Source organism: Fukomys damarensis, unplaced genomic scaffold, assembly GCF_012274545.1.
Source record: "Fukomys damarensis isolate Sample0158 unplaced genomic scaffold, DMR_v1.0_HiC HiC_scaffold_37, whole genome shotgun sequence".
NCBI classification, from domain to species: Eukaryota; Metazoa; Chordata; class Mammalia; order Rodentia; family Bathyergidae; genus Fukomys; species Fukomys damarensis.
Window position 1 is genome coordinate 38,064,313 of NW_022900949.1, and position 72,089 is coordinate 38,136,401.

At 39.1% G+C, this 72,089-nt stretch overlaps 2 protein-coding genes across 5 annotated transcripts in view; one reads left to right on the forward strand and one right to left on the reverse strand.

The window, feature by feature from the left end:
• Nudt9 (nudix hydrolase 9) overlaps positions 1–11,162 on the forward strand; it is a 23,614-nt gene extending 12,452 nt beyond the window's left edge. For both annotated transcript variants that reach the window (XM_010606732.3, XM_010606731.3), the window contains 4 exons: positions 3,875–3,986; positions 5,978–6,124; positions 7,772–7,856; positions 10,813–11,162. In XM_010606732.3, coding sequence (XP_010605034.1) covers positions 3,875–3,986; positions 5,978–6,124; positions 7,772–7,856; positions 10,813–10,991 — 523 coding nt within the window. In that variant the 3' untranslated portion in view covers positions 10,992–11,162. The remainder of the gene's footprint in view (positions 1–3,874; positions 3,987–5,977; positions 6,125–7,771; positions 7,857–10,812) is intronic.
• Positions 11,163–24,647: 13,485 nt separating this feature from the next.
• Sparcl1 (SPARC like 1) lies at positions 24,648–58,839 on the reverse strand. 3 transcript variants are annotated; one of them, XM_010606734.3, is made up of 11 exons: positions 58,448–58,838; positions 40,853–40,917; positions 38,008–38,157; positions 36,641–37,636; positions 35,040–35,109; positions 34,223–34,341; positions 33,301–33,421; positions 31,989–32,125; positions 30,406–30,554; positions 29,655–29,803; positions 24,648–24,868 (listed from the first exon to the last, which is right to left on the reverse strand). In XM_010606734.3, exons 2-11 carry the CDS (start codon positions 40,904–40,906, stop codon positions 24,840–24,842), a joined length of 1,974 nt encoding a protein of 657 aa, XP_010605036.1. In that variant the 5' UTR covers positions 40,907–40,917; positions 58,448–58,838; the 3' UTR covers positions 24,648–24,839. The 3 variants fall into 3 exon arrangements, with proteins under 3 accessions (XP_010605036.1, XP_010605038.1, XP_010605037.1); XM_010606735.3 differs by lacking the exon at positions 24,648–24,868 and adding an exon at positions 24,923–25,206 and having other exon boundaries at positions 58,448–58,839; XM_010606736.3 differs by lacking the exon at positions 38,008–38,157 and having other exon boundaries at positions 58,448–58,839.
• Positions 58,840–72,089: the final 13,250 nt, after the last annotated feature.

Genomic DNA, 72,089 nt, shown 5'->3' on the forward strand with positions numbered 1-72,089 from the left:
GGATTAGGCGTTATAACTACTCTAGAGATGATATAAAGCACACAGAGTGTGTAGGGAATATATAAATACTGCACCATTTTAATTAAGAAGCTTGGGCATCCAAAGGTATTAGGATGTGGGGGTGTTCTGGTCCGCTATAGACAGGAAGGGACAAGTGTATTTCAGTATTGAGCAGCAATAAAAAGACTAGCTGGGTTGAAACAAAAGATTCTGGTGGGTGGTAAATGAAACTTCAAATTGATTTTTGTACATTTCTGGTGTGGAAAATGCCAAAGTTAGGAAATAGGTACTGGAGTCACTGATAGCTTCAGAGTAGGGGAAAGGCGGTCTCTTCCTGAGCCTGGCTGTCTGTAAGCCAGCTTATATTCAGGGTTCCCTTTGGTGTAATCATCAGTCAGAATACAGCCACGAGGCGAATAGCTATTCCTGCCACAAGGTCCTCCTAGAAGACCCTGCCTTGCTATGGCCCAAAGTGACGGGCCCAAGTAACTATTGACTGAAGCCTCTGAAACCATGATCAAAGTAAACCTTACCTGCTGAAAGTTGGCTTCTCTCAGGTCTTTTGTCGCAGTGACAGGAATCCAGTGAGCTCCTTTTGATTTCAGTGGATCACACAGTGGCTGAATATACGTGATAACTGTCTGTCAGGTTGTTTTGAAATGATGGACTTCTTTGGCTTCACTCATAGTCATGTAGGTAAGGGACTGAAGGCTTAGAGATAGTCCAAGGGTACAAAAGAACCCACAAGTGACAGAGTCTAGCAGTACTCATAGGTTGGTGTTCTTTGTTATCTCAGTGATGCATATACAAAATTCTAAGTTGCTCCCAACAGATGAGTGGCAGGAAAAATGGAAGGATGAGAAGAAGGAAATACGTTGCAAGAAGAACCAATAAGACTTAATGAATTTTTAAAAATACCATTATATTCCAGGTACTCCATGGTATTTTAATGTTTCCATTTGTTTCTCAAAATAACCCACCCTCAAAGTAGGCATGAATGGAATGTATCTATTTCATAGATTTAAAAATGGAGACTTACTGGGGTTAGGTGACTTTCCTGAATCTTGAAGTTTTGAATCAGGGACACGTGGCTCTAAATACTGCACTTTTTCTTTAGATCAGTATTTTACTAAGGAATATTCCTAATAATCACCTAGGTACTTTTTTATTTTTTTGATACTGGAGATAGAACTCTATGGCACCACTGAGCTACATTCCCAGCTCTCACCTAGGTAATTTTGAAGCAAAGGTTCTATCCCCTTTTAAGTATTTCATGATTCAAAACAACATTGTGTTGTGCAGAATTTTACAAACTTTCTTGTTCACAATCTTCAGGGCAAATGTTAAGTATTTAGATCCCCAGAAAGTTCCTTGAGATTCTTTTTTTTTTTTTTTTTTGAGATAAAGGTCTTGCTATGTAGCCCAGGCTGTCCTCCAACTCATGGTGATCTTCCTGCCTCTGCCTCCCAAGTGCTGTGATTACAAGCATGTGCCACCACAGCCAGCTTAGATTCTTTAAAGTTAAAATGAGATGGGAAATGTTAATTTAGTAGGAAATCCAGCTCAAATAATGGCACTATTATTTTCCTTTCAGTTTTGGTTAAAGACAGGAAGATGTGTGCCTTCAGAAGTGTGGAGGGAATATCAGTAAGAAGCAGGCACGTAGTTGTTACATATGTTAAGGTAAATAAATAGCAATGAGGCTTGTTAATTAAAATGATACTTGGTTTCTGTTGTATCAGATTTTATTTTAACTTTGACAGTCATATATCTAGTACTGATATTGGAGCAAGAAACTACTCTGCCAAAAATCCTTAAATCCCTTCAAAATGCAACCTGAGAAGGCGGACATGGTACCTGGGCTGTTCCTCCCTTTCTGGTGCTTTCTCTCTCCATTGATCCACATCTCTGCACCCTGGCCATGACTGCCTGGATGGGGAGCAGGGGCTCTGCATGGGCTCTTTGTTTCCTTGGTCCTTGTGTATGATGTGTAGTAGGTGCCAGTAAATGTCTGTGTGTAAACAAGGCCATCACCTGCCTTCTTTCCTCTCCTATCACTGCTTTCTGATTTGGGGTGGATAGTGATGAGTAGCCCAGTGCTTTGTTTCATGTTTTGGTTTACACCCTCGTGAACACTGTATTCTGGGCAAGTTATCTGTCTGATCTAGAAGTAAGGATAATTCAACCATTTTGTGGTGCTGTTTGAGGCTTGATTAGATAAACACATTAAAGAACTTAGATCAGCAGTAGGTGTGTAGTACATGCTATAGAAATGGCTTTGTAGAAAATTAAAATTAATCAGCTTTTCCTCTCATTATCACTTTCCCTACCTTCCATCCTAACCTTCATCTTTTCCTTGGATCATAATAACAGTCTTTTGGCTGATCTGGCTTCTGATTGTGCTTCCCTCTGGAGCAGTCTCCATGCTTTTGTTAACATGAGTGAGCTTTCAGAAATACAAATTGGAGGCCAGTCTTGGTGGCCTGTAGTCCCAGCACTTGGGAGGCTGAGGTAGGAGGATCATCAAGAGTTCAAGGCCAGCCTGAACCATGTAGCGACACCCTGTCTCAAAAATAAAACAAACAGAAAAAAGAAAGAAATACAGATTTGTTATGGCTGTACCCTGCTTGAAAATATATTCTGACCCTCCAAGTGTGACTTGGATGAACCTTGTCATAAAAATACTTTGCCTGCTTCCTTAGCCTCAGCCTTTTTCTTTTCCTTTGCTGATACCCTTCGTACCAGACCCCACATAGGAGTTGTTTCTTGAACACATTATTTTATTGCATTATTTTATTTCTTATGCTATTCCCCTGTCTGGCATTTTAAAAATAGGTACTGATGATTCTTTGATTTCTGTTCACTATCCTGATCAAATTGCCACCCTGACTTATAGGTTATTCGCTTACATGTCCAGTTCTATTGCTAGGCTCTGAGCTCTTGCCAGGGAGGAACTGTGGGTTAGATATGACAGTCAGCTTACCATATAAAGAAATTTGGTGACTCATACCCAAATTGATATATTTTTTGGATTTCACCCACAAAGATGATTATAGACTTTCTTTTTGGTTTAGTATTATAACTTGTAAATTTTTATCTTTGTCTAAGAGACCATTAGAAAATTTTAAAAATTAAGGGTGGAGGTTGATGTGGTGGAGATTAGAAAAGAGAAGGGAGATTTACTAACATCCTTGGAAAAGAGGATAATGTTAGAGAAAGTATATTGAGAATATAAAATGGAAGGGGGAAGTGTGAGGGGTTATTTGTCCCTTATGAAAAACAGGCATAAAGAACGAAAAGCACTGCATGAGCATGCAATGTGTTCTTACCATATAGTGTGTTCTTTCTGAGGACACAGGATGGAGCCGGTCTTTTTCACTACCTGTAATTCTTTGGATTTTTTTTTTTTTTTTTTTTTTTTTTTTTTGTATCAGTAATCGAACTCAGGACCTTGTGCTTGCTTGGGAGGAGGTGGCACTACTGAGCTAAATCCCTGGCCCACTACCTGTAATTTTTTAAAAGGGTCCTTGCTTTTTTTTCCTTTTTTTTAAAACAACCATTCTTTAAATTCTGTTCTTTTAAACTTTTTTAATAGCACTTTAGTAAAAGCTATTTGTAACTTGACTTTTCATTACGAAAAATACAGTGTTCTTCAAATAAAATAGGCTATGGTCCTGGTTCATAACAGTATTAAATACAGAGTATTTCTATTTAAAAAAAAACAGGTCTTTTGGGGTGAGACTTGCTAATTTGAGGTAAATTTGTGTATGCTCTGTTATGAAGAACACTCTATCTTTATACTTTTGTTTTAGGCTTGAGATAGAGCCTTGGCCTTTGCTCTCAATCAGTTACAATATTACATTACTCTTCACAGGTGGAAAAGGGACAGCAGTGGAAATAAAATCACCCAACCTGTTTCTGGGAAACACATCTTACAGTTTGTTGCAATAAAACGGAAAGACTGTGGAGAGTGGGCGATCCCAGGGGTGAGCATTACAATGAATGTTTAAGATTGTTTTAGTGGGTTTACCTATTACAAGGTTACTGTGGGGGATCTTTTGTAGTCCATTTATCCTCAGTTTCTTCAGTTATCTTTCATCATTGCAGTGATGTGTCATTCTTCTTAGCATAATAGAAAGCTGTTAGAATCTGAGTATAATCCTGACTCTTAGGCAAAGAACATTGGCTTTGGAGTTAGAGCTGTTTTTGTATTCTGATCTTTCCACTTACAGCTGGGTGATGGGGCATTTAGGCCCTCATCTGTAAAATACAGATCATCATATCTACTGAACAGGATTGCTAGAGATGGCATAAAAATGGCAGATTTGTAGGCACTTATTAATCCTGGCTAACTCCCCCTCCAAGCTCAAGGTAATAATTTTAGTGTTATGTTTGAATTTGGATAACTTTAGACATAATAAAACACTTAGATTCTTGTAGTTCAGAAAACTTCCAAGATATCATCAGAAGAGTTTACTTTTGTTAGCTTGTAGTTTGAATTTATTCCAGTGAGACAGTGACCTTTTAAAATATGTATACATGTGGTAAAAGGTTTTATATTTTATGCCTTATTGCAAAATGGAAATAGTTTATATGGGGATGATTCTATAAATATACTACCATCTGCAAGAGTAATATTTTCTTTGTAGGATAAAAATGGAATGGAATTAAAGATCTCTAATAAAAGCCTAGGCTAACTTCTGTGTACCAAATCATCAAACTTCACTTGTGCTGAATACAGTGACCTAATGATTCCACCACAGGATTTTTTCTTTTCTTTTCTTTTTTTTTTTTGGTACCGGGAATTGAACTTGGGTCCTTGCACTTGTGAGGCAGGCGTTGGAACTACTGAGCTAAATCCCTGGCCCCACCATAGGATTTTATCCCTTCATTGTTCTTTGAAATTCTGATCACCAAGGCAACTCTTGTCTTTGAAACAATTTTGAGAGTTATTTACTCATTGTGATTTGAGTATCTTCCTCTTTTAAGACATTAAGGATGTAACTGAGCAACATAACATTCCTGTCTTCTGGTACTCACATTCCAGTGGGACGGACAGATAATATAAGATAAATATGTTAAGTATGCTAAAAGGAGATAACTATTAAGAAAGAAACTGCCTAGGAGAAGTTTGAGATTTTGCAGTTTTAGTTAGTTACTGTCTGTTTAGAGAAGTCCCCCCACCAAGGTGCCATCAGGGTGGAAGTCTGGGCAGGTGGGATGGACAGAGTTACTAGCAAGTGTGGAGGTCTCACGTGGGGTATTGAGTGAGGGGTCTTGGAAACTCTGGAGTGGACCAAGCGGTGGAGAAGAGGCAACTTCTATGTTGTTCTTTGCTTCCAGGCCTTCTCTCTTTGGAAAGTATTCAAAAATGAATCTGATTATAGTGTAGTTTGCCAGAGCCTAACTTTGTTCTATCACTGTGGCCTAATACACAACTTCTTTCATGGGCTGTTTCTACTAGAAACAGATGGTTTAGAGAACAGCATATCACAGGGTGATGAAAGTGTCTTAGTTACTTACTCATTTCTAGTACTAGTTACCAGATGCCCACAACTTAAAGGAGGAGAAGTTTATTTTGCCTCATAGTTTGTAGAAGTTTCAGTTTGTAGTCAGTTTGCTGCAAGGCAGAGTGGCATGGAAGAGGGGCATTACAGAAGAGAAGTAGTCCAGGGCAGGCAGAAAGCAGTGAAGCAGCAGCAGCAGCAGCAGTGAGCCTCCCTTTCTCTTTTATACCATCCAGGCTACCACATGGGGTGCACCCAGAATTGGGCTAAACCAATCATAAACCAGTCAGTGGCTTAATCCAGTGCTACACGCCCTTAATCCCAGTATCACAAAGCCATGATCCAGCCACCCTGAATAGCCCCACCTGTGAGTGTATCGGGCTGTGGGGGATGTCTGGATGGGAACCCTAGAAGGTGAATATGTTGAATGAATGAAGACTCATTGCTCTTCTTTTAAATGTGATTCTTAGGGGATGGTGGATCCAGGAGAGAAGATTAGTGCCACACTGAAAAGAGAATTTGGTGAGGAAGCTCTGAACTCCTTACAGAAGTCCAGTGCTGAAAAGAGAGAATTGGAGGAGCAGTTACACAAACTCTTCAGCCAAGAGCACCTAGTGGTAAGACTGGGGCTTCTTGGGAGAGACTTGGTCCTAAAAATTAACAAAAAAGAGTTCACTTGGAATCTGATAGAGCCTTCTCTGAATAAAGAAGACTACCTGGATATGTGAAATACAGATTCATAAAATAACTTTAGGTTAATTTTATTATTTATTCTTTTTTCCTCTTAGTTATTCTTTAGGCTAATATAATAGGCCATTTTCTTATATGTTGTGTGTCCATCCATCAGAAAACCTTTTCTAAAAGAAATTTATAATCTAGCTGTCTCTGAAAGAACATTTACATTTTAGATTATATGATATATAGTTTTCCTGGTTGATAACCATTTAAATATCGTGTCTGGTTTGTCTATTTTCTGTAATTAAAAAAGTGCCTTAGAAAGTATATGTGTACAAATAAGGGGAAGAGTTAGATTTTTCTTTTTGTTGACTCATTACAATGCTTTATTTTCTTTGCAGCATTGGGACTTCTTAATATTTTATTGCTGTTATCCACAAAATTTGAATTATATTTGTGTCAGGTGACTAGATCCAGGTCTTTTTTTTTTTTTTTCAACACTATGGCACTGTGGATTGAACCCAGAACCTTTGCACTGAGTTGTAGCCCCAGGCCTTTAATTAATTTATTTATTTTTAATCTCGAGACAGAGTCTTGCAAAGTTGAGTTATTCAAGCTGGGCTTGAATTTGTAATCCTCCTGCCTCAGCCTCCCAAGTAACTAGGATTATAGGACCCAAATCTTTTCATGAATTTTGGCTTAAATATTAATCATTAGTTTTAATTATAGATCTCATATGTTTAACTAAAAGGTTCTGCCTTTCTATTTATGAAATTATAATCATAGGAATTACTATAAGCAGATGGGCTTAAATTATGGAACCTTTTGAAAAATGCTATGGCCCAAATCTGACTGTTATTCTTTCTCTTGCAGTCCTGGGGATGAGTGCAGGGTTCCCCTGCCCCCCATACTAAGCGCTCCACCCCTGAGCTACACCTCCAGCCCCTGTCACATTTTAAAATTAGATTCTGAGTTGTTGAGGGTTTTATGTATTTTAAAATGTCTCAAAAAAGGATATTATTCCCTGAGAAGTTTAAATCAAGTGAATATCAAAGGTACATTAACAATTTTGTATTTACATTTCTTTTTTAAAATTTAGCTGGGCATGGCACGTGCCTGTAATCCTAGCACTTAGGAGGATGAGGCAGGAGGACTACCATAAATTCAAGGCCAGCCTGGACTATCTTGTGAGACTCTGTCTCTAAAATAAAATAAAATAAAATAAAATAAAATTGTTAGTTAAAAAACAATAAAATTTACCATTGTATCCATGTTTATGCATATAGTTCTGTTAAGTACTTTGCAGCAGGATTTCTGAATTTAGTGAAGGTAACATGCTTCTGTTCTCCCCACTTGTGTTTCAGACAAGCCTTTTTTTCCCCCTTCTGGTTCTGGGGATTGGATCTAGGGCTTTTGCAGTGAGCTATATCTCCAGCACCTTTTGATTTTAAGATAGGGTCTTTCTGAGTCACTAAATTGCTCAGGCTGGGCTCAAACTTGTGATCCTCCTGCCTCAGCTACACAGAATGCTTGGATTACAGATGTGCACTACCACATCTGGCTAACCTTCTGCCTCCTTTTAAAAATAGATATATAAGGGATATGTTGATGATCCTCGAAACACTGACAATGCATGGATGGAGACAGAAGCTGTGAATTACCATGATGAGACAGGTAATTTCTATATATTTCACTGATGAGAACTGGAGGATCAGTTTAAGCCTAGCAGCCCACTAGGACATGATCACATCCACACTGTGTTAGCATTTCAAACCGAATAACTATTGACTTTAGGATTGTACAGTATTTATATGAAAGCAAAGTTATTGGTACTAAAGGGATTCATGAAATAAAGCATCGAAAGTGTTACCACCAATGACTAAAATTTCTTTAACCTGATTATTACCATATGAAATTAAGTTTGAATTTATGGACTTAAATGATGTACTTTAAAGTTCTCATACTGTTTGTGTAGCATGATTCCATTTATATAAAACAAGCAACTGGGCATTTGTGTAAGAAAGGATGGCAGTGAGAAAAGAAAGGGGATTTATAATTGCTATACTCTGAATTTTTTTTTTTTTTTTTAAATTTTGAGACAGGGTCTCACTATGTAGTTGAGACTGCTCTGGAACTCACTGTGTAGCCCAGGCTGGTCTCGAACTCGAAATGATCCTCTTGCCTCAGCCTCCTGAGTGGTGGGGTAACAGGTGTGCGCCACCACACCCAGCACTCTGCAATATTTTTGTGATAAGCATGCTTTATTAAAGTGCAGAACAAAGCCGGGGATTTAGCTCAGTGGTTCCACCGCTTGCCTTGCAAACACAAGGACCCGAGTTCGATCCCCAGTAACAACAACAACAAAAAAAAGTGCAATGTCTAAAGTGCAGAACAGTACCACAAAGATTGAAGTTGTAAAAAATTTAAAATGAGTACTTTTTCTGTTCCATGGATTTTAAAATTTATTGTGGGAAGTCAAATCTTACTATGAGGAGGAAATCTGCTATCATAAAAATTAATTATGGCTTTTACACATTGAGTGGTTCTCTTGAAGTGGTTCTCTTAGCAATATTGTATTGCTAAGTGGGAAGATACTTTATTTGGTATTCATCTGTAGCGTAATGAAGTGGGGCCTAACCAGAGAACTGAATATTCTTCACCTGGCTTCTTTGGGAGTAGCGTTAACTTTGTGTAGATCACTTGCCCTTCTGGACTCAGGTCTAGAACTAGAAGAGCTATCACTTTTACACTTGAGCTTTTGCTTGTTGGTCTTAGGGGAAACTCCTAGCACCATTTCCATTCTGCTAAAAGCTTATTCTGGTATCGAGAAGTAGGAGAAGTAACAGATGTAACTTAGAGTCATGTTTATACAACTTAAAACTGACAGTTTTTTTTATTGTGGTGGTTAAAAACAATGACTTCTCTAGATGTTGATTGTATAGTTTATGGGCAGATAGCTTCAAAGCCTTTGGGTTATCTAAATTTGGCTATTAAGCTTGGTTGATCTCTTGAGACTACTGGCCTTTTAGCATGCCTGCTAGTTTATTTTGAAAGCTGAACATGGCTTATCTGGTAACAGGAATTAAGGCAAAGGGTGGGGGGCTTTGGTATGAGGTTCCATACTTATTTGGCTAAGAGATGTTTATTGTTTGCTATAGCTGTGTGAGAAGTTAAATAACTTCTAGTATCCTTGTTTTTATCTCCCTGTTATATTTGGGTTTCTCTAGAGACTTTTTTTTTTTAGTAGTACTGGAGATTGAACCCAGGTCTTTCACATTTGAGCTACATCCCTAAGCTTTTTAAAAATTTTTAAATTTTGAAACAGGCTCACTAAATTGAGCAGTCTGGGCTTGAACTTGGGATCATCCTGCCTCAGCCTCCCAGACAGCTGGGATTTTAAGCATGTACCACCACAGATGGCTCCAGCAGAGGTTACTTAGTAAGGCTCATAGGGTCTGAGCTATGCCTTCTTTCAGTTGTATCCCCCTTGCTATGGTAGTAAGTTAGGAGGTAGGGGAATCACAAGAGAATTCTGTGACTTGGCCTTAGTCTTTCAGTGAGTTTGTATGTTGGCTGTGACCCTCACACCTGCTTTTCAGCTCCTCTTCCTCCTCTTCCCATCGTTAGGGCAGATAGGAAGGTTAGTGGGGCTACACCTGGGTATTTGCTCTCCCCTAAGTTGGTTAGGCTTTGGTAAACTAGTTTTCCATGAAGGGAGTACTGTGTGCGCATATTTTAGAATGGTTGCTTTTCCTGTCTCCCTGCTAGAAGTGAGAGAATGCCTGTGCCCTCAGTTCTCTGATGGAGCTAAGTACAATTATTTATTTTCAGTTTAACTCTTCTTGTTGTATAGATGGGAGTGGGATTCCTGAACTTTACATATCAGACTGTTTCTTTCATTTTGTATAGTTTACTAAGTGACCTGAGGCACAAGTAAAAGAACATTTTAGACATTCATTCTGATAAAAAAACCCAAAACAACAAAATAGCTCAAAAAGTGATGTTAGAGGAAGTTGTTACTGCCTTTTAACTTTTGGATTCAGGTTTACTTTGTTTTTGCAATGCTGGGGATGGAACGCAGGGCTTTGTGCATGCTAGGCAGGTGCCCTATCACTTAGCTGCACCCAAGTCTTTCAGGCTTGCTTTGTAATTCAGTTTCTTCACTGATTGTTAGAGGTAAGTGCAGTGGGGGTAGTCATTGAACTATCACATAGGCATTGAGATCTGGAAACCTGTGTGCTAAAATATAAATTAATTCTTTTTATAAAGATTGTTATTATACAGGTAAAAGTAACTGAAAGTTATTTAGAAAACAGATAATGTATTTTAAAAATTATTTCATTATCCAGGGGTATGCATTTTCTTTCTAAAAACAACTGATAAACATTGCCAAATTGTTCTGTAGAATTATACCACTTGCATTCCTGTGAGAGTACGTATTTTACTTTTTAATAATTATAACTAGAAATATTTTAACAAATATATGTATATGTATGTATACATATGTATGTATATGTATGTATGCAATCAAATACTTTCTCTTTGGTTTCTGGTTTGGTGTTGCTTGAATATATAGAGTTTTGTTGAGAAAGAAAATGTCCTTTTTTGATGGTGGTTTCCTGGTGACCAGGTGAGATCATGGACAATCTGGCCCTGGAAGCTGGGGACGATGCTGGGAAAGTGAAATGGGTGGACATCAGCGACAAGCTGAAGCTCTATGCCAGCCATTCTCAGTTCATCCGCCTTGTGGCAGAGAAGCGAGACGCACACTGGAGCGAGGACTCGGAAGCCGACTGCCGTGGCTCCTAGCCTGCGTCTCCAGGTCCTCAGAGGCCAGCCAGGAGCGTGTCCTGAGGAGGAGGAGAGTCACAGAGCTCATGCTGGGACAGGCCAGGTTACCCAGAAATCATTTTATTCATGTTCAGAATGTTTATATTTAGAAGGTTTGGCATCCGAATAAAATGAGTAAATATGATAAAATTTCCATCTTTCTGGTCAAAAGGATTTGATATAGTAATATTTTGTATATGTCCTATTTAAGCATGCTGTTAGCCAAATTTAAGTAATTGATGCTCTTTGAAGAATTGTAACTAGAATAAAAATAAATTCTTAATTGGCTTTAACTTTCGCTTTCTATCTAGTTCTTGTTCTTTTCATGCTACTAATCTGAAAAAAGTGAAAACCTCATGTATTCTTGACTTTGAGTCATCAGTTTTATAAAATTACAGGTATCATTTTAGTCAGTAAGGTCAAGATCAATGAATACTCATTCATATTCTCATTTTCAGAAGTCCTAAACTGAAAATAATCTGTCCAAGGAATTAGTAATTTGTGGAAATTTTGTTCTAACTACTGCGTGTCACAAATTGATTAAAAATGGATGTAGAAAGGAATTGAAGTCAGGCAGGGTCTGAGGGTGGTCTTTGTGACCGACAGTGTTTTTGTTAGGGAGTTTTAAGATTGAAGTTAGTTTTTGCATTGGGAAAGCAGAAGGTTGGTGTACTAGAGTCTGTCTCTTGGAAGCAAGGAAGAGGAAAGAAAAATAAAACTACATTGTCCCAGAGGATCTGTGTGCCGCATTCTGGCCAGAGAGAGCTATTGGAAGTTCCACGATACCACCTCCGGTCACCCTAGGTAGGACCTGTCACCTTTCTTCACTCCAGGAGGAACAGAGATGGAGCATCTGAGGGCGAGGAGGCCGAGGGAAAAAGAGACACGATAGTTTTCTTCAGATGTGAGAAAACTGTTAGATTTACTCTGTAGCTCAAGAACAGAGCTAGGATTAAGGCAGATCAAGGTTTTATGTTTTGTTTTGGTTTTTATTGATTTGTTATCAGAGCTTTCTTATTGTTCAGCCTGAATGGAACTGACAGGAGGCCTTTCCCCCTCAGTCTACCTTTAAATTTTGATGAGAGACATTTACACGTGATTTCAGGATACCTTGAACCTGTTGGAAGAGATGTAATGATTAATTGTTTAAAATCCGTAAACCCTGGTCTCTAGGCCATGTCATAAGGGACTTAACACTTGATAAGGATGACCTCCCCGTGGGTGGGAGGCTGGAGAACTTGCCTCAGCAGGAAAGGGCTTTGACTTTTCCTGTTTGGCAAGAAGTTTCTCTTCCTGGAATGAAATAGAACTCTTTGAACTTGACACTACTTATAGAAGCTCTCAGGAAAATGTGAGTAATTTTATGAAAAATGGCATTTATTTATGTTTAATAGTTTTGATACATTTAAACAGAAATAAAGATACTGGATTATATTAAAATTTTATTTCAAGTAAAACTAAAGCAAATGACTGGTATGTAGATCATAAACTCTTTGTGGCTTTTGGAGTTTCGCTGGAACTTTTATAGAATGTGCAAAATGATGAAACTCATTTGTAGATAAGCTAGAATCATACAATCTTCTGATATCTAAATATTCAGCACCATCTGAAATGAATGGAAATGAATGAAAATGAAAACATTAGTTTAAGATCTTCCTGCTTCTATATCACCAGGTAATATTGCCATCATGTTTGCTTTTCTTATGTTGTAGTAAGAATATTCTGCTTTTTCTTTAGAGACATGTAGTAAAATAAGTAGTAATAATAGATAACATTTAATGATATCTAAATTATATCATAATTTTCACAAAACTCTTACAAGTTGAGGTATTACTCCCACTGACAGATGAAGAAATAGATATTTTGAAATGCTGTCTAGGATTTTATTCAGTAAGGAACCCAGCTTGTATTTGAATCTCTGACGTCCTCGGTCTGTAATCTGTTTTGTGTCTATTCCTCCATGAGGTTATGAATCTTTTGTGATTTGTTACTTTCAGGGTGCAGTTGGGAAGCTTAAGTTACATGAATAGTACTCATGTCAGCCAAAGTAGTGTGACTTGAGATGTAAGGGCCAAGCCTGATTTGATGGCATTGTTGAAACTGCTTACATGATTTTGTCACAGAGATAGTTCATTTGATCTTATCTTAATCTTAGAGTAAATGGTCACAGTCAGTATTTGTCTTACTAGCAGGTGTTCTTGAGCCTTCTAAAGCATTTCAAACACAAATATGCTGAATGCATGTAAAAGCATAATTGTCTTAAAAGTAATAATGCAGTTGGGCTGGGGATTTAGCCCAGTGGTTCTGCTGCCTGCCTCACAAGCGCAAGGTCCTGAGTTCAATCTACAGTACCAAAAAAGCAGTAGTGTTTGCGAGATATTTGGACATTTTACTAACCGCGTATAGCTTCTGGAATCATAGTGATGGGATTATTTCTGTTGAAATAGACAATACAGATTATAGCTATTATACAAAGATATTTTCACAGTAATTCCTTCTTCACTGCTACCCATCTATCCCATTTTATGGTTATTTTATTGCTGATGTGTTAATATGGATATGATTATGTAGGTTAGGGGTAGAAAATAATGTAGTTCTGTTATATTTAAATGCTGATAAATTATACCCTCAGTTTTTTCTGAAACATTTTTCTCACTGTGGTCTCTGATGGCCAGATGCAAGTGTCTAAAGTGGTAGAAAGTACTAAGTAAGCACTTTAGGGCAGAGAGACTTATTGGAAGGGAAACTGGTGGGTGAAAATACCTTGATTCATCAACTTCTGTCATGATAGATTAAACACATACTATATGTAATTTCAGTTGTTGATTTATTTAAAAAAAGGAATATACATTTTTAGTCTCTATATTTTTGCTATAGTGTGTTTTAAATGAAAACAAACTTGAGTGAGAATCAAAGCACAAGTGTCCAAGTTTGCAGCCTTTCCACCAAGCAAGCTGATGCTCTGTGTTAGGAGATGTATTGCCTTGCCTTGAGGTCAGGACATGGCTAGACTTGGTAATTTTTCAGTACACTTTTCTCATTGTTTACTATGAATTGTCCATCAAATGGAAGTAAGCCTGGTATAGACTTTACTGTTTGAAATTCCTTAAACTAATATTGAATATATTTCTGTAAATATAAATTAATTGGGTAGATCAATTGTGTTGATCTACCGTAACCTTTTATAGTTCAAGGGAATTATTCTTACCTTTCCTGACAGTGAGTGTCACTTTTATTAATGAAATCATAAAAATAAAATCTTACCCCAATGAAGCCCTAAAAATGAAAAATAAAGATATTTACTCCATTTAGTAAATTTGTAATTTATAATAGCATAAAAATAAATAGACTTACCCTTAGTTGGTTCAAAATAGAAGTGATTAACTATGAAAAAAGAAAAATCGATCAATATTATCAGGTTTATTTTTAACATCTTTAATGCATGTGTAAGTTGAAATAGTTTGTATACAAAACTTAAAAAATTACATCCATTTTATTGCATAATATTTTGTTTACATGATATAAGATTTTAAAACAAAGGTGCATTTTTTAGCTATAAGTTCCTTTAATTCACAGAAAGGTGTTCTTGTTTTTTAACTGTGCACAATATTTGGAAGTCAGACAGTGGATTTGAATGGCTAAGAAATACCCAGTGTATAATTCATGCAAGTACTACCTTTCACCAGTGATTCACACTCCCTGTTGAGTGGCACTTGAATCAGAATCTCAGTGCAAGTTTGAATGCATATTTTGTCTCGAGTTTGCTTGCACAAACTGATGTACTGGAAAAACACTGCTTTGTAGTACCTGGTTCTTTTGTTTAGGGCTCAGCAGCCAGCACAAGAAATTGACCACACTGCCTAATGGTGAACCCTTTTCCCTGGAGAGCTATGGGCCTCAGAATATGTGCAAGAATTTTATGCTAAATACTGTACAACCTTAGCAGTTCTCAGGTAAGAATAGTCCTCCAGGGTAGTACTGGTTCTTTAGAGTGTCCTTTCCTGCTCTCTGCCTTAACTAGAAGTGCTGAGAGGAAAAAACCTCATCACTATGTAGATACTCCAGTTCTTTAAGTTGTTTTGTCTTTAAGTTGTTTTCCAAAATAGGTTGTGGCCAACAGTGCTTTTAAAAAGCTCTGGTAATTTGAATGAGGCAAATGTCTTAGAAAACATTTCCACCTGAAATGTTAAATTCTCTCAGTTAAATATGCCAGTATCACACAGCTCATTTTATTATACAGATGAGTTGAAAATCTAGATTAGCATCTAGAATGAAATCTAGGTCTAGGATGAGATTAGGAGCATACACGAAGTGCTCCTTAGCCATGCTTGGGTATAAAGGTGAACTTTCTAACTTGAAATTATTTGTGGTTAATCATTCAGGGTAGTCCCTCAGACACCTTCAGTTAGTAATAGGCTAGAGTTTTATGATTTGCCTTTTGGAAGTGGACTGTAATGTTGCTTATACAGAGTGTGTTGGGAAACAGTACCATGCGTTTGACCTCCAAAAGTTAGGTTTTTATTTAATTAGGCTCAGAGGCTACTTGTTTGACTTTCAGTTGTGTGCTGTGTTTAATTGCTCCTCCAACTGACTTTAATCGGTCTGTATTAAAAAGAATTCTGAAAAATTTTGTCAGGCAACACAAATGATTAAGGTCTAATTTTCTTCCCTTTAATAAATACCTCAAGTCCCCGATTCTAAGATGCTATTAGTAATAAAATATTCTATTTCATTAATCACAGCACTTTAAAGAAAAAGAAGATCCTGGTTGTGTGTTTTGTCCAACATGAGATGCATTCTGATTTCAGAAATGTCTGTGTGGAAAGTGTGTTTTAGACAAAGGAATGGAATTTTTGGTGTTATCTTTTGTAAAGTATTCAAGTATTTGTCTTCTATTTCTTTTTTTTGTTTCATTTTAATTTATTCTGTGCAATGAAAGTAGAAACATACAAACTACAGCATTAGATATAGTATTGACCAATTTAAAAAACACTGAACTGATCATTTGTGCACACTCCTCATCTTTAATTTTACAACTTGTTATACAAAGGTACTGTTAACACACCTGGTTCTAATTCCTTACAAACCTATTTGTTAAGCAGTAAGATGACAATGTATCATAGCACAGCACAGATGCTTCCTTGAAGAAACCATACTCTTATATTTCATAAACTAAGATTTGGAGTAATTTGTTGTACCAGTAAATCACCTCATTAAAAAGTTGAATTATGTGGAGTTCATTAAAAATACCTTCGAATTTAGATTTGATAATGTTTAATGTGTCACATATTTATGCTAATTCTTCATTAGTAAAGAAATAGGCAAATTTATCTTTCCTAAAGCCAATTATTCTATAATCCTGAGTCTTCTGACTCTTCACTCATTCTCAACAACAGAAGAAATTGTTTTGATTTATAGTTTGGAGGAATTGAATAAATGAATATGGAACTCTTCTCATGCATTGAAATTGATTTTTGGCTTTGAATTTAACATCTGTGCTTTATTTTGGGTCCAGATGAGTTGTACTCATAGAGGTAATAATTTTCAGTATGAACTTTAATTATAAAGGATATTTAATGTCTTAAAAAAATATATTGAATTTAATAATGCTGTAGAATTTATACATTAACAGGACAAAAAATATTTACCGTTATAGGATCGTTAGATGTTAGGGCCTAGAATAAAATAGACACAAAGTAATTAGGGAATTATAATTCAACATTTAAACTATTTCCTATGTTACAATTTTAAATTAGCATGGTAAATTAAAACATGATGAATTCTTAGCATTTATAAAATAACATCTTTAAGATTCATATTCAGTATTTTCAGTACCGTTCTTGGCAACTCTTTTAAAATTTATATTGGAAAATAGAGTCCCTATTTTCTTTTGTAGACTCTAAGCAGCAGGGACTTCCTGTGAAGATCGTTAAACCTATGCTTGCTGGGTTGGATGCTTTTAACATTTTTATGAAAAGAAACTAATAATTAATTTTTTTCTCTCATTGAGTTTATTGGTACATTTTAGGTATAATTCATCATTGGGATCTTGTACCTTTACATGACAGGTCTTGGTTCTCATTTTTTCCCCTTGTCCCTGCCCTCCCTTCATCCCCTCCTCTCCTCCCCATTTACAAACACTTTATTTCCATTTTTTCATTTTCTCATATTTTTCCCCTTATTACCTTTCCTTTCCCCTTCCCATTTCCCCTACACCTTTAGCCCTTTTCTTCCTATCTCACATTGTCAATTATATCATTAGGATGTTATGTACTATTATAGTTTTTCACACCAGAGAAACTATTTGGTATTTACACATGTGTGATTTATTTATTTCACTTAGGAGTATATCCTCAATATGTATCCATTTTCCTATGAATGAATCTAATTTCTCATTCCAATTGTATTAAATTTAATTTTAATAAGATTTTCATTCTAAATTTTGGAATTAATATGCTATAATAGACAACTTTGATTTTTGATAAATTTCATCATAGATATCATTAAGTAAAATCTTATGAAAAGCAAAATTTAAACATGCTTGTAGATTATGATCATAGCCTTAAACCAGTTCAAAGACTTCTAGAGCAGATTACATTTCAATCAGAATGTATTTTTCCCCATTAATGGCAAGTGTAAGCATAACATTCTAGAGATGAACTTTAGAATCACCTGATTTTACTATTTTGTATTCCAGGAGACTCAAAGTGGTCTGATTACCTCAGTATACTAAAGCTTCAACCTGAAGTTTACATCTCCAGACTATTTGACTTCAAATTAAATGTTTGCAGTGTTGGCCTCTGAATTTACTCTATATAGTCACGAAATGTTTCAGGTCGGTACTTCAGTTTTCAAGGGGGAGATTTATACACTAGATTGTTCAAATCAGACAAAAAGTATCATTAACCAATGGTTCCCAAATATTGATCGTGCTAACTATTCTTGGTTATCAAATTCTTCCCCATTTAAAATCTAAAGCTTTCCAAGTTTTTTATTTTCTATTTATTTAAATATTTGCTTAAAAGAAGCTTTAAGTAGAATTACCTGATTTGGATCATAAGGAAAAGGAAGAGGAATTGGTATCTGTAAAAAGGGAAAAGTAAATTGTGAATGAAACAACCCACAAACATTTCCTTTTGGCTTTTTTCACATTCACTCTGTCAATCTATTCATCCTTCTGTGCAAAACATGAGCAGTGATTGTGTGTCTAGGACTAGGCAGAGCATCAGACAAGAAACTGCCCTCAGGAAGCCCAGAATTCTATATGAATTCTATATGTTTTTTTCCCAAGAGGTTTAGTTATATTGCTAAAGAGATCAGATACAAGCCCCAGGGATCTGTCCTGTGTATCCGTGTTGATAGCTCTGGCAGATCTACCAGTTTCTCTGCAGTAGTTCCTTCTTTGCCTGCTTTTAATGCTGTTCTGCCATCTGGTGGTAAGAGAAGTTTTTGTAACTAGTGATTTTGCTTGCTTCATAGACTTGCATCCTTTTTAATATAAGATGCTGACAGGCCAGGATGGTAAACTATAGTTTTATCATTATATTTTAAGTATCTATTGATAGTAATTTTTCTCTAATCTTTCGATATCCTAGACAATATAATTCTGTTCTTTAGTATTGAGCCATTTGGGAATAAATATTTGTTTTGAGGCAGTGCCTCGCTAAGTAGTTCAAGCTGGCTGGAACTCACTATATAGCCCAGGCTGGCCTCAAACTCATGGCGATCCTCCTGCCTCAGCCTCCCGATTGCTGGGACTACAGTTATGTGCCACTATGCCCAGCTGGGAATAAATTTTTTACTACATGCACACATTCACATACACACACACACACACACACACACACACACACACACACACACAAAGGAAGATGTTAATGAGAATTCCTATTTACAAACCAAAACTTTAGGATTTTTCTTCAATTTAAAACAAATCTGACTTTCAGAAAGGAGAAACAATGCCTGATTTGAACCAAAATAATTAACAGTCGATTATAAATGTATTTAGAAATCAAGCTGCTAGTGCTTGACATGTGAAAAAATTAAAGAAATGTTCCATGAAGAATTTAGTGACAAATTTCCAAAGCCTAATTATAGATGAGAGAAATAGTTTGAAATTAAATATATAGAAAGTGTTTATTACATTTATATATGAAATTATGCAAAGTAATGTTTGTATTTTTAAAGTGTTTGGAGGATCAGACATATTAGGCAAGGTGCTATTTTAAAATGTGTGTGGTCCTTTCAAACCATCATTTCTTACTGTCCAAATTTAATGTGGCCCCATTTTTAATGCCCCAAATTTAATGCAGCCCCATTGTATGGGTTATTCTGCGCCCCCGCTGCCCTGTGCTTCTCAGATCTGTGTCCTGCCCAGAAGCGTCTACCGACTCCTCACCCTTTGTGACCTGACTCAGGTAGGTACGGTCTCCTTTTTGGATTCTTTGACTCACAGCTTAACCTTGCTTTGTATTTGCATCCAGAAGCACTTATCACACTACATGGTGTTTTTCATTTGTGAATCTATCTTCCTCATCACATCATAAACTTAGGCCTTTTATATTTCTAGCTCTCACTCTTGATCCTGTCAAGTAGTAGATAACTCAGCTGAGAATGTTCTCTGACTACCTACCTACTAAAGAGTCATATTTAAAGTAAACTCATGTAGTTAGTGCTCTTCTGGGCTTTCCTGAAGAAATGTTATAAAATTCCAGTTATTTGGAGGGATTGGAGAGTTTCCATCAAGAAGAACAAATAGTTTTATTGCTTGACTTTGAGAAAAAGTTATAGAAACCTAGGGAAAACTTTTTAGTGAAAAGAAACCAGGAATGCAATTTAATAACAGAAAGGGGGCTATGGAAAGGGTAGTGTTCTTTCTATGAAAAGTGGGCTTATCATAGTTGAAATAATCAGTTCAGCATAAATACCTTTTTGGGCAAGTGTAGAGAGACACCGGCAGAGGTTGCTGAAGATTTGAAGGGAAATTTGTTAATCTCTGCATTCTACAAAGGAAGAGGAATAGGAGTAGTTGATGCCTGGTGACTTCTTACCACTTCATATTTTTGTAGAAAAATTTTTGAAATTTCATAACTATCATCAAACTAATATATTTGAGATTCCCCGAGCCTATCCATACTTACCAGGGGTGGTTGTGGAGGCTGGGGAAATAGAATTGGAGGAAAAACTGGTGGTACTTGTGCTGGGTAAAAGTTAAATCTCTAAAAAGAACGTGTGATGTTAGTGATTTCAGACAATTGTAAAAATTTTAAAAATAATGTGATTTGAAATTGCAACTAGAAGTTTACCTGTGCACTGGAACTTCCTTCAGATTGGTCAAGCTTGTAAAAATAATAATGACAACAAGGTCAAACAGCATAGGGCAATCAATATATTATCCATTAGAGAGATTTAGTTTTAAATGAGAATAGCTAACAAGCCTGTATTGAGCATTGTGCCTGCTAGTGTAGTGGCTTCACCTCTCAAATAAAAAGCAGCTGAATATCTAATACGGAGAAGTTGAATTTATTTTGTCTTATTATTTAGAACACGAATTACTTTTTAACCTTAAACTTATAGCCAAAAGAATGCTCTTATTTACATTTCTTAAGATCAATTACATATTGCATTAAATGCTCTCATTTTAGTTTTTAGACTTTGTAAGTTCAAAATGAAGGGAGTATGGGAGTGTAAACTTAAATTTTGTATCCCCAAACACAACTTTTGAAAGATCACTCCTTCCAAAGCACTTTGGTTACAAAATATGCAGAGGAGACTGTTTTTTGCCTAGTTGATTCCATACATATTTAGACTGCAATAAGTACAGATTGGATTTGTAGATCTAATTTATATGGATTCGAAACCATAAATGGCAAAAGGTCTACAAAGGTGAAATTAATGGTGCTTTAGGATTACTATCTTTCATATATGCTGAGTTGCCCTCATTGTAAAATGCATCATTATTTCATATGTCACTAAAAAAGAAAAATGATCCTGTTAAACTGACACAGAACTGTATTACATGATATTGTTGGACACATCTCAATTTCAGAGATACTTAAAGTATCAAAACGCCAATAGGAGAATTAAGGAAATATACTGCATCATTTTCAAGAGCATAGAGAAAGGACCGCCTGAGTTGTCTAGAGTTCTAGACAATTGATAATACTTGTCAGGGCTGGGAGTGTAAGTGGTAGAGTGCTTGCCTAGCATGTGTGAGGCCCTGGGCTTGACTCCCAGTATTGGAAACAATAAAACCAAACAGAACTTGTCAACTTTGGGACAAAGGATTGTAGTTCCAAAAAGCAAATTAGGTTTGGTATCCAGGGGTATGATATGTGAATATAACTTGTTATTCAAATCTCGTTTTTAAAATTTGGACTTTTAAAGACTTAACTATATGTAATCCTTGTAGGATTTATCTTTGTACTGGACTCAAGTATAACTCTGGGATAAATATTCTTTTTACATTCACCAATAACTAATGGCCAGGGATTTAGCCCAGTGGTTCTGCTACCTGCCTCACTAATAACCAATGTAGTTAGTTTTAAACATTCCTTTTTGTAAAATCAAATCTAAAAGGAAGTAGTTACTCCTTTAGTCAGAGCATTTCTACAGAGGATTTTAAGAAAACCTGAGCTGGTTTAGGGAAAGGGTGTTATAAATGAAACTCAATTCAAACACAATTTAAGTTGGGGCCACTGCCGAATACCTGTTGTATATTGCTAAGTTTGCTGAGAGCTTCCTGTGTATAAGTTAAGACTTAACGAACTTGAGATGCATTTCTATCATGTCCATTCCACTCTGCAGTATAGACAGAGAAGTGATCAGTTAGCCCCTTGCCTAAGGTTGTGCAGATAGCAAAGTGCTCATGGAGCTGGGATTTGTGCTGCACAGAGTTTTGAACTGATGAAGAATTAACTCCTGATCCCATGACTTTCTTGGACTCCACTTTCTTCTTTGCATGAAATGAAAAGATAGAGGAAATACTTTCTAGGCCAGCACTCCAAAGACTCCAAATGTAAAATTGAGCTGGCCACCAAGGAGGGAATACTCACAGGGATAGGCAGGGCACAGACAGCACTCAGAAGGCCAGCCAAGATGAGACATTTCATTTTGAAGAGAGCCAAGAATTAAAGGTCAGGAGATCACTTCCAGTTTTCTGCTCAGTCTTAACTTCCATTGTAACTAGATTTTTTTTTTTGGTACCGGGGATCGAACTCAAGTCCTTGTGCTTGAAAGGCAGGCGGTGGAACCACTGAGCTAAATCCCCGGCTGTTACTAGATTTTTGAGTAGAGATATTCAATAGAGATCAAGCTGAATCCTCCTTCCAGATTCAGATTTTGTAAGCCTAAAAGAGGGCTTTAAAACACTTTAGAAAAGATCTGCACTCTTTTATTCATAATATTTTCTACTTCATCCAACTCTTCTTTATAACCTTACAGTTCAGCCTGTATCTCTTTGGCCCTTGATGTTATTTAAGTTTGTTATCTCTATACACAAATATTTAATGTTGCTCAGTGTTTATTGGGATTGATCATCACTAGCTTAAATGAGGGGGTAATTTTTATGTAATACATTAAAAACATCCACTTGGAGCTTGTGTCTCCTTGAGACTACATACAACCTGGATGCTGCTGTCGGCAATTACAGCTTCTTGAAAAGGAGAAAGGAGATCATGCAAAGCATAATGGGTTGGTAGAGGATAAGCGTGATATGAGTAAATTCAGTAGAGCAACTCAGTATGTTCTTTACTGGCTGGTTGGTTCTGAAAGTAAACATTTTACATTTAAAAAAAAATCATACTTAATTCAAATTAACTTACCTTGAAAATATCAACCTGAAGCACTGTACTCTGGAATTTGATTTTCGGAGAAAAACAATTTTATCACATCCTTGTTAAGATATTTATATATTTAATTACCTTTGCTTCAAAAGGCCCTTGGAGCAACACATTCAGGAAGCAGAGCGCTGTCTCAGGATCTCTGAGCCCATCTGCTATTTAAGCCATGTAACTAATGCCTTCATGGTCATGGGCAAGATGAGTCATACAGTTCAGAGAGGAACTAGATCTACCCTTGAGCCTAGCTTTGGTTTCAGACTGGGAATTCCAACTTCTGAAGAATTTCAGTTACACAGAGATAGTCTTAAATCCGGATTACTAAAATAATAATTTCGTCTCCTCGGTTGAGGTCAGAGTAGTTCTTTATCCCAACCAACTAATAATTAAATTATAACCACCAAGAATATTGAAGTGCGCCCATAATATGTCATACAGGGATAAAAATGATAGAGAAATTTGAAGTTTGAAAATTTCTGTTATTAAATATTTTCCTTTCATTAAATGCAAATTATTTTAAAATAATTTTGTAGTGAGAATTTAGTTCACATCTTAGCATTAAAATCACTTTTCCTTATTCTAGAACATTTTAAAGTTTGAGGGTAAAAGTAATTTAAGTTTAATGGCTCCAATCATGGTTTCTGATTACAGAAGCTTAATTTCTAATTTCTTAATTCCTGAAAATTAATTTCTAAAACTTGTGTTAAACTCTTTTCAAGTACATAATATAAAATATCAAATATTTCTAAAACTATTTCTGTAGTTGGAAAAAATTAAAAATTAATTTTGATTAATCAAATTGAACTTAATTATTGAATTAATGTTAGCATTAAGAGCAAAAGACTTAAGGAGCTAAGAGATAAACTAATCAGTGATAATTGGATTGAAAACCTCTAATAGGAAAATATGTTTTTTGAAAAACTGTTTTACATAAGTGAAATGAAGTGGATAAGGCTTTTTTTGTTTTGTTTTGTTTTGTTTTTTAATTGCTTTGCTGCAGAGCTTAGAAACTCAATTTGATGCCATTTGTATTTTTGTGACCCGCCTTTCACTGTCATAGTTACTAAGAAAGATCTTGAATCAAACACAAGTTTTCTACAGTACATTTTTGACCATCAGTATGTAGCAGTAATGCTTATTTCTCACCACATTGGCCATTGTGACACCTTGTTGTTCTCCACCTGCCTATTTCACCTTACAGTGCTTTTATTTTCAAAGAATGAAATGTATAGAAATTTTGTAGTTTATTACTTTTCAGTGAACACAAAGAACTGCACAAAAGCTGGAACTAGTTGGATCAAGCCAAGGATAATCATCTGCATTTTAAATTGAATTTGGTTAAAAGGCCCTTGAATTCATTTTTTGTTTAAATTTATATAATGACAGACAAGATTCATGAGCAGGTATGAAGAGATGTCTCCTGCGTTTCTCTGGCCACCTTCACTTTCTTTAAACAGTAGTGAGGTCCAGGAAGCATCATGGTAATTCTGTATGAACTGTGAGCCCTATTTTGATCTCTCACCAAGGTTTGTTTAAATTAATTTATTTAAATAAATGACAATAAATGAATAGACATTTGGATTTTTATGGACTTTATTAGAATATTAAGATACTGATAATAGATATTAATCACAAAACAGCAATATTACATTTTCTCATCAGGTGTGAATGATGCTATAGATGACATGAACTAGTTTTTCAAGTTTTATAATTAGTAGTTATCTTAAAAACTGATACAGAGAGTGAAATTACTATGAGTTAAATTGCTGTTCACAAACAGTGTACAGTCTTGTATATGTTGAGTTAAAAGATTTATCTCCTAAGTTAATGTTAATGCTTGGTACCTATATATTGTTACCATCTAATTTTCTTCTCGTACATGCAAACATTTTGCTATATATAAATCTACCAGTGTCATAGTTGTATATATTTCAGAAGTGGTTAGAACTGAGGAAGATGCTTGAAAGTTTGAGTTCTTTCAAATCTTAATTCAAAACAGGAGATTTTCATCTATGTCTTCTGTAAAAAAACAAAACAAAACAAAATATACTTTTAGAATGTCAAAGAAGTGATTGCATGAACAAACAGTGTTAGAACTGGAGGATCAGAGAAACCTAATACAGCGGTACAGTGGTGACTGACAACCCTAGTAGAGCATCGGCATTACTCATGATCTTTAAAAAATACATATTCTTGGGCCTTATCCATGGCTTCTGGAAGTAGAATCTCCAGGGATGGACCAGTGTCATGCAGACATACAGACATCCTTGCAGGTACTGCTGGTGCAAGGTTGAGATCCGCAGACAGGAAGGACAGGTTAAGAGAAAGCCCAGCCAAATATGCTTATATAAGGGCAGCTAAAATACAACAGAAAAAGGAAAAGTATAGTGCTAATTCAATTAAGCTTCCAATTGAGTAACTTGTAGAAGAACTTGCTGCCATTCTATGGAAGATGACAACATCCTGTAGGGAATGTTAGACCACTTCTTACAGCACAGCTCACCCAAATGTACTTGGATTGTGTTTGGTCAATAACTGTTAAACAAATATTTACTGAAGATTAATTTGAAGCATACTAAACAACTACTCTGTCTAGGTAGCAGGTAATTTTCCTGCCCAGTATAATTATCTAATCAATACAGAGGAAAGATTATGGACTTTGATATATTTCTTTTGAGTACTGACTTCATTATTAAAATGGGCATACTCGTTTCATTACTTACAATTTTTTTTGAGGGACAAGAGCTTATTAGGCAAAACTTGAAGTACACAGTCCCTCAAGAGAGAGGTGCCTCGTTACTTATAAGTTTATATTTGAACACATACTTTTGGGGCTGTTTCTGAGCTGTCCTGTTGACCTAAGGCTGATTCCTCTACCTGTGCTGAAGATTGCTTCTGACCTCAGGATTCTCTTTCTAACCCCACCCCCATATTCTTCACTTTTCCTGTTTGACTAGACCCTTCCCCTTGGTAAGTCTGATACTCTTAAGTGAAATGAATAGGACACACATGTATAAATACCATATAGTTTCTCTGGTGTGGTAAACTAAAAGTGTAAATGTCAAAAATGTATAATTGATATTTTGTAATAAGAAGAAAAGGTCTAAAGGTATTGGGAAAATGGGAGGGGTAGGGGAAAGGGAAAAAGGGAAGAGAAAAAATAAGAGAAAAGAAAAAAATGGAAAGAAAGTCTTTGTAAATAGGGAAGGTTGGAGGGGGAAAGGGAGGCTAGGGGAATGGGGAAAAAATGAGAACCAAGACCTGTCATGTAAAGGTACAGGATCCCAATGATGAATGTAACTGTACTGTTTACCTAAAATGTACCAATAAAATGTTAAAAAAATAAATACTGTAAGTCTGGCCTCTAGAACAGTGCCTATTGTAAACCATCAGTAAAGTGGACGTTGAGTGACCAGGTGAGTGGATGAACGAATGAATACATCAACTGCTCAAGCCTCTTTATTCTAAAAAAAATGCTTCTTGCAACCCTTGCTCTTTCCTGCCTTCAAGCGTTCCCTTTGTCCTTTCCCGTCTTCCATTCTTTCTCAGCCTATAGAACCTGGTTTCTATCCTGACCACTCCACCAAAACTGCTCTTAGCAAAGACTAGTGTCTTGTTTCCACATCTGGAGAGCACTGTCATCCTCCCGTCCTCCTTGGCATTCCAGCAGCATTTGGCACTGGCATTCTCTCTCCCCTCTTTGAAACCTCCTTTGGCACGAGACTCTCCTGGTTGTCTCCTTCACTTCTGCAGAGGCTCCCCATTCCCTTAGTACACTCCTTCCTCGCGTGTCCATTGTCTAGCTGCTGCTGTTCCTGGGTGCTCCGCTCTAGACCCTTTCTCATGTAAGTTCTCTTTGGGAGAATCAGTTCCCTTCCTTTGTGTGCATTACTTTCTGTATGTTCCCAATTCCAAGATAAACATTTTGTTTCCAAAACTCTTGTCTTGAAATGCAGACCCACATGATACTTCTCTCTCCATCTGTCAACTGTCTGATGTTCCCATCCCACATTCCCCATAGAACCTTGCCTTCCTATTTTCTATGTACTGTATACTTTATACTTTCAGTTGCTTGTATTTAAATATCTCTGTTACATCTCTGTCTGCCCCTGGTCATTCCCCTGTTCAAGTTCTTTTCCACTCTTGCCTGGATTTTTTCACAGTAACTTCTGAGCTGTTCTCTGGCCTCTCCATTATGGGACCAGAGAAGTCGGTCTTCAGCAAAGACGCCTTTGATAGTTCCTCAGCGCTCTTTAGATAGTGTCTCTGAATAGCTCAGTAAGCCTTGTGTGATCTGACTCACTTACCCTAGTAGTCTCAGTTGAAAGTTTTTTTTTTTTTTTTTTTTTTTTAAAGATTAATATGGACGGGTCAGGGATTTAGCTTAGTGGCACCACGCCTGCCTCACAAGTGCAAGGTCCTGAATTAGAGCCTGGTACCAAAAAAAAAAAAAAAAAAAAAAAAGAATTGATGCCAATACCCTCATAGGCCCCCAGTCAGTCTAGCGAGCCTCATTATTGTAGGTAAAGAGGAGAGACTCACTGAGGTTAAGCAGCATGCCTACTGCACGTAGCTAGTGAATGAGACCGCTGAAGTATCTGAACACTTCTGGTTCAGATCCTGGACCGTTTGCACCCGGGAAAACACTGGTATCTCCTTCATAGATTTCTCAGCTCCAAGGCAGGGAATCTGATGATTTTTAATTTTTTTAATTTCCCCAGCTGTATCCCAAGGGGACAACTTGTTTACTTATTCTGAGTATTTAATATCTGTGTTATTGGTTTATTATGTATTAATTCTTTCCTTTCTTCAAAATAACCTAAAGACAGCCAAACCACAGGGCACAAACAAGATCATTAGCAGCTTTGCAAGGCAGTGATCTGTAAGTCCTTCCTGCTCCTCCCAGACAACATCCAGCACAGAGCTCACTGAGCTCACAGGCTGATGAGCTGCCAGCAGTTTTGCAAAAGGAATGGCCAAGAGCAACTGGTTTCCTTAAATAAGCCTTCATTCAAATTGGCCTTTTTTCGGCCCTTTGAAATTACACATTCTGCCAGGTGTGGTGACGTCTGCCTGTGATCTCAGTTCTTGGGAAGCTGAGGCAAGGAGAGGATCACTGCGAGTTCATGGCCAGCCTGGACTAGAGAGTGAGTTAAGGACAGCCTGAACGACATAGTGAGAACTTGTATAAAATAAAATAAAATTACACGTCTTGTAAAAGGGCATAGGTAGAAATGTCCCATTCCACTTAAGTTCCCTTTTTTGATGATAGCATGGGGTAGGGTGTGGGGCAGCTGTCCTTGGTACTCGTTGTCATTTTAATAGGGGAGCTGGGAAAGACAGTTTTAGCCTTTTTTAGGGCCAGACTTGAATTTTTAATAAGTACTCTACTTAAAGAATAGATGCTAGAAAAGAAATTAATATTATTTGTGTGTCTGTACCTTAATAGCTTATTAATTTCACATCAGTGCTGACAAGATCCAGCCTCTGAGATGGTCTTCAATGATCCCCCACCTCCAGTGTGACCATTACAATATGGCAGAATTAATAGAATGGGCTTCAGTCTTTTTCGCTCTCTCTCTAGCCAGAACCATCCAGTGAGCTATTCTGAGATTTCTGACCCTTGAGACTATGAGGGAAATTTCAAGCTGCTAAATTTGGAGTAATTTGTTATGCAGCATGGACAGCTGATACACCAAACCAAGTGCTTAAAAAATAGACATTATTACAGTTATGTTCATTTTACAGAATAATATTTTAGAGGAAAAGGACTAACCATTTTTTCTGACCTATTTATGAACAAATATGTTCTCATCCTCTCAGTTTTTTCTCTGATTTCAAGACACTGTACATTGGCACGAAGACTTTTTAAAGTGAAATTCACATAGGTTATCTCTTCTTGGGAAATTCTGACCTTTGGTGAAAACTTGCTTTACTATGCTGATTGGCTAGGGTTAGACATAAAACTTCTCTCTGCTTTAACATTTTGATGTTCATTATTACTTATATTCTGTAAACAGTTTCAAAGCTTGTTTTTAAACACTTCATAACTTGATTATTGAAAACTTTCTCATGAAATTCAACTCAAACTTAGGAAAAGAAAAGGAAGTAGATCATGGCATAACCCAGCATAATCCATGTCTGAATTTAAATTCTTCTGTTACAAGAAAAAAGAACTACCTAATCTCCATACCTCCACACCCACCCTAATTACTGAAGATGCAGCCATGGGTCTGTTTTTGGATTAAGGATTAGTACATGAGTACAACTTGTGTAAGATCCCATCTTTAGTGGGTTGGTAATGACTTCTAAGGTGTCTTCTGACATCTTGAATTTTCAGATGCAGGCTTGCTGTTTTATCTTCATGTGTGATTTTTTTTTTGTGTGTGTGTGTGTGTGGTACCAGGGATTGAACTCTGGACCTTGCGCTTGTGAGGCAGGCAGTGGAACCACTGCGCTAAATCCCCAACACTTCATGTATAATTTTTAAAAGTTTTACTACTCAGGTTGAAGAGGGATATAAAGTGAGGAAGCATACAGAGCCTTCTGAGACTTGGCACAGCTCTCTGGATTCATATTGCTTATCTGGCTGCTGAACTGTCACTGCATATTCCCCCTTGCCCTCTGGAATCAGAGTGACCTTGCACTGACAGCCTGTGCACAGGGCAGTCCTGTTGGGGACACTGCCACCTCAGCACCTCTAGGTATCTCCTGGAACACACAGGACTATGCACTTAGGCTGGCAGGGCTCAGGGTTTATTTGCGAAAGAAAACACTGCTGTCCTTTGGCTGATGAGGAATTTACCTTCTTTAATTCCAAAGCAGTGGCCCCACTCCTTCAAGGTGATGTGCTTGTCCTTGTTGGGGTCACATTCTTCAAAGAAGCGGGTTATGCAGTGTTCCATGGGTACCAGAGAAGCACGCAGAGGAGCAAGCTCAGAATGTGTCAACACCCTGCAGTGAAGTAAAAATACCAGCCTGTTTGTTACCAGAGTAGTTTGTGAATGAAGATTTGTATGTCAGGGTCATCCAGAACACTTCCCTTCCCCAAAGTGCTGTGTATGCTAGACATATAGTACATAGAGTAAAAACTAAATGTGGGTAAGTTTGTGGGTAAGACCGATAGTTTTTGAGATGTCAGTTCCCCTGGTTTCTGTCTCCACTGGAAACTGTCCTCCCTCTCCCCTAAATCTGTAGATGTACACCCAGCGATCATGCTTGTACAACCGGACTCTTACACACTGGTGAGATTGTTCCTGATGTAGGCACCTACCACAGTTTGGCCATCAGAGTATCATAAATTTAGAATCAAGAATGAGAAGGTTGAAAGAGTCTCTATGGGAAGCTGGATCTTAATATATAAAATTGGGAGGTATGGCATAGCCATATTCTGTTGTTTTCAAAATTTTGTTTTTAGACTCCTAACTATGATTATTTGCATCTCATTGTTCTAAAATGGAACTTGGAATCTTCCTAATTTTATTTTAACTTCTCCTTTGCATAGATATCATCATATTATAGAGTGACTTGGTAATGGGGAGGTAAAGAGTTTTTACCTGTCCATAGGATGCCGGTCAAGTTCATTAAACTGCCAGTGTACAGGATACACATACATATGGTAGTTTTTCTTAAAGTCCCTTAAGAGAAGTTCAATGGGATGGTCCCCAGCCAAGAGTCTCTTCTCATCCAGGTAGATTTTCTTGACCTGGGATTAAAGAAGGGACAAGATTGTCAGAATATCATCAGACGAGGTAACAGAATTGCCACTCGTTAAGCTGTACTTGAAAAGACAGCAAAAATGTGAGAGAGGAAAACCTGTCCAGGACCTAAATGTCCTAAATGTCTTCTAATCAACATTACAGTCTTATAGAATAAAGCTGATGGAAGAAACTAGTGGTTTTCAAAACAATTCAAACCTTTAAAAAAAAAATCTTCTCTTTTAACCAAGTTCATCACATTTATTTTTTAAACTTGCGAAGGTTGTAATGAAAAAAGATGAACTGATTTAGGCAATATTCTTGATTAGTTAGTGAAAAATCCTGCTCCTTCCCCAAGTGTGCACTCCAACCTTAACCGTCTGTGTGATCCAACCAGCGTCTGCTCAGTCCCCATGTAGCCTGATCTGCTACTGAAATTTTCAGGATGAGCCCGTGAAATTCCTCTGTTTCAAACTTAGTGTGCTCAAGGCTGTCTATGTTGATGTATTAAAGAGGGAGGACAGCGATTACCCATAAGCAATGCACAGGAAGCTCTTACCTTGGGTAATTGCCTCTTTACTGAGCAATTGGAAGCAATTACACAGAACCTCCAGCCTGTCCCACCCACCCATTGGACGACTTCCCTCCGCATTACCAGCAGTGAGCTTCCTATGCTCCTAATGTAAGCCTCATTCCACACTTTTAGCCTTAATATATTATTGACATTATGAGAAATAGGTTTCCTTTGTATCATACATCTAAATCTTGTCTGTGAGGGGAAAAAAAATCTCAGATTTAAAACATGTTTGGATCTGGAGCGCCCCCAAGGCCCCTGTGTTTAAGGCCAGGCTTTGGGTTGGGGGCCCACTCCTGGAAGTGGGTGGGAGGTGGACAAGCTGAGTTGGAAATCTTTCAGTCCCATGGGGTAGGTAACTCCTCATAGCTGGCCCCTCCCCTTCCTTCCTTCCCGCCTCACTGAGAGGCAAACAGCTGACTCCTTCACAGCAGCCTGCCATGACTGTTGCCTCAGCAAGGCCCGCACGATGGAGGCGCTGGATCAGGGACAGAATGATCAAAAGTGTGAACTGTAACAAACCTTTACTCTTTTTGAGTTTTATCATCTCAGATACTGGTTACAGTAACAAGAAAGCTGGCTAACACAAGACCTAACTATACAAATTCTGATTTTGTATTAACTTAGCTTAACAACAGCTTGCTCTAGGTGTGATATAAGGAGCCCTCATTCCGGCCACTGCCTTTGGGAAGGAATGGGACAGTTAGACAGGGTCCCAAGTCTTGTGGCGCAAAGGGTGGCCACTGCAAGGGTTTTAATCCTTGGGCAGAGGCAGAGTGGGCTTCTGTCACTGTCCAGAGGTGGATGGCCCCCGCCGCTCTGTTTCCTCAGGCCCCGTAGACAGACACATAGGCCGTGGATAACTTACCTTACTTCTCTGCTTCTCGTTTAGATACCCAGCATGTTTAGGATTAGGTTCATAAAGCTGCATGAGGATATTTTTGAGCCAGTCTCTCATTCGTAGAGGAAACTGAGCCACTTCAAAGTCCGTACAAACAGGAATAGCTGTTAACAGCAAAAAATGTATTGTGATCTTTGGGCCTTGTTTCTGCCCTATGACAAGTCCTCATAACTGGAAGCTCAGCAACTTCTGGAGACTGACGGAGCTTCCCCTCTGCCCATTATTACAACAGTGGTGCTTGACACTGTGGCACGGCAGAACTGCCTCCGTGTTTAAAAACATCAAATGCCAGTTTCCACTTAAGGAAATTCTGCTTTGATTTGTTTGGGGTTGAGGCTGGACATCAGGATGTTTCAAAAGCTCCAAAACCAATTTCTTATGTATGGCTAGGACTGAGAACCAGTGCTTGAGAACAGAGAGCTGGAATTTAGAAGAGTGAGGCATGAGAGCTGTTTATTAGAGGAAGAGGAAAAAGTAGCACATACTACAGTAAGAAATAATGCTAAATCTCAGTGGCGTAAAGAAACAAAAGCTCATCTCTCCATCCTGCTACCAGTCCAGAACAGGTAGGCAGGAGGGCTTTGTGCTTTGTAGTCTCTGCTGGCCTCATTATTTGCTGCTGCTATCTCAAGACAAGACTTTGAGGATGGTTGTGGCAAAGAGGGGGCATGGAGAATCATATACCAGCTCTTAAATTCCTCTGTGCAGGACACACAGGGATGAGTCAGCTCACTCACTGGACAGGTCAGGGCATAGCACCATGCTTAACATCAAGGAGACTATGGGTTTAATCCTTTTAGGGCTGGGAAGGGAAAGAGAACAGAGACGTGGTTGCAGGATTTTTTTGTTCCTGAGAGGAGTTAAATACAGTTGAGAGCATCCTGGGGAAGGATGACTACTTTAGAAGACTTCTGGGAGAATATATTGTCATAAAATTCTAGACAAAGACTTACATCGGGAAGAGGACAAATAATTTAGCAAAATTCCAGTAATTCATATCTGTAGTTCAATGGATAACATTATCCTCGTGGTTCTGAGCCCTGGCTGCACATTAGAATTGTCTAGGTTACTTGATAAATAAGTGAAAAACAATGTCAGGGTTCCAGCCCAGTCCAATTAAATCAGAATCTCCTATGGTTAAGGCCTGCGAATTCTTATTTTTTAAGTCTCCCTGGTTGACTTGAGAGTTCCCTGTTACCTGCATTCATAGAATTCAGCATGTACAGATTCACCCCAAGCCTTCCCAGAAACGATGGTTGTAGTCATGAGGGAGTCTTACATTTGCAGGCCCCAAAATAATCCAGCTGCAGTTGGTGTCCCTTTTTGGTCCCCTCCAGTCGGCACTTAGTGGCAAACAGATGACAGGAGCTCACGTAGGTCTGGTTGTCAGTGCCACAAGCCTGGGAAAGGCAAGTAAGAACAAAAGCAGATGGAAAACACTCTCCGGAGAACTCAGAGGATGGCTGATAATGGTGCCGTGCTGAAGATGTGGTCGGGTAGGTAAGACTGTTACAGCTACAGGTCACCCCGCAAGCATAACTTCTCTTACGTGAGAAATCCAAATTATACATAAAGAGCAAAATATGAGGTGAATAACAGGAAGTAGAGATACACATGTTTCTCACAAGGGGAAGGAGATGAAGAGATGGAGAGGGCGGAAAAGGGACCAAAATTATGTTATGAAATTATTATTATTATTATTATTATTATTATTATTATTATTATGTTATGAACATGTACAAACTCCCCACAATAAATGTAATCATTACTGCAAACATGTACTGATTTTGAAAATGACACTAAAAAACTCTCAATTCTCCAATATAGCTAAACACGACAACAACAACAAAAACAAGCAAACAAAAACAAAAACAAGCAAACAAAAAAACAAAAACCAAAAAAAAAAAAAAAACCCCAAAACACCCAGCCCCAACTACATCACTGGCAGTGACGGTTGAGGTCAGCAGGGTGACTGTTGCAGATGTTCCAGGGATAAATGAGTTTTCAAATGAGTCTGAACTCATTATTACACTGTTATGGAATAGCTAAAATACTTTAATTCATCTAACATTTGTTTTTGTTCTGTATCACTTTAAATATTAGATGATAACCTGTGCATCTACTTCAAAAAATGAGAGAATGCACTTGCCCACTCTTTTCATTCAGGTTGCTGCTGTGGGACTGCTTTGCTTAACACTCACTTGATCAAGGGGTTTTGCTGGAGGACAAGTCTCCGGGTCTTGGCAGACACAGTGGGGTTTTCCCTGTGGCTCAGCCTTGCAGACGTGCCCTCTTTTACACTGGAAGTTCACACAGGAATCTAACAGGAAAGTTTGGAAGGAAACATGGACAAAGAGAAATTGAGTGCATGAATGTAAATTAATCTGGACAGTTAGGTTCATTTTCATTAAGAAGGCAAGAGCATTTGAAACTTTTGAAATTGGTAAATTTGCCAGTGGGAAAACATGAGTAGCTGCTTTAATTGTATGTATTAATTCTCAGGTGGAATCTTCTGGCATCAGATTTTAACATGATAGTTTAGATTTCTTCTTGCGCCAGTTTAGAAGGGAGACGCAAGAAGAAACAGTTTTTGTTGGCCTCTCTGGGTTGCATAGTGTGAAGTGTGTCGGGCAGATTCCTCAAACATTAAATAAGCCAGGAGAATTTTATTGTATTAAAATTTAAAATGTTTGTGAATGGGGTAGGAATTAAGCCCTTCATTAAGTAAGGGATCTAAGTTCAGTAGTAAATTATGGATTTGGGAAGCAATGAATAAGGTTGAAACCAATTAGGTTTGCAATGATAGATCAATGGGCTTTTTAGTTTTTCAACACATTACTCCAGAGTTTATTAAACAAACACAGGAATATATCAACAATTGTTGGAACACGTCCTTTCGGAGGATTGGGGAGAGGGAAGGGAGGGGCAAAGCTGGAATTTGCCAAAGGGGCAGATTCAAAGTGACAGATTCCACTCTTCCTGGACGGGGTCATAGGGGCTGGCTGCCAGCATATTCACCAACACTGTGTTCCCGCGTGTGGCCTTCACTCCAAGTCTCTTCATTGGATGAGCTCTGCGCTTTCTTGGCCTTTAAAATAATAAGAGCAGAAGTTAAGCCCTGTTGGAGGAGAGCTGTTAATTAGTACATACATTATAAATTATAACTCATATCCCCGTTGTGTATACTTCTCACACCCAAATAATTTCAGGTTTCAGAAAGGAACGAGCGGCAGCTGCAGAGCTAGGCGGTGATATTTGGAGGACAGAACCTCGCCTGTCTTCACACAGTGCATTCAGAGCTGTATCCCAGGGGATCCAACACGAGTTAAAATTTCCCTTTTGGAGTTGGAAAACACTAGCAATGCAGAATTTATTACGGTGACCATTCTGTGAATAAATTATATCAGAGATCTCTATGAAGTTGTTGGTAAAGCTTTCTGAGCAGATTTTAAAGTGTAAGATAACTCCCACTTTAGAATGGCAGCACTGTTTTCAGCAACTGAGATTGCTATTGACCTTGCTCCCCGTGGCTGTGCCAGTACCCCCATGGGTGGCTGTTGGAGTTTGGCATGAAAGCTCCAAATGATTAAACAGCCAAATAAGTTACTTTCCTCTTGCTCCCTGTGATTTCCAGATTTTCATTATGGTGTGTCTTTGCTTAATAAAGCGGTACTGCCGTCTTCATAGCTAACTCATCAGACATCTTCTCTCACTACGTCAGAGGTATCTTGTTGGACACTGATGATTTAACTGGAAGGTAACATGGCATCTGCTTTCATTGTATTGGAACTGCAGCTATTTCCTGCATCTGTTAGAACTTATTACTGCTACTGCCAGGGACTTTCACCTGCCTCCATCTACATTTCTGGTCACAGAAGACCATTTAGAGCTATTTGGTCTGCTCAAAGGACAGAAAATTCAAATTTTGAAATGCTCAAAAATTGAAAACTGAGCACTGACAAGATATAACAAGTGGAAAATTCCACACCTGACCTCATGTAATGGGTTGCAGTCAAAAGGCATGTCCACTAAAGATACTGTATAAAATTATCTTTAGGCTAAGTGTACAGAATATGTATGAAACAAATTAATTTTATGTTTAGACATGGATTGTTTTTCTAAGATATCTCATTATCAGAAAGGAGCTAAAGGTGTAGGGAAGGTGGGGTGGGTAGGGGAAGGGTAATAAAGGAAAAGAAAAAAATGTGAGATAATGAAAAGATGAAAATAAAGTGTTTGTAGATGGGGAGGGGAGGAGGGGGTGAAGGGAGGGCAGAGGTAAGGGGAGAAAATGAGAATCAAGACTTGTCATGTAGAGGTACAAGATCCTAACAATGAATGTAACTGTACTGTATCCCTAAAATGTACCAATAAACTCAATTAAAGCTGAAAAAAAAGATATCTCATTATCTCCTCCATATTCTGAATTATGAAAAAATAGGAAATCTGAAACCCTTCCTGTCCCAATCGTTTCAGACAAGGTTTATTCAACCTATATCATATGTCAGTAATTCACTGATAGAAACGCACACAGGAGAAGGTGATAGCACAGAGAAAGGGCCTGGCTGTTTGTTAGTAGTCCACATAATTGGGGCGAGCATTATTATAAAGAATCTTACCCCTTGGTGGTCTCCGGGCTCACGGGTGTCTACATTCTCATTCTTACGTGCTCTTTCTCTCTCCTCTTCATATTTGAGGTGATAGGACATGGATTGGGACTTTTCAACCTCTATAAAGTCCTGGCTTGGGACAAAGTAGTCATCACCTGCACTGTGCTTTGCGTCCTCATTACCCCCATCAGAATCAGCCCCATGATTTCTGGGTGCCATGTGACTATCATCAGTAGGACCGATGAGCAGAGCCTCAGAAACAGACTTTTTATCTGTGTCCTTAAGATTGCCAAGAGCCTCAAGGCCCGTTTCTCCTTCTTGGCTCTGCCATTCAGTATCTTGAATGTGTTTATGGATGTTTGAGGCCCTGTCTTCTTCTGTTTCTGCATTAGAATTGTCTTCTTCTTCTTCCTGGTTACCTTGCTCAGGCCCATCCTCCTGCATCTTGCTTACTTGAGTCGGTTGACTGGATGTGTCCAAGGTATCATCAGAGTGCTTATTGTCTTCTTCCTGCTTGCTGTTAAAATTTTCCTCTGGAAATTCTTTCTCACTGTCTGGGTTATCCATGGGGGTGCCATCTTCCCCTGGATCTTTTTCCTCTTCCTCTTCTCCATTGGGAATATTTAGATCCTGCTCTTGACTTTCTTCTTCTTTTAGGTCTTGGTTCTGTGTACTGTTCTTGATCAACTGAAGGTGTGAATCATTTACAGGCTGTTCTTCGTTTTCTTCTCCCTGTGTGATGTTTTCTTGTTGGTTAGAATCCACAAAGGAACTAGCACTGGTGGCCGGGAAATCAATGTTCTCTGGGAGATTTTTCTTTTGTGACTCGCTTGTATCTTCTTTTGGCTCGAAGTTACCTTCAGTTGGTGAAAACTCTACTTTCACACTTAAATCGTCATCGCTGTCCTGATCTCCCAAGCCCAGCTCGTGGCTGTGGTTCTTGTCCTGTTCGGCAGACTGTTTGTGGGTTCCCTCTTCTGAAGTTAATACTGAAGATTGTTCATCCTTAGAGGAAAAAAAGTTTGTTTGTTAAACGGATGATAATGCCATCACATTTAAACATTTCCTAAGGTAGCATTTAATATTTACTCTTCTTTTTCTTCACATATTATTATACAAATATATCTATGATGTTCTTTATGTTTTATAGACATAGGTTCAACTGGAATTTGAATTGTAAAATAAAAAAAAATATAGCATTTAACCTGAGGAGTAAAACTCATTAATCCTTATAACTTCTAATGATTACAGGAAGTTGATGGGATGTCATGTTTAAAGTGGTGACATGAATAAGGTAATCACTTTGACCTTGCTTTGGATATTAAATCCTTATGAGAACTAAAAGTATCATATTAATATGATGATGTTACTTCTACCTTATGGTTGGGATCATTTTCTGTGGAAGCTGTAGTTTCCTTTTCATTGTTTGCAGCTTCAATTCTTTCAGTAGGGATTTCCTTATTTTTGGGTGTTACCAGTGTTTCAGCGGTTGGTTTGGAATGATCAGATAAAAATCTTGCATTTGTCTGAAAGAATTAAAAACTTGTTTGTGTTATTCTTATCTAGATGCCATGTAAAAGTTGGTAGTTTTTCTTTTGTTATCATTAAGAGTAGCTCTATGCTTCATGCATATCATCCGTTAAAACATTCCCTAGAATTTTTAAGGATACAAGTGAATGCTCAGAGTATAATGTTCAGTGAGAGAATTCTAATTGTGTTGAAAAAAAGTCATACAGTATATGCAAAGGTTGGGTGAAAATTGGACATCAAAAAAGAAAGTAGTTCAATCACGATTGCCTTTGAATTTTGGAATTACTTTCTGTTCTTTAAATTTTTACAAAGCATTTGTACCGTATAATTTTGAAAAGTGTTATTAATTATAAATTGGAAGTCAAATAAAATTAGCCACAGGATATAGTATTATGAATTTCCTTAATACTTAAGTATCCATTGACAATTAGCAGAAAAGCTTGTAAAATATTTTATTAAATATTTGGTTCTTAAAAGGTAGGCGTTCCCATCTACCAGGAAACCTTTTAATAAAAAGCATTTTAGTCTAGAACTAATTCAAAGATTATGTAAAGCAAGGCTGGGGGCCTGGTAGATAAAGACACCTGTGGAGGGTTATCCCAAAGAGAGCGATGGCTGTGCCTGTTTCCAGGGAGGCTGGGATGTGGGAGAAGAGCTGGGCAGTGGTGCATGATGGGGAAGCTCAGAAACTTCACCCTGAGGCCTTCCTTCAGTTCTTGATTCTATTTACTTTCTATGTGTGGTCGACAAGTTGTTAATTTCTACACTATTGTCTCTAAGGTGAAGTGAGCAGCCACGCCAAGAAAAATTTAGGTATATAAAATGTACTTTAAATTTTAAAGTTACCTAAGTTAAAATTACTAATGGTAATATCATTCACCATAGCTCTTCTTATGAAGATGCTGTGAATATCAGACAGCAGGCATATCTAGGTGTCAGTACAAAGCTCAGACTTTGGGTAAATTCATTTTTACTCCATTAGCAAGTCCTGTGGGGCTGACTGTGGACTATATAAAGCAAGCCATGGGGTATAGATCTATCTTTAATTTGTTTTCCTCTTTTGCTTCTTATCCCCTTTTCATCTAAAAGGGTTAATAGTTTTTGACAAAGTTTCAAAAACAGCTATAAAGAAAGAGGAAAAGGAAAAAGAACGGTGTCTCTTTTGGTGCATTGCCATGACAGTGACGGATGGGGAAGATATTAGGTTCATTAGTGGAGGACCATGATCTCTCTCTGCTCCCCTCCTCTTCCACTCTGTTCTCTGAGCAGAAAGAAATACAACAAATCCATGGCTGCTCTTCTTCTTCAGAAATACATGGTCGTTAAAATTCTCCCTTTTCATCGTGCCCACAATTATATTTATTCAACATGCCCCCTGGAAATCCATTTGGACTTTCTCAACCACACGGGATCCGAGCAGGTGAGAAAAATGGTAATGAGATTTTCAATAGGTCAGTCCTCTGAGAAGTTACAGTATTTCCTCATTTGGCTGGGTCTGCTGATACCACATTGCACTAGAAAAGAAACATCTGGAATGTGTCTGTAGGGAGGCGTGGCATGTAAACATTTGGTTCAAAGACACTTTTGATGCTTATTTACAAAGCCAAAAACATTGCAAAGGCAAAACAAAATTTTCTTTTTCAGTAGAAAACAATGGTTTGGTGGGTGGGAATTTCTTTCTGTGATAATTTGTTCTGACTTTGTAATTTCCAAGTACAATGTATAATTTCAGCTGGACTAGCTCCATGTTCCTTAAGCATAATTCTTAGCTGTGGTCATAAATTCTGTTTCCTAAGCACTACTTGAAATGGGTGGCATGGACTTTGTTTCTGCTGACACAGGTGTCAACCAGAAGCAGCCGTCAATTATTCAAAAAGCAAGAAGAGGATTTTAGAACTAGAGAGGAATGGAGGTAAGGGACAATGGAAAAAGGGCTTTGTCTATTTAAATGAGGTTGTTCTTCCATTTGATGAATGAGAAAAAATAGTATAAATCCTTTGGTTTAACTAAAGATGTTATGAATCTTTTGTAGGACATCTAAAATTATCATCCCAACCCTGGCTCCACTCTGTGCTGCATTAGGGTTGCTGACATGGTTTTCAGGATCGTGTGTTTGAGTGCAGCTGCTCTACTGCTTGTGCACGGTGGGACCAGTCTATCTGGCCTGGATGGAGAATGCATTAGTCCTGTCTTCTTGTTTGAACAGCATCACAAAGATGAGCCAGTTTGTGATGACCATAGCATTCTTGATACCTAAACCATTGGTTCCTGTTTTCATTACAGATTCAGAATTTCTCAGCCAGTATGTATTTGATCTTGAAGAAAATGCTGGTGAGTTACACGTACACTCCAAGTTAAATTCTTCTATGTCTCATAGCAATGTGATAAGATCCATAGACTTTATTTCTTCCTGTCCTTATGGTATTTGGGCATATTCTGTAGCTAATAAACTGATAACACTTTTAACTATACATTTATTGTATGGAACCTGATAGTTCTGAGAGATATTTTTCAAAGTTGCCTTATCTTGGTTTTTTAAGTCATGCATTCACTGTCTGGACAATAAAGATTATAATTAAAACAAACAAGAGAATTTCAAGGCACTGTTTAAGAAAATATTCTTTTAGGTGGAGGGTTTCTAAACTGGATGTCAAGAGGGAGACAGGTAACAACAGAAGCAGGGAAGTTTACCGGGATTGCAGCTGTGGTTCCCAAGAGACATAGGAAAAAAAGTTCAGTCTTCATGGTTTCTAGACCTGTGAACCAAGAAAATAATTTCATTGATGAGTAGATGTTTCCTTAAGAAAGATAAAAGACAAGCTTAGCAAATAGTGAATTTGATACTATCTTTACAGATGAACAGGTCTGAAAAGACAGATTAATGACAATTATTACCTAATTTTTTCTCTGTGAAAATTGCTTCTTTGTCCTCTACAATGAAATAAGCATTAAACTAACTGGCAGAAAACCTTGGGCAGGCAGGCCATTTACCCTTTCTTAAAAATAATTTTCTTTAGGGCCAGGGATTTAGCTCAGTGGTTTAGTGGCCTGCCTTGCAAGCACAAGGACTGGAGTTCAATCCTCGGTACCAAAAAAACCCCAAACTTTTTCTTTTGCAAGGGGCAGTGAAAAGGACCACCTAGGCAATCTTCTCTACATTTTAGAATTCTAAAACTCAAAACAATTTTATGAATTTCATGAACCTCTAAATGCTGCTATCTTTTCCCCTCAAATTAGCAAGCCTTCTAAAATATATTTTGTGATTATTGTATCAAAATAACATCTTTTATATACTGAATTTAAAGTTAAGAATAAATATATGTGCTTTCTATTGTTGATCATTTAAAATGTTTTATTCTCTTAGTAAATGCTAATTGTAGAGTCATTGAAAAAAAATTTTTTCCCTCTCTATTCCAAAATGTAACATTTGTTCATTTACTGATTCATTCGTTACACGAGGCTGGGTTACTTTTAGTTGTAGGGGGCTAGCCTGTGCATTGTCCTGGTCTCTACCCACTAGATATCAGTAGCCAGCTCCTGTTCCCTCCTACTTATGACCACTGATAACGTCTCCATACATTGTCAAGTGTCCCCTGGGGAGCAACATTGAGAACTACTGGTTTAGTGGAAGAAGAATGGTGCTTTCAGGTTAGCAGGATAAGAATTTGAACTCTGAACCACACTAGCCATTTGTGTGATCTCTGGCAAGTCACTTAGTCCTCTGGACCTCAGATTGCCCACCTAAGAATGGGGATAACAACACGGACTGTTATTTGTATGTGTTAGCCCCACCGCGCCATCAGATGCCTCGATGTCTGGTTAGACACTGTTTGTGGATGCATCTGTGAGGTGTTTTTGAAAGAGATCAGCCCTCGAATCCATAGATTGAGCAAAGCTGATTTTCCTACCCAATGTGAGAGGACATTATTCACTCTGTTGAGGGCCTGAGGTACCGAAACCAGAGGAAGGGACGATTCTGTTTGCCTGGCTGCTTGGGTGGGACATCGATCTGTGGTTCTCAGGCTGAGGCTTATGCTGTCACCCTTACACTTCTTAGGCTCTGGACTTGGACCAGAACTCAGACCATCAGCTCTCCTGGTTTTCCAGCCCTGAGAGTCAGACTGGCATGCTGGTCTCCACCTCAGAATCCTCAGGCTTTTGTAACCACAGGAACCAAGTCCTTGCAACGAATCTCTCTCTTAGTTCCATTCTTCTGGAGATCCTCACTATAATATCTAATACAGTTTTGTAAAATTTACAAAGCGTATTAGTAAAAGTGCCTAATACGTAGGAGTTGTTCAATAAATTTTAATTCTTCACTTAACTTCCAGAGAAGTTGTTACAATTCTTAAATAAACAATTTGTAGCCTAAGAAGATAATATAAATTTTGCTAACAGGTGAGAAATATTTTCCCATGGCACATTTTTTTTTTTTTGAGACAGGGTTTCACTATGTAGTTGAGACTAAACTGGAACTCACTATGTAGTCCAGGCTGGTCTCAAACTCACAGTGATCCTCCTGCCTCAGCCTCCCGAGTGCTGGGAATACAGGTGTGCGCCACCACACCTCTCACATTTAAAGTCCATTTGGCCACACATTTACCAAATTTCCCTTTAACTCTAGGATCCTTCCTTATATTAATTGCAAACAACAATGGAATTAGGCTAAGGGACTCTTACCATATTTTTTCTAGCAAGAATAGTTAAAAGTGTTGTGGGTAGAAGGCTTTTTTTTTTTTTAAATTTTGTTTAGTTTGGTTTTTGCCATGATATTGGTAGCTAATTAAATTTGTGGGAGTATTATTTTAATTTGACCACAAGATCTTACAAATTTCTCCCACCTCCCTAAACCTAAATGTAGATGAATGTGCCCAGATGTGCGCCACCACACCTGGCACATTTAAAGTCCATTTGGCCACACATTTACCAAATTTCCCTTTAACTCTAGGATCCTTCCTTATATTAATTGCAAACAACAATGGAATTAGGCTAAGGGACTCTTACCATATTTTTTCTAGCAAGAATAGTTAAAAGTGTTGTGGGTAGAAGGCTTTTTTTTTTTTTAAATTTTGTTTAGTTTGGTTTTTGCCATGATATTGGTAGCTAATTAAATTTGTGGGAGTATTATTTTAATTTGACCACAAGATCTTACAAATTTCTCCCACCTCCCTAAACCTAAATGTAGATGAATGTGCCCAGAAGACATATGTCCATTTGGCCTGAATATTTGTCACTCATTCACTCTTTTATTAACTTCACTTTCTGAATGCTTACTACACACTACCTAAGTACAGGCATACACAGCTCCTGCCTTAAGAGTTACAAAGAAGGAAATAAGTAAGTGCATGAGTTCAAATGATGTGATGATTATATATATAATTCAATGGAAAGAGATAAGCATTTAAAGTCGGGTAGTTAATAGTAGCTAGCATTTAGGCACTGTTCTTAGCATTTCATTCATACTGACTTTTAACATCTTCCCTACAATTTCATGAAGTAAGCATTTCGGTACAATCCTTTTGCTGTTAAGGAAATTAAGGCATTGTTTAAGATCACACACCTAAGAAGAAGCTGCAGAGCAGATATCTGAGACCTGGCTGTAGAGTTTTCCTAGATTTAGTCTCATTGGCTAATCCATTCATGAGTTCATGCCTCAAAGGGCTGATTTAGAGGTGGGGCCTGACTGGATGAGGTAGGACCCTGGGGATGTTCGTTTGAAGAAAAAGTGGCCATTTCTTGGCTGGTACCTTCCTTGCTTTCTGTTTCCTGGCTGCCTCAAAGTGAGCAGCCTCCACTACCGTGTCCTTGCACCATGATGGTTCTTCCTGGGAGCCAGCCAACCATGGACTGAAACTTCTGAAATTGTGAGCTAAAATAAACCTTTCCTCCTTTAATTTGAGTATGTCAGGTCTTTTGTTCCAGCAATGACCAGCTGACCAATATACACATCTTCTTCCCCTTGGTGATTTCAACCTGCCCAGGAGCTCTAAGTTCACTCATTAAAAACAAACTTACCCATCTTTTGTTCTATATAATTAAATTGTAGTCTTTATGTTAATCTAAACCTTATTTAAGAGAGAAAAATATTCCTGAGTTAAAGACTTTTTGTTCTCAAGGGAGGGGTATTTTCACATTGGTTTTAACCCAGAGAAGGTTCTGGAATGTGGAGACCCCTGGTATCCCTCCCATAGCTGTAGAGAACATTTTAAGGCATAGTACAAATGTACAGTTTGTAATGTAATGGCTAGCTTTGCAGGCTTCTTGAGATCCCATTGTTTCTTGCCTTTTCTTGATTATTTACTTTGTCCCAGGATAGAACTATGTTTTTAAGGAGTTGTGTATTTATTTCAAACCTAAAACTGAAAACAAAATTTAAAGACAGAATATGGCCTTGTCATTTAGAATTATTCAGGTAGGAAATCATCTCAAGTTTCAATAATAAAGATGATGTCCATGTTGGATCGTGCAGGACAATCCAAAATTTAGAATTTAGAAAGAAAGAAAGAAAGAAAGAAAAGGAATTTAGAAGACCATGCGTTGTTCTATGATTTTCTACTTTATCCTTTAAAAAAGTCACTGGGTATGTCTGTTTCACCAAGCAAATTATATTTGCCACTTATTGATCAAAATAATTTCATGGCCTTTAGAGTTTTATTTAAGAACTCTCCAGCCCTTATGAATTGCCCAAATGTGATGATTTGTATAAATAAGTGAGTGCAGAATTTTTCTGGGAAATGAGAGATTTTTGAAGGCAGCGATCATACTGAAGACTCAGGGAGGCTTAATTCGCTGATGCTTGCAAAGTACTTTGAAAATGAAAATCATGATGTCCTTGTGCAGTATGATGAATAACATTTATTCTTGGATAAGTAGAAAGGGATTTATTTTGAGACATTCAAATCTGGTGTGCTGCCTCTACCAAATGCAGATTGTTATCGTGCAGAAAAAGAAAGTAAAACTCTAGATGAAACATGCAAAAATGAGACAGATTTTGAATAAGTCAAATTATTACTCTTGAAAACTTAAATGTACAATGTTGACTTGAAATTAGATAAATGTTACCTCTCCCAATGTATGAGCTTATTCACAGGCAGATGCATGGTTGAAAGGACACTTAGTGTGGAACTGGAAGATCTAAGTTCCAGACCTAAACTGCCTTTCACCCAAAGGACTGGTTAAATCACTGTTTTCTTTATAGAAGTAGGAAAAACAGTATCACCTTTTCTATTTGTTCTCTAGAGTTATTTTGGGACTGAAATGTGATCATCAGTTATTTGGTAATTTCATCAACTATAAACATGCAATTATCATTTCTTGAAAACAAAATGGCAGAAAATGGCTTAAACCCAATAACTAATCATTCACAAGTCATCTATTTCTTAGTGTAGTTAAATAATTTCTTTCTTTTTAATACCACTGCTTATTTTCAGGAATCTTATTTTCAGGCTGAAGATGAGGAATGGTGGGGAATTTCAAAGGAGTTCCTTTTCTTCTGCTGGGTATGGTGTGTCTCATCACCAAACTTCCAGGAGAATTTCAGCTGAAACTTTAGGCTTAGACAAGAGTCATACTGCATTTTATAGGTAAAGACTTTCTAGGGAAACCCAGCATTTGGAATTTCAAATGCCTTGCCAATCTACAAATGAAGCAGTTATCTGGATGAAATATTTGGCATAGTAGAAGTAGGTCTCCCACTAAGAAGCAGACATAAATACCAGCTCTCTTCTAACTCATATTGGGAGCTTCCTGAGGTAATATTTTACATTTCTACTGTAACACATACATTCTGTGGTAGATTAAGCCCAGCAGTACATTCTTTGCTCTCCCTCTCATTGAGGTGGAGTCTAACCCCTCCTTCTTGAACCTGGGCTGTGCTTAGTGACTTTACTCAAACCAACGATTGGTGTTCTGGGACTCTTCGAGGCCAGGTCATAAGCAGCCTTGGAGTTTTCATCTGAATATCTTGGAACAATCACTTTGGGAACCCTAGCCACTTAAAAAGTGCTGTCACACCACAGAAGACACCACTTAACAGTCCCCGATGACCCACTGGCTTTCCTGTGACCTTGTAACACACAGGACATGTGAGTAGAGACATCTGGGGCACTTCAGCTAAGTACCTCTGGGTGATTCGCCCACACTCAAGACCCACAAAATCTTCAGACTTTATAAACTGATTTTCAAGTCACTAACTTTGTACATAGCAATAAATAATTCAAATAAATATGATGATTTTATATGGAATAGCACTAGCTATATTTAGTACATTATCAAGTATAATACAAGTAGAATCATTTGAATTCACCAAAATATTATTTTATTGAAAAGTACGTTTTCATCACTGACTTTAATAGGAGCTGACAGTACATGCCAGGTGGGATGGCAAGCACTCTCCTAAGGACTCCCCCTTGGACCTCCCCTCCTTTCACAGCAGAGTCACCCAGGAGACCTCCTGAGCGTCACACTTTGCCGATGTTCTCATCCTGATTGTGGAAGTCAAAGGGTGTCCAAAAGGGGTGACTTTCAGGGACATTCTCAAAGATCGTTGTTTCTTTTGCTCTGAAGAAATTAGTACATTCCTCCTCTTCTAAACTGTGCAATTGAGGGATTACCAGGATTGCATTGGGAGGATCCCCACAGGCTTCTTGTGGGCAAGATGGTGTGATGGCCACCTCTCCACACCTCCTCACCATTCCATTTGGGGCTCCCCATACTTCCATACCACCCACTCACTTCACTGTGTCTTGCTCCACAGCTCCCAAGGCCTGAATCCACACTGGCAGCACTCCCTGCCCCACAGTGTACCAGGGGAAATTACTTTGGCCATATTTAGTTTTCTTGGCTCAAGTTATACTCAAGTCTGTCCGACTGTTTCTTTCTCCGTGAATGCAGGATTTCTGTAAATTTACATTTCTCCCCCACCCCAGTCCTATATCTGAGTTTGACTCTTCTATTTTTCAGAGAAGAGGGCTGGACACATTGTATGACCTGATTACCTCATGGATTCTATATCCACTCATAAGTATGACTCACCAGAAGGCCTATGGCATTTGTAATTTTGCAGAAATTAATAATATTTGAATGATTTTGGCTCATTAAAAATGAAAATTGGCCTTTGGAAGCCTAGCTCCCGAAATGTGAAGATTGTTTAATTCTGTTCTTTTTCTGCCTTTTGCTCTTATCCCTAGCTCTTAATTTATTTTTCTCTGCTTCCCTAGAACTTCTTTCCTCTGAATGCCTTGTTCTTGGCTTTCTCCACTCATTGCTTTTACATGAATTTCCCTTATTAGTTAAACTCTACTGGTATAATATAAAACTCCTTTGAATTCAGTGGAAATTGTCTCGCTTTTGTTAATAGAGTAAGCTAGTTGTTAAATTCTGCTAGTTCGGAGAGGAATTTCAAGTGCTTTCAGCTCTCTGAATGCATCCAGAATTATTCATTGGGGGAATTCTCTTCCAGGATTAAGAAAAACAGCAAATAATGCCTGAGAACAGTTCCAAGTAGCCTCATTCTCATGGTATTGGGACGCTCTGGGGAACAATGGTGTGCTTTGAGGGTTATTTAGTTCTGTGTGAACCTCGAATGAAAGTGCTCACTGCAAGCACAAGTCCCTCGTGGTCAAAGCTTCTCATGTACCTTGATTAGGACCAACACATAAAATAGCGGGGAACAACTGTTAGCCTGGTGGTGTAACATTACTCATGATCTGGCTTCTCTGAAAGATGCAGATACAGTCAATCCTAAAGGATTTCATGGTTGGAGTTAGAGGAGTTCTTTGAAAACAGGGTAGAAAGCTGTAGAGGGAACACTCTAGGAAGATTCCTTCAAGGGAGGAAAAGATACAGCTGGTCCACAGCTGCCCCGCAGCTGTTCCTTCTCCACCTCCCACCCTGGGAAGAAGTTCCCCTGGATATCTGGTATCTTCCCCGTGCTTCTTCCCACCCACTCTCTCCTTTTCCTCTTGGAACTGTCTGGTCCATATGAGTAGAATCAGCAGGTTCTCTGCCCAGTGGTTTCTGTTGTTTTCAGTTAATGGGAAGCCCTGGCAGGAAGGATTGGAGAGGCGAAGAATAGGGCTGGGGTATGTATTTTTCAGCTCCCTTCTGGGGATTGTGTTTCTTTGCTGCAGGTTGAAGGCTCTCCTGGTGATCCTCATCTAGTATCTATCGTCTGGTTCAGAAAATTCCCTCTCCTCTCAGGTACAAGTTTAGCTTTCTCTTGCATGTTCCACAGCCCCTTGCAGCTTCTAAGCAACCTTCCACACCTTGGTAAATACAGTCTTAATTGTCTCCTCAAGCTCCCAAATTTGACATTCCTATCTCGACCTATCATTTTCTTCCTGAGTCTTGACCATACAACCTTTGATTTCAACTTTAGGATTCATTGGTGTGTATGTCTTCAGATGTCCTCCCAAGGAAGCTGCCTCCTGCTGCCAGGGGTTCCCTGTTTTAAGTCTCCTAGAGATGCCTCAGCTGGTGTGCTTTTAGAGAACTTTAAATATGTACTTGGGCTTTATTTTCTATTGGCTCTGGTGCTGGGGATGGAGCCCTGGGCTTCCGGTCTGCTAAGCTTGTGCTCTACCACGAAGCCACACTCTTAGGCCCTCGTTTTATTTTCTAACACAGGAGAGCAGTCTTCATCTTTGAAGAGAATTAGAAGCTATTTGAATATGATCAGCATCTAACAAAAACGATTTGCTGATGTAATTACAATCTTTGAAGATGCTGTGGAATGGGAGAACTTTTGAAGGAAATATGGGCAACGAGCCCTAAAACATTTTGTGTTGACATTGGCGTTTTGTGCTTTACAGTCCTCTCCTTTCTCTCTTTTCACGCACTCTCCAGAGTGTTATGACACTAGGACTAATCTGGGATCTTAGGAAATAAATTAGTTCTATTCTTTTGCCTTTCATTCCAGTCCTCCCCTTTTTTCTTTCACATCAGAGAAAAGCCAACATTTTACACACTGTCCTAAGAACACTGTTTTGGGGTAGTTAGTTCTAGAACACACAAAAATGTCCTGAGTCAGGAGTAGTTCAACTAGTTGAATTGAAACAAAATTGTATTATGAGTAACCAGTACTGTTCAAGGTAATATGTTGCTAATCTTTTTGGACAGTGATTATTTTAGGCCATGCAATACTCAATTGTATATATTGTCTTCAGAACCCAGGCTGTGGATTCCTGGAGCTGTCAGCCCTGTTATGAAGATACTAGGAAGCCATGAGGTGAGTCAGCCACCTGTGCCGTGACTACAACCTTGGACCTGACTGTAGCTGTAATCCAAACACATACAACTTGTGAGAAAAAAACCCAAAAACCAAAAAACAGCAAAAGGCAAGACTAATGTAAACATATTATGTGGGCCTGTGGGAAAAAAGGTTAATAATATCCAGATTTCAGGCTACAGTAACCATATATCTTCCTTTTGGGAGCACCTTTCAAATTAGAAGAAAGCACTTGCTTTTGAAACCAAATACTATTGCGATGACAAAAAGACATCAGTCAGCTGTATTTATCAGGGAGCTGATGCTGGTAATTCCATCCCCCTCCCTGTATGTATTCAGAAAGCTACTTATTATAAGATCTCCGGATGAACCATGGTTTAAACCGAAAGTTCTCCTAGGTGAAAAAAGCTTCTAGTATTTTCCTCTCTTTGCATTTTAGAAGATTATTGCAAACCTCTTCTAGAAAGAGATTGATCCGAACTCTATTATGAGCCCCACAAACCTACTGTTACATGCTGGAGATGGGACCAGGAAAGAAGAAGAGGAAAAGATGGCACATGGGGTTCAGCATTTTAGCTTTGTTTCTTCTGAATTCCAACAAAACACCATATCAATTTAGAGTTAAATCACATTGCTTGGTCCCCAATATGAGATTGAAGGAATCCACTGACTGGAGGGTTAGAAATGATTGCAATGGAGTAGAAGAGCATGAACATCTGACCAACACTTTCTTGGAACCATTTACAGGTTTTCACTGACTTACAGTTAAGTGAATTTTGAATTTTTTAGATCTCAGGCTACCTTCACATCAAATCACTGTCACTTTAGGTAAGTGATTAGGTAACTCAGGTTGACTCGAATTAGTAAAACTGCTTTGCTTTCAGAGGTATTTAAGGGTCATTTTAATGGTGGATTTGTTAACGGTGGGCATAGCACTCACATAAACATAGGCTAGAGTTGTTCTTATTTAGGAAAACAAACAAACAAACCCACTCCACACTCCACGTACTATCAGTTAAAATCTAGTAGCTGGATGAATACTTATTCCAAAAATTTGCCTATTTTTGTCTTCACAGGTAGCAAATTTGGATGTTATACATATCCAGTAGACCACAGTAATTGTGTGATAGGGGTAGAGATTTGAATACGATGTGGTTAGTAATGTTATTATTTCATCAACTATAGACTTGTGGCAGCTACTTGTAAAACATGGATCTCCGCAAATCACTATTTTGAGAACTGTCTGTATTTATCTCAGGTTTTAGGCATTTGGGGTGACTCTTTTCCAAGCAATGCTGCCACTTCTCACTAGCCTTAAATAAAAGGCTGGCTAAATGTGTTAGAAAGACTATTGAGTATGTCAGAAACAAATGACAGAGGAATATTGTTAAATAACTCACTCCTGATTCTTTTTCTTATTGAACACGGCCTTTCAAGTTCAAAAAGAAAAGTTATCTTATTGAATAAAAAATTGTGTATGGAGGGAATAGACATTGCCTTTCATTTGCTTTGCCTGACTAAAGGATCTTTAGAAAATTCCCCAAATTCCTGGCATTGAATATAAAAATGTCCGATGGGAGAATGGGACTAGTCTTAAAAGATGACCATTGGTCCTAAGGAGGTAAGCCAAGGTCTCTGTGACCTTTCTGCATGGTTGCCTCAGAGAGAAGCCCCTTTGTTTGGCTTCTTCTTTGGATTAAGAGGATTGGCTTTCACCATGGGAGAGATTGTAATTGGATTTCACCATGAAAAGAAGTAGTAATTCGATTTCTCCACAGCTCTACAAGCTCTGTGCCTGGAGAAGTGAAGAAAGAGGCCTGAAGACTCTCTGGCTGGAGATGCAGCCCAGCCAAGCCTGCAGACTGTGGTCCAAAAGACTCAGTGGGACGGGCCCCCACATGTGACAGCCACGCCCATTCTCTGATGCATCAACTCGGTCTCTGGCCTCTGAAACCGAGCACATGGTCTTCCAGGTTGAGGGTGGGAAGCAATAGCTAACTACACCTGAGACGTTGCATTTGGTGGGGAGTGTAGGACATTTCTCCCAGTGAAACGGTCTCATCTCTATGTCTGTCTTGAAATTTCTACTTCCTAGAGAAGGAGAGGATGTCTACGCATGGCCCACCCTAAACACTGCTCATCATCTATATCAAGGAGAGACTTACACACACAGTGAGAATAGATTTTGGGTAGTCTGGTTCACTTGGTGTTCCTTTTTGTAATTGCTTACATTTCGATTCTGTAGTCCTTTTCTAGAAATTTAAATTGAGGTTAGGTAAGAGTAGATTTTTGTCTTTGATTTCTTTTCAGTTATCATGTTTTACACTTAATTTAGAACATAAATTTTAAAAGATAAATTTTATTTTTGAAGTTCTGCATCTTGCCTTGCTATGTAAACCCATTTAGCATAAGCAGCTATTTTTCCTTCTGTTCTTCTTTCCTCCTTGAACTCTTTTCTCTTTCCTTTCTTCTCAGCATTTGCAGGCAGCATGAACACAGGTATCTGTCCCTTGGAAAGGATTCCTCCTTTCTACCGGTTGCAGCAGTGGCTCCTTGTAAAGTTTAGTGCGGCTAGTTCTGCTTCAAGCCTTTCCAGTTGAATTTCCTAGTGTTTTCTGGAGTTCCCTGGTATAGCTGCACTCTGAGTTGTGGGCTCCTTTGCGGGCAGCCGTGCAGAACTCTCAGTGCCCCTTCCCTTGTCAAACCAAGGAGTCTGCATCAGTGCTTTAGGTTTTCAAGGCAGATGCCAAATACTTAACATGTGCATCTCCTTTGGCCTAAAGTTGAACAACCAGAAAAGGATATACCATGTACCCTTGAAAACAGAGACATCTGCCTTGACTGCTCTCCCTACTGTGATCCTTTTCTCCTTCTTATTGGCGTTTCATTTCCTGAAGTATGTACATCCACACTTCCAAATAAGGCCAGGTATTTTCTGTTGAATTCATGTTTATCACAGGAAGCCAGTAGGCTGCTATTTTTAGTAATTATTATAACTCTGAAAATTTTCCTTTCTAGGAAAGGTAGTAAACAAAATGATTATTATAGGTACTACATAATCAGACTTAAACAGAATGTTCTTCTCCTGGCTTTATGTGAAAATTAAAGGCTTTGTTATCAGAGAGCAAATCCCTTAGTCAGATGTTGGCTACAAAATGCATGTTGTTACCTGATCCAGAGTTAACACTAACGCTTTAGAGCTTTTAAAGTATTAATGAGTCTCTGGGGAGAGCTCTATGGCATGGCATTAAAGTCACCTGAAGGGGAAACAAAGCTCTTCTATTTTGAATTCTCTGCAGAGTCACTACTGAGTTATCAGGTGTCCCTGTGCTGTGAGTGTGAAGACAGACTCAGTGATACAGGCTTCTCTGGACCCCTGGCATCCATCTGTCCGTCACCCTTCCTACCAAGCCTGCCACCACATGTCTTAGCTACATAGAGATATAGTTTGTGCTGGCCAGGGCTTTGAGTCTGAGTAGAATTCCAGAGATGTTGAAGATACACATTCAGCCTGAGCCAGGCAGAGTGTGTATATTTAGTGGTCAGGGAAGGAGGTTTTTGTTTTTGTTTTTTCTCTCTCATTGAGTTTATTGGTACGTTTTGGGTATACGGTACAGTTACCTTCATCATTGGGATCTTGTACCTTCACATGACAGGTCTTGGTTCTCATTTTTTCCCCTTATCCCTTCGCTCCCTTCAACCCCTCCTCCGGAAGGAGGTTTTATGGGGGGAGGATTTACATCTCCTACTGCTCTTTCTTGCTCTTAGAGGAACTGTCTGTTGGTTTGTCAAATAGAGCGCGATCTTTCCTGCTCCGTCTCTTTTTGCAGAAGATGTTCATGCTCAAGGACTTCTTTTGCCAGCACTCACTCCTCTCACGCCCTCCTCCCAGAGTTGACCTCTGTCTGCCATCAGACCAGAGAAAGCCACCACCGACCTTGAGTGGAGCTCAGGTTTCTTATATACTCTCTGAAAGCACAGATACTTGGTCCTCATAATACTTTTCCTAGCATATAATTATTTACAGCATGTGTTTGACTATAATGTAAATGTTTCCACCCCTCCCTCTCAATCATGCTATTTGGGACTTGTATACCCTAGTCTCACACATAAAGGCCACTGTCTCATTACTTAATTTCGAACAGAAAAACTACCATTCAAGAAAACAATCTGAAAGGATCTCAAGCAATGCTTGTTTTTGTTCTTCACAAGGTCACTTTGAGGGAATGGATGATAAAGGAGGTAAAGAAATTTAAGAGCAGGTTGAGTCCTTATTCTCAAGTATGACTTCATTATCCAAGCGTTGAAATTACACAATCTTAGAAAAACCACAGTTCAGAGATGCATGTGGCTTTACATAAGCCCTTTGAAAAGCACTGCAGAAAGCTGTATCGCAAGTAATTAAAATGTGGAGTGCATTGCCTCAGAATGAGGACTAATGTGGCGTCAGCATATTTTTTAAAGGTGCGTTAGGAATGACTTGCCGAAGAGTTAGTGATGTGCCCCGGACTAGATAATTACGGAGTGGACCCGCCGTACACAGACACTGATGCGAAAGATGCACGTGAAGGGATTTAAAAACTTGCTTCATAAAATGTGAGAATGGAGTCATGTTTAGGAGTTTAAAATATTGAAAATTAAGTGAGATTTTCAATGTATATGTGTGACAATAGGTTAACTATCCTAAGTATACATTATAATACAATTATCCAATTGTACATGCAGCTTGGCCAAAACTTTTTATTGGGACAATGAAGATGTCTTTGTATTTAAGGTCACCTTATACTTGGGCACATGCGGTTTTTACTACTCTGATGATTTGACTAAGACCCATCTCCCTGAGGATACTGATTGCCACAAGGGCACAGCAACTCTCTAGCCTGACTTCTCTGTTGCATCTGTGGCATTTCACACTGGATATATTGTCTGAGACATAAGATAAAAATATTACTTATTTACACAATTGCATGACCTAGAAAACTCCGGAGAAGCCAGAGCAGAAATTTTAATAGAAAGCATTTCCGTAAGATATTTTCATACCTTTAGTTCTAGTGTTAAGATGAGAAGAATCTTTTTCCCTCTTCAAAAATGTAGAATATATTTCTTTTTTTCCCCCTCTTTGCAAAACAAATGGTTCACATCTATGCTAAGATATTTCTGGGGTCACTATTACAATTTACAAACTAGGTTCAAAAAAGCCATTCTGGTGGGAGTGAGACCTAACCATGAGAAGAGTTGTAACAACTACTACTTGCTGAGCAGTCACATCCAGCATTGTGTTGATCCTGCAGTGATGCTAAGGAGTTAGCGCTTTTCTCCATTTCATAAGTAGGGGAAGCTGAGGCTCCTGAGCTTAGCAGCCACCCTGCAGCATCTCACTCAACTCCCATGATAATTTCATGACTATCATTACCTCTGTTTTACAGATGAGAGGACAGAGGCCCAGAGTAGGTAAGGTTAAAAAACTAGAGAGCAAGGGTGCCAGGGTAGCTCATTGTGAAGAGAAGAGTCAGGGAGAACTTGGGAAATGGGCTGATTGCAGGGTGTTAGTGATGTGTTACTGAGATCACTTCTATTTGTCCCTCTATTTGCTTTCCCAGTTAATTTCCCCAGTAGACTAGCCACTGTTTTAGTCATTTTCATAATTCCTATTCACTGAATCTTTTTCTTTCTCATTGAGTTTATTGGTACATTTTAGGGATACAGTACAGTTGCATTCATCATTGGGATCTTGTACCTTTACATGACAGGCCTTGGTTCCCTTTTTTTCCCCTTGTCCCTTCCCTCCCTTCCCTCCCTCCTCCCTTCCCTATTTACAAATACTTTATTTCCATTTTTTCATTTTCTCATGTTTTTTTTTCTTTTCCCTTATTACCTTTCTCCTACCCTTCCCACTTTCCCTACACCTTTAGCCCTTTTCTTCCTATTTCATGTTGTCAATTATCACATTAGGATCTTATGTACAATTATAGTTTTTCACACCAGAGAAACTATTCGGTATTTATACATGTATTCACTGAATGTTTAAAGGAAACATTTAGCTACTGCAGCCAGTGTGCATAAGTTGATTACATAATAGGAAGGGGACAAGCCAGGACTGGAGACTTAATTTCTAAAGAAGGCTTTTAAAGCCGACTAAGAGCTATTTCACAGAGCAGGTCATGACGCCTGAGTCTCTCTGTGCCTTTTCATCACTATGACGACAGGCTGCTCCTGTGTCACATCCAGGAAAAGCAGCTGACATCTCAATGCTAGGAACAGAGGGGAGAGCTTTACAAAAAACAAAAAACACAAACAACTCCTTTCCTTTGAGTTTCAGTGAGAGAGGCAAAAATATCCCCGAGAGGAAGTCAAAACCCCTATTCTTGCCTTCAGAAAAGATCTGAAAGGGAAAATGTTGGGGGCCTTCTCCCCTGTCCAAGTAGGCCAAGAAAGCAGGAGACACCGCAGAGAAGCCTGTCTCCTTCGCCTCATGCAGGCTGGCTGAAAGCTCCTTGGTTTCATTTGACTTGCCTGTTAGGAATCTGCTAATAGAAGGAGCAATAAAGGCTCTGCGTAACAAATGCCTCCCGCCGAGGGCCCCAGGGGAGTCCAGGAGGGCCAGATTGATCTCTACATTTCTCTGGATTAAAAAGCCAACTCAAAGAGTATTTCTTTCTTGAACTCCCACTTTACTTCCAGAAACATCATTCTAGCTGCATACCCCACTGATAGATGAATTTCTTTATGAGCAACCAATACCATTTCCTATGTATCAAACAGCCTGTCAGGGCACTATGCTTGATACTTGAAACATATCTCACTTGAGTCTTATGATGGATGGGTTGCCCGTTCTGCTTTATAGGTGGGTAAACTGAGTCCTGGAGGTCTGAAGTGACTGCCCAGGCTCATAGAGGCAGGGTCAGGCTCCAGGCAGGGGTGCTGGCCTCTGAAGTCCCTGTGCTGTCCACTCTGCTGAGCTGGCTCTGAGGCCTCGACTTGGCATGGGCAACTGTTGTAGAGCAAAATGTGTGCCTTTCGATAGGGACATAGAGCTAGGCCAATACTTCGTATTAGCTGTGATTGACTACTTACTAGGTCTCAGGCACAGCTGCTGCTTTCACTTAATTCTCATATCAAGTATCTGCAACATCAACAATCCTTATTCCACAAACGAGGGGACTACAGCACAGAGAGGTTAGGTCCTCTGCTCAAAGTTATAGAGCTATTTCATGGTGAAGTCCAGGTATAAACCAGATCTATATGGTCGCATACAAACCAAAGCCCATGGTCTTACTTTACTGTTCAGCTCCAGACCTTCAGCACAATCAGTCAGGACCACATGCTCTGTTTTCCAGAATTCTGGCCATTTTTAGTGCCTATGACAAAAGCCAGGCTGGCTCTCAGCAGAAGGAAGACACCCCATAAGGTCCATAAGAACCAGACCGGGGTCCTGCCGGGCATCTGCCTCTTAGGCAGCCAGTCATCTTGGACTTAGGGGACCTCAGAGTGACATGTGAGAGTAACACACACTCCAAGTCTCTTAAGTTAGGTTCTTCTTGATGAACAAATGTACTCAACGTGGATTGGTCACTGTGTGGAACTTAATAAAAATAATAGTCAAGAGGAAATGAAGTGAATCGCCTGGATAGATCACTGTGCAGTTTCATTTCTGTCATCACTATTTATTGTTTTTCCTTAGTTGACATGTGAAACTGTACTATGAGAAGTTCTTGAGTTAAACCCTAAGGGACAAGGAAAAGAATCCCCAGTGTTCTAGTTGCTCTGAGGCTGTACAGAATGTCTCTGAAAGAACAAGGCAAGATTCATGAGAAATATGTATGTTCCTTTCCAAATCATGGAAGGCAGCATTAGTTGACTGGATGATAAGCAGATAAAATAGACTGCTTTGCTTTGCTAGATTTTGTTGCATGATCAGGCACATACACTCATACCTGTCCCCAGAAGGATGTCTGTCCAGAAAATGTACAGCATTAACCATAGTTAAAAATCATCAAGCTATAACTGAATGAGCTGCGAATGGAAAAAGCTGGTATCCATGAGAACGGGGAGAATTAAAAAAATATGTTTTGCTGAGCTGGACTGAATGAACATCTCTAATCAGTATGCTGAGGCCCTCGGCCAGAGGAGAGCACAGAGACAAGGCCAAGGTGACACTGTTCACCTCTCTGCAGATGAAGGCAAGGCCAGCGAGCGGCTACTCCTGCTTTGCCTTGTGGTGTGCACTTTCAACAGTATCGATCAGCAGTGGAAAGCAGGGTTTAACAGCAGGAGGAATGAGTGAGCAGTATTGCCATGTGGTGAGAGAGTGGAAATGATAGTGCCCTCATGGAATAAGAGTAATAAAATCTCCTTCGCTCTTTAATTCTCCTTCCCCCGTTTTGTTTTTCTATGTAAGATATCGTTAGGAATTAGGGAAATTTTATGTCTATAGCGGTTGTCTTAAATAATAGTAGGAGATAAAACCCAATTATTTATATGGCTATAAAAAAGAATGAGGGAAGAGATTACTCAAAATAACTTAGAAATGTTTAGTATTTTAGGGATTTTCCTACCTCTGAGGAAAGCAAAATGTTCCATTTGTATACTGCTGTTAGGTACAAATGGATTTAATGATGGTGATGAAAAACTTCCGATAATTTAAACATGGAAACCATAAATTATTTGATTTGAAGCCTTTAAAAACTACTTTCTCTATGGTTTATTTGTGTATTTAACATAGCGATTCTATAAAACCCATCTCAGGATTTAGGATTTCCCAAGATCTGAATGCTACTTGGGCTAACAACAGTTCTACATTTCTATTCTTAGTCTTTACTAAAACTATCATTTATTAATATTCACTATTTAACCTCAGAGTTAGTGAACAGAAACATGAATACAATTAGTAAAACTCCCTATTAAGTAGCTTTTCTATAAATCATGTAAGATATTTTTCTTTTTGTAAATACGTGGCTTTGTCTTTTGTAGGCAAAAATATTAAAACAGTTTTGTTAGGTTATGCAAATCAGTTTAACAAATGCAATTACACAACACAGTAAATCTATTCCAATTTTTACCTTCAGGTAGGTGGCTGGACCCAGAGCCTCGGCAGAAAATTGAAGTTGGATCTCCTCTTTGCACACAGCCAGGAAATAAAAGTTTGATAAAAGCCCAAGAGAAACTCTTTACATCCCTTCCCTTGTTAGCTCTGCTTCTTTGCCCAGAAGCAATCAAGACCACTGGAGTTGAAATTCTGCTGCCCTTTCAACTAGTCAGGGTCTGCAGTGACAGACGAGACTTTGGAGGTTGGCACTAGTGAGGATTTCAGACTGTCATCGATTTTGCTGCAGATTCCTGCCCTTCTCTAGCAGCGGGGCTCGGCTCGCTCTGCCGGCAGAGCAAACCCAAAGGGAAGGGAAATCTAATTCTGCTGGCATGCAGGGAGTTAACAGCCCTCCCTCACACTCTCGTTCTTGCAGGCTTATAACTTGGCCAGGATATAAGCCGTTGGCTCTTTATGCAATTTTTCTTTTTCGCACAACTCTGAAAGGTTTTATGAGCAGGATCTCTTCTGTGGGATTTTTATTTTAAGACCTTGAAAAGAAACTTCATGCTGTTGTTTCTTCCTAAAGGCAACTGGGGAGTCGAGGTTAAAGAAGAGAAGGATAATTGCACCAGATGCATTTTTATGCTGTGCAATTGGAAATTGTTCTCACAGACACAGCCAGGATTTTATAGCAGAGTACTTCAGCTACTTGAACATTTCTAGGAGCAAGATTTGGAAATGTAGGTTTGGATAGACCACTGGTCTGCCTATTCAGGGATACTGCAGTTCTTAGCCTGTTCTCTCCTCCACACAGCTGTCTGCCATGACACAGTAAGGTCCATAGAGGACTCAAGAGTCCTTAACAAGACTTTCTCTTGTGAAGCAGACTGGCGGTGTATGCTTAGTTTTGACATGGCATTCTGGTTATTTATGTCATCTCTTCTGCATCTATTGCATATTTATGATGTGTCAGACACTGTGCCGACAGCTTCTTATGCATTGTATCAGTCAAATTCCCCCTGGTCTATCAGAGGTAAGGTTTACTGTGTTCCCATCTGAGGGTCTGTGTAGCACCCTGGTTAGGTCTGCAGATTTCAGCCCAGGCAGGCTGAATTTGCACTGTTGACTTTCCTACTTCTAAGCTGTATGACCTGAGGCAAGTTTTATAAGCTAAGATTCCATGTCTTTATCTACAAGATGGGGCTTCAACTATGGAAATGATGAGAGTGTTTATCTCAGGCAGTTGTTCTGAATGTTAAGTAATTTACTACAAGAAACTGCACAGAACACCCTTGGCTACCTAGTAGGCACTCAATAAATATTATTAGCTACTGTGGTTTGTAGAAAAGGAAATGAAAGCTCGGGAAGGCTGTGCAGTTTTTCCAGTCTCCAGCTGTAACTAGTAGTGTGGGATTCTGAGCTGGATACTTTGGTGGATGGTCACACTTGCATGTCACTCAACTATAGCACCTCTTTCCAAGCAGGCTGTTGAACCCCTTTGAAGGTACAGGATGTATGTCTTCTCTGTCCTCCAGATGCCTAAGTGCTCTGCCTGCTGCAAATGCTCCTTTAATTCTGGATCAATACTGATAATTTAGTATAGTTTAGATTTTCCAAATGTATGCCAAAGTCCAGCAAAAGTGAAACAAACTAGTAAAAGCAACACCAGATAAAGCGAAAATTAATCAAAACCTGGGTTATCGTTTTAAGTAAATATATCCTCTGCCAAATCTCTCTAAACACCTTAGAAACATTTGCCTTATTTATTTTCAGAACTCTGCAAGAGAAAGGTAACAGAAATTATCTCTATTTTGCAGTTGGGGAAATTTGGGAGCAGAGGAAACTGGGCAATTTGCCTGGGAACCAAAACACAAGTCACAGTGCAGCTGGGAACAATCTCAGTGTTGAAGATCAGGGTTACTTACTCCAAACTGCCTTTCCAGGGACAGGATGAAAGGATGTGATGTCCTTGTGGCTCTGACAATAGGATGTTTTTCCTTAGCCAAGGTCCACCGTGTGAGCAGTCTCCTTGGAGGAAGGATGAAGGGCTGGGCTGTGTTTGTCTTGCTTCTCCCTGGTCACCATGCACATCTGGTCATAGAAATGTGAAAGAAGCAGATGCTGTTTCTCCCATTGTCTCCTCAGGGGCCTGGGGGAGGTGAGAACATTGCAGGGTAGGTAGGAAAAAAATTTTGTTGAAGTTGTCTGAAGGATTTTCCCAGGGCTCTAAAATATTAATTTCTGATTTCAACTAGCATTTGCTATTTATTTGAGATGCCTTTGGGAGGTTGAATTCAGGTAATAACATCAAATCAGTGAAAACAGAGATTTTAGCTAGAGAGCTATGGAAAAGATATTTGACCAACTAAAATATTTTTTTGTAACACTAAAGTTCACGTATTTCTATGAAATGATCAAAATAAAATTTCATATAGATGTCTGTTTTACATAAAAATAATTTTGTTAAAGCAAACTAGATTCTTGTTATAAATGTACTTATGTATATAGAGTTCATTTGTACAAAGCAAAACTTGAGAATTTTTATTTTCCACTTTACAGGATGTTTTCTTACTCTAAATGGTTACAAAGATCCACTGTATTACTTATAACGAGAGAAGAGAGAAAAATGATTAGTAAGAACTGAAAGAGTTTTAAACTCACATCATCTTTTAATATGACTTTATTTTGGGACTGTTCATTGGCAGGTTCCCAGAGTTTTATTGTTTCTGAACCTGTGATTTCTAAAATAGTTTACAGCTCATTCTTCTGAGAATAATAGCTGCCTCCCAGATGGAGATGTAGATCAGATTTAGAAAATATATACAATCTTTAAGTGTAATGGGAGTATTTTGATAAAGAATTTACTCCATCCCTATCTACGAACTCACCCACGTATCAACTTGCTTAGAGCATTCTAAGCTGAAACTTTTTTTAAAAACCCTTTAGTGTTGAGGTTCCCTTTGAAAATTTGTTGAGAGCTGTGGGCAAACATTTGAAGGCCATCTATGAACCAGCCCCTGACTCCTGCCTTCATTCAGGGTTTCTATGAGGCGAAGAGCCTCTCAATCAGGAGAGGAGCAACTCAGCCCGCAAGATCTGTCTTTTTTTTTTTTTTTTCAGCTTTGAGTTTATTGGTACATTTTAGGGATACAGTACAGTTACATTCATTGTTGGGATCTTGTACCTCTACATGACAAGTCTTGATTCTTATTTTTTCCCCTTACCCCTGCCCTCCCTTCATTCCCTCCTCTCACTGTGTCTTAAAACCCTTGATATTTAATTCTTGCTTCCAAGGCTCACACTCGGGTTAATTTTGACTTAGGTACTAACCTCTGCCTGTACAGTCTCTCACAAATGCCAGTACTACTCCTGTATCCGGGCACTGAAAGATTTCAGGTTTCTCACCTCAGCCTTGGCTATCGACCCCTAGGTCAATTTCTGACAATGGGGGTTTGTACCAGCCCAGCCCCTCTATGGGACCAGTCACATTCTCTATCGGGTCTTAGGCAGAAGTTTGTCACACAGGAGGCAATAAACAACAGAGTATCAAAATGTACACAATGCTTTGTTAAATTAAATGTGACTAATGCAATTAACTACTTTCCCTAATAATATTCTTATCCCTCCTCTCACTGTGTCTTAAAACCCTTGATATTTAATTCTTGCTTCCAAGGCTCACACTCGGGTTAATTTTGACTTAGGTACTAACCTCTGCCTGTACAGTCTCTCACAAATGCCAGTACTACTCCTGTATCCGGGCACTGAAAGATTTCAGGTTTCTCACCTCAGCCTTGGCTATCGACCCCTAGGTCAATTTCTGACAATGGGGGTTTGTACCAGCCCAGCCCCTCTATGGGACCAGTCACATTCTCTATCGGGTCTTAGGCAGAAGTTTGTCACACAGGAGGCAATAAACAACAGAGTATCAAAATGTACACAATGCTTTGTTAAATTAAATGTGACTAATGCAATTAACTACTTTCCCTAATAATATTCTTTGAAACAAAGGAAATAAAAATAAAATGGTAAAGACAGGTTAGGACTAGGTACATTTTAGATGGCAGACTAAGCAGTTTAACCTTTGTACATTAGGCAAAGAGAGAGCTCTGGAGAGTTTTCCTGGTGATGGTTAGGAAATGCAGGAAATACCAGGATATGTTATGCCGCAGTAACGGAGAACTTGAAAAATATCAGAGATTTATTAAATAAAAGTTTTCATTGTTGTTTTATTTTGCTTTAGACACTCTGTTTATTACAGATCTGCTTCAATTTTGTTGCATGCTTTCACTCTGGGATCCAGGCTGATGGAACAGTTCCCTTGATAAAAGCAAAGAAGATATGGAAAATTATGTTTGGTTCTTAAAGCTGCCTAGGTGTGCTATACATCATTTCTACCTGCATTTCATCCATGAAAGCAAGTCATGGAAGTGCTGACTTCAGTGGAATGAGGAGGCGTGTTCCTCCTACCTAGTGCAGGAACCATAGGCAAAAGAACCAGAAAATAGATTTTAACAGGGAATGGGAATATAAAAGACACTTTTGAAAAAGTAATAGGGAAAAAAAAGAAGAAAAGAAGATAGAACAGGCAGAAGCAAAGTTTTACAAAGGAGGGGAGAGAAGAAATAAAGGGAGGAGAGTAAACAGAAATAGGGAGAAAAAAAGAAGAGGCAGCTCTATAAAATACAAATAAATAATTGAGGGAAATGTGACAATAGAAATATAAGCATCAACACACAAAACATGTAAGGAATTCAAATAACTAAACAGGAATAAGAAAAAGACCTGATTAAAAGATGGTTAAAAGATTTCAATAAACATTTCTCCAAGGAAACTTGCATATGACCAACAGGTTGTGAAAAATGCACAATGTCACTAATCATTAGAGAAACGTGAATCAAAACCACAGTGAGATCTCATCCCAGGTAGGGTGGATATTTTCACTGAGACAAAAGATAGTACTTGCTGGTGAGGACGTGGAGAAGAGGAAACTGATTGTTGGTAGGAACATAAATTAATATAGCCATTCTGAAAAAGTGAGGAAGCTCCTCAAAATGTTCCAAACAGAATTACCAAGTGACCCGGCAATCCCAGTGCAGGCATATAGCCAAAGGACTTGAAATCAGTGCATTGAAAAGTCATCTGCACTTCCTTTGCAGAACTATCCACAACAGCTAAAATATGATTAGCCCAAATATCCACTGTCTTAGTCAGCTCTCATGTCACTGGAACACAATACCTGGCATCTACAGCTGGCTGGAGGAGAGGTTTACTTTGGCTCACGTTCAGTTGAGATTTAGTCCATGGTCCGCTGGCTGTAAGGCACTGTGGCAGAAGGGTGTGGTAGAACAAAGTGCTTAATTCACAGAGGTCTGGAAACAGAGCAGGAGACCAGCAGCAGACTACATAACAGGGACTATATACAGTACCCGAAGCCACACCTCTACAACTCACCCAGACCCACCCAGGGGTGCCTTCACCAAAACCCTGGGTGGCTCCCAGTCCAACCAAGATGACACAACCAAGCTTGACTGTCACATCCATCAGTGGGTGGGTGAGCAGAGAAAATGCAATACATATACACACATATACGCACACACACTGGAGTTCTTTACAGCCACAAAAAAATAAAAGAGTAAATTTGTGCCATTTGCTACAACATGGATGAAGCTGGAGGACACTGTTAAGTGAAATAAGCCAAACTTAGACAAATCCCATGTGGTCTCACTCACATATAGACTTTGAAAAAGTTGATTTTGTAAAAGTAGAAAGTATAATGGTGATTACACAAGGCTGAAGTAGTTGAGGGGAGGAGGAGATGTTTGTCAACAGACGTGTAGTTACACTTACATAAGAGGAATGAATTTCAAGGGGTCTGTGTATAGCAAGGTTGTTATTGTCGATAAGGGTATATTATAATCTTAAAAAATAAAGGCAGGGACTATGTGTGTTCTCACTACAAAAACAATAAGGATGGGTGGTAAAGCAGTAATTAGCTAGATTTAGCCCCTCGCTACACAGAGTCATGTGCTGCACAGGCAGGTCAGTGGTGGAGCACATACACAATGGTGGTCCCAAAGATCACACTGTCGTCTTAGTTTGTCTAAGTCCTTCCTCTCTTCGCGAGATGATGAAATCACATGACACCCTCCTAGATTATGCCCATCCACATCATTGAGAAATATATTACTGTATTTCAGTACGTCATCTCGCACACAATAAAAACATATGACATTATTTCTCAGTTAAAGATGTAAAGGTGAATGAAGCTTAGCGCAATACCAAATCTGTGGCTTCTATGGAGTTTTAAGACGTAACAAATTGCCATGAACTGAAGACATTAAAACAGCAGAAATTTGTTTTCTTGAAGCTCTGAAAGCTCAAAGCCTGAAATCAAGGTGTCAGCAGGCACATACTCTTTTCACGTGCTTTCAGGAAATGTGCTTATATCTCCCTGGCTTCTGGTGGCTTCCAGAAATCCTTGGTGCCCTTGGCTTGTAGTTGGATCTCACCTATCTCTGCTTCCATCTTCTCAAGGTCTTCCTACTCTGTGGCTTCTCTTGATCTCTCTGTGTGCTCTTCTCTTCTTGTAACAACACGGCACGGGATTTTGAGTCCACTGTCATCTAGAACAACCTCAGTTTAAAAAGATTATATTCGCAAATAAGCCACATTCACAAGGCCACAGATTGAAACTTGAATATATCTTTCAGGAGGTCACAATTCAATGACATTCCACCATCTGCCCACCCAAATCCATTTCTTCCCCAGATGCACAGTGCAATCTTGTTATCTTAACTGACTCCAAATGTCTTACTTCAACATCACTTCTAAGTCCCAAAATCTCATCTAAATATTATTGGCTCAAAAAGTTCTAGATAACATCATATAAATCGTTTAAATTCGGTATGTGGAAAATTTATCCTGGGGAAAATTTCTTGCCCTCTGTTAAAGTAGAAAACAAATAATCTGCTCCTAAATACGATGCCACTGGGGAAATATTTTCCTTCACAAAGGGAGAAAATGGGAGGAATAAAGGCTCAATTTTTCCAAGCAAATTCAAATGCAGTACAACAAATTCAATTACATTTCAGCCTGGTAATTATCATTTTTGCTTGCAGCTGTGATCTCTGTGATCTCTGGCCTGCAGAGGCTTGGCTCTCAAGACTTGCACTAGCTTCTGAACTAAATTCCCAGTTGTGTTATTTTGCTAGAGCCGCCATAACAAAATACTGCAGACTGGATGGCTAAAATAGCGGAAATTTATTTATTTTAATCCTAGAGGCTCTGAGATCAAGGTGGTGGGAGAGCTGGTTTCCTCTGAAACCTCTCTCCTTGGCTTGCAGATGACTGACCCGTCTTATATCTTCACGCAGTCTGTGTTCTTGGTGTCTTGTCCTGATCTCCTCTTCCTCTCAGGTTGCCAGCCATGCTGGATTAGGGAATATTCACAGGACTTCACATTACCTTGATTCCTTTAAAAGCCTTGTCTCCAAATACAGTCACATTCTGAGATACTCAGCAGCTGGATTTTGGAGGGACACATATCCAGCCCATGACATCAGTCTTTCCTTCTTTCTAAGGCTACCCTGTCGTTGCAGCCAGAAAGAATTTTGGAAGTCTGAAAGCCTTTTTGTCTCTTCTTTGTCCCTTCCAGCTCAGACTGCCAACGTTTCTGACAATGTAGTATTCACAAAGGCCCTGCTGCTCTCAGATGTATTTTATGGGGTCCAAACCAGTTTACAAGAGGACCCCACACAGCACTGTCTGAAAGACTCCAACTGTGTTTCTGCTTCTGTGAAGAAGATTTATTGGATCCCTCGTCCACTCACAAACCTCATTTCTGCGGCAAGAGACTGTCTAGTCACAACCTGGTCTTCTCTCTAGAGCAGTCCTCTCATAGTTTTACTCTCTGAGAATTTTCAAAACTTCTTGCTCCATTTATGTCTTTCTTCTCACATCTTACTATAAACAACAAAGGAAAATCAGACCACACCTTCCACACTTTGTTTGGAAGTCTCCTCCAATTAAAAAAAAAAAAAAAAAAAAAAAAAAAAAAAAAAAACAACAGCCAAATACTGAGCTTTATCACTTACTAGTTCTGTTTTCATCCAATAGCAGATCATAATTCAGCCAAGTTCCTGACACTGTTTAACAAAGGTTATCTTTCCTCTGGGTTTGAAGAACATGTTATCTCTTTCTTCTAGAGATCTCTATGAACGTCTTTAGTATTTATTTTCTATTGATATCTCATCACAATAACATATATATTCTTTTTTTTTTTTTTTTTTGGTACTGGGGATCAAAGTAGGGTCCTTGCACTTGCAAGGCAGGCAGCAGCACCACTGAGCTAAATCCCCAGCCCTAACATATATATTCCTTAAAACAACAACTGCAGTACTTGTCACTTCTTGAGACATCACCAGAATCTCCTTTAATGTCCATATTTCTACCAACAATTTCTTTTCTTTTTTTTCTTTTGAGACAGGGTATCACTACGTGGTTCAGGCTGACCCTGAACTCACTTTGTAGCTCAGGCTAGGTTCCTGGTAATCCTCCTGTGTCACCCTCCCAAGTGCTGGGATTACAGGCATATGCCACCACATCCAGCCCTATAATCTCTTCAAGGCAACCCTAGTTTTCTTCTACTAGGTGTTTAAACTTTTTTTCCAACTATTACCATCACCCCATTCTAAAGCTGCTTTAACATTTTTCAGAATGTATTATAGTAGTATACTCCATTCTCAGAGCCAAAATCTGTATTGGTTTCCAAGGACTGCCAGAACAGTTTCCAAAAACTAGATGGCTTAAAAAAGTAAGAAATTTGTTTTTCTAAATTCTAGAGGCTCAAAGTCAAAAGAAGGTGTAGGAAAGGCCATGTCCTCTCCTTGAACTCTTGGGAAAAATCATTACTTCTCCCTAACTTCTGATGGCTCTCAAAAGTCTTTGCCACTCCTTGGTTTATAGCAGAATCACACCAATCTATATTTCACTCTTCACATAGCATTTTCTCCTTTATAGTACATCCTCTTCATTTCTTATAAGGACACCAGGCATTGGATTTAAGCCCCACCCCATTCCAGCATGACCTTATGACTACATTGCAAAGACTCTATTTCCAAACAAGGCTACATTTGCAGGTGCCAGGGTCTGAGACTTGAACATACCAGTGTGAGGCACACAATTTAACCCACACTTGATGGGATGCAGATTTAGCATTATAATTTTGAATGACCAAAGGGAATGAGGAAAATATAATGTGGGGTAGAATTTGTAATGTTCCATAATGTAAAAAATTTCAGAAAAAAGAAGACATTACATAAAGCAGAAGTCAGTGACCTTACAGATCTCTATAGTAACAAGTTTAACTTTGCTCTTTCTTACAGCATCCCAGCAAATAGGTAATAAGTCTAAAATTTAATGCAGTAAAAGAAATTCTGGAAATGGTGATAGTTTGGTTTTTATTCTTCAATGTTGCCATCCGCAAAACCTCAGATGTAATTTTTATCTGCAGTTAGATTCTGACCTCTGTCCTCTGGCTGTGACTTGAGTCTAGTTTTATGCACTACTGCAGAGTTGGCCTGATCTGACGGATGAGTGCGATGGGTGCATGAAGAGGAGCCAAAGACCTAAGTGAGCAGGAAGCGAGGCAGACAAGATTAATGCAGTAGGAGTCGCTGGATGGTGGAATCATTTATTTCTCTTAGATTTGACCTCAATCCAGCTGTCAGTGGACTCACTGAAAGAGGGGGACTGTTTAAACAGAACAAGCAATTTTCATGGAATGTCTTGGAAACCCTGGGGCGTCTGCAGCCCTGATTTGTACCCATGTGACTCACTGTAACAAAAAGCAGAGCAGGCTTTGCTGTATGGAGAATTCCCAAGGATACAGAGCCACTTTGGCTTCCTAGCCACGCTCCATGCTTGGGCATGGTGCACCACTCTGGGCGCTAGTGGTAGAGGTGTTGACCGGCCGTCAGAGCTCAGTAGGGGCAGTGCCTGGCAAGATTGATGGCATTGAGCAGTGGTGCCCATGAGAGGTGGTAGTGTCTGGCAAACATAGTGAAGCTTGGCCACAGAGGCAATGCCCAGTGAAAGGTGGCCGAACTGAGGGCCTTGGGGCACAGCTGACCTCGTGGTCTTCCCAGGCAGAGGTTATCCTCACAGGGCCCAGTGAGAGACCACGCAATGAGTGACATCCTGGGGTAATTGGGATGCTGTGGACATGTCAGAAATCTCTGAGCTTCTCCAGAAAATAATGATTGAGTGTAATTTTGAGGTGGGGGGCTGAGTTTTACAGATAGAAAAGTTGAAAAGCCAAGAGATAATGTTGTATCGGTGTGGAGAAGGAAACAGGACATCTGAGTTTTTCCTTGTGGGGGTATGCTCGCTTTCAGTTTAATAATGTCTACAGCTGCTTATGTGGTGTACCCATGACAATATTTCACATCTCTGTGCTTTATGCATTCTCGTTCCTTTCCATTTTCCTGAAGTCTTTCATCACAGTAGAAAGAAATCCTTAGGTTTTGTTGTTTGGGTTTTTTTGGTCCTCTGAGTAGTTTTAATAACTGTTGAAAGATCCCGGAAGGCCCCATCCTGGTGATACTTGACCATCTACGTGGACTGCTGAGGTGCAAGGCACACGCGTCTGAGTCCCAGCTCATATTTGAGGACATTTGGGGCTGAAGTTCATTGCCTATACAGTTTGTTGTCTCGTCAGTCCTTCCTGACTGCCTCCCTAGCTGACCATCGAAAGGCCTTGGAAAGATCTGATGGGACCTTGCTAATCGCTGATGCCACTGAGCAGTACCAGGAATAAGTTCCACTTAGCTAGCTGTATTATTCCAGCTAATTTCTCTGAGGGTGGAATGTATGCTTAAAATCATTGTTCCCCAGAGGAAGAATAGGGAGAAATGCTGAGCCAGACAGAACTAAGTTCAGTCCCAGCTCTGATGATTGTGTTTGGGCTCAGTAAATAAGGATGATGATGGTCACCTGTCAGGAAAATGAACAAGGCTGGCGGCTGCTTTGCAGAGCCTTCTGGAACAGAATGTAGAACTCCTCCTCTGTTCACATGGACTGCTCCACCCTCTGTGAGGAATGATTTTCAGGCAGAGGAATGCAGTGGATTCTTTTGGTCAAGCCTGTACACACAGCAGCTGCTCACACAGTTCCTGAGTCCTGCGTCCTTGTCTTTTCTCAGACAGCGCCCTCAATGACTGCTTGGGAATCGGGGTTAATTGTACACTAGCAATGTGAGCTATGCAGCTACTCCTTTGTTCTGACCTCACCTGGGGAGAGACATGGAGTCCAACTTATCAGAGCACTTGGTGTCTCAATTTCTTGCTCAAGGGAGGAACAGCTGGACTTCATTATATTTCAGTGCATTTGACTAGCAGGATGTGTCTTATTCATCATGACGGAAGTTCGGGCTAGGGCCTTCTCACGGTGAGGTCACTTTGCCCTTATTAGCCAAAAGCCGCCCTCTTCCAACACTGCTGTTTGATGTTTTCTGGTTGTAGAACTGAGTTCCCAAAGTGAAATGTTTCAGACTAGGAAGGGTCGCTTATGTAACCAAGTGGTCTTATTTTGGAAATTTCTTCTTTGAAGAAGGATTTTCATATTTTTGTTAATTTTGCAGTGGTGAAGGAGCAGTACAGATTTTGTATGTCTGGCTTGGTCCAGTGGTGTCAGGAGAGCCAAATGGCAACAGTGTGCAGCTCCGCTGGCATCAGCTGACTGATGCCTGGGAAAGAGACAAAGCGTATGATTCACACAATGCCTGTTCTTGCTAGTTTCCCATTTTTCAAAAATTTCATTATCCTATTTCACACTCTCAGTTATACCATTTGAACCTTATTCACAGTTTTAGTTTAGGGGAAGTGGGAAGGGGAGGGGAAAGGAAATAAGGGAAAATAAAAAAATGTGAGAAAGTGAAAAAATGGAAACAAAATCTTTGTAAATAGGGAAGGGTGAAGGGGATGAAGGGAGGGCAGGGGTGTGGGGGAAAAAAAAAGATACATCATGTAAAGGCACAAGATTCCCATGATAAATGTAACTGTGTTATTTGATTTGAATGTACCAATTAACCTAATGGAAATAAAATTTCATTATCATTCCCCCCAGAGGCCTTTTGAACATGTTTCCCCCCATAAAATTATGAAACCACGGATAAACTGTATTCTCGTTTAAGCACTACATCTCCATCTGCATTTTATATATGAAACAGTAGGATTCCAGCCATCCTTTCGGTACATCAGTGTTCCCTCTTGATCAGCCTCACCGGTTGGCTGGAACATGTCTTGTGCATACAGTCGTGATATAACCAATTGGGAAGAATCACACTGGCTGGAAAAACCCAGTTATCTGTGTTTTCCTGTGGAACTCTGCTTATTTCTCCATGAATGTTTATGAAGGGCCAAGGCACAATAACTTTTTGAAAATATGATAGTTGTTTTCCTGAGGAAATGCAACGTTCATAATTGTGATGTCCCCCCATCTTTTTAGCACTTGCTGTAACAAGTTGAGATTTGGCAGAAAAGCCGGACATCCTTCGCCTGTGTGTTCCTTTCTTTATTTTTCACAGTCACATTCTTGATATCAGCCCGGTCACTCATTTCTGGCTGCTCTCCTTTCTGGGGACTCACACCCTTGGTGCCACTGCCCTTAGGGACTGGGGAAGTCTCAGGAGTGGGACATGATCCCTGGCAGCTGATAGTTGGTCTCTGTGTCGGGCGAGAGGCTGGAACTTGGGGACTGGAAGATAAGGGGGTCCACCCACAGGGGGTGCTGGCTACTAAACCCATGCAGTCTTACTGTCACAGAAAAGTCTGTCTGGTTGTTAGAGAATTTTACTGTCTTGAAGAGAAGCTGGAATCTAAATCTTTTTGTGATTATTAAATATGAATCCATCCTGTTTGGGCCAAATCCAACAGGTCTAGGAGCTGGGTTAGGCCTCCGCACACCCACTCTTGGCCACCATCACGGATATTCACTTCACCCCAATCTGGCTCATCCTGTACACTGCTTTTGCCCTCTCCCATCGCTTTGGCTTCCTAATCAAATGCTTGCATAGCTCCCCCTGACTACCGGGTCACTGATCCTCCCAGGAGCCAGTACTTGAAGCCACCTCCTCTTTACGAAACTCCAGCCCTTTGCTTATCTGAAAGTCTTTTTCTCTCTTCTTTGCTTTATATTTTTCTGCCTCTGCTTTTACTTAGTATTAAGTAAAGCATTTAAATGTTGGCCAGTGTTTCTTCTGCCTGAACCCTTCATGCTTAACTCCTCCCAATCTTTCCAGGGCCCAAAGTTGCCTCCTTCCCAGGGAGCCTCCCCCGCTGTGTCTTACAGGAAGTTGTCTTTCCAATCCAGCTTGTGATTGGTGAGGAAGAGCTGGGGTATTCATCCTGGCTCAGAAGGAGGGGTTAATTAACCACTGTTCATCTCTGGTTTGTGCCCTGGGTCACAGGGGAAGAGCATTTTAACTTATTTTCATCCTTTGGCACTTTTCATGGTGAACCGGCATTAATTGTGTAAGGGTCCCCTCTCTTCCTTATTAGGTCATACCTTCTAGCAGGGATCACTTCTTTTTTTAAAATTTATTGTTTATTGGTACATTTCAGGTATATGATATGATGACATTCATCATTGGGAATTTGTACCTTTGCATGATGCAT

Bases quoted from the DNA above. Each gene is read 5' to 3' on its own strand.
- Sparcl1 (XM_010606734.3), bottom strand. From the start codon at position 40,906: ATGAAGACTGAACTTTTTTTCCTATGTCTCTTGGGAACCACAGCTGCA. The intron at 37,637-38,007 runs GTAGAAGTAACA...TTTTCCTCTAAG, and splicing joins AAAATGATCCCAACCATAAG to GATGAACAATCTTCAGTATT. The intron at 29,804-30,405 runs GTAAAAACTCTT...ACTTCACTGCAG, and splicing joins GACCGGCATCCTATGGACAG to GGTGTTGACACATTCTGAGC.